The following is a 72089-nucleotide window of genomic DNA, read 5'->3' as shown; positions in this document are numbered from 1 at the left end:
AGGCTGTGGCAGACTTTGCCTGCAATACTGCACCTTAACCACTGCGCCACCAGGGCTCCTAAAACATATCAGTCTTTCCAAACATATATAAGGTAAAGGTAAAGATTCCCCTGCACATGCATGCTAGTCGTTTCCAACTCTAGGGGCCGGTGCTCATCTCCGTTTAAAAGCTGAAGAGCCAGAGTTTGTCCGAGGATGTCTCCATGGTCATGTGGCCAGCATGACTAGATGCCAGAGGCGCACAGAACACTGTTACCTTCCCACCATAGTGGTCCCTATTTTTCTACTTGCATTTTTACGTGCTTTCTGTATTATATCTGTAAACAGCTTTAATATATATATATAAGTTAACAGGTTAACCGGTTATACGATGAGGGAAACAAATCTGACAGGAGAACACGCGGGAACTTTGACAGCTGTCAAAGTTCCCCGCACGGCGCAGGCACAACCACTGACAGCTCGCGGCTGTCAAAACACCGAGCCATGCGGAAGCCTGAACTGTCAAGAACAGACGACGCGGATTGGTCCGAATAGACGCGGCGCCAAAATGAACGTTCCTGATTGGCCCTCACTGACAGCTGCCGGCTATAAAAGCCGGGCGAGTTATTCTGTTTGTGCCTTGCTCTAAATAAACCTTTAGTTAAGTAGCCTGTCCTCCCGAGTGGTCCTTCGGCTACTTCACTGGCGACGAGGATGGGATTGCTCCTGAGCTGAAGTCACGGCCGAGGAAGAGAGTTCCCGGCCAGAGCTGACACTGGAAGTTTTAACTTCCAACGGAGCGAGACCTAGGACCGGACGACATGGCAAACTTCGGGCGTGTGAGGGAATTCGATACCCGCCATCCCGAGAGATGGCAATCACACCTGGGGCAAGTCGAGGGATTTCTCCTCGTCAGCAAAATCACCGACAACAGAGCAAAGGCCGCCGCTCTCCTATACATCAGCGGACCCCCAGTATACGACGCTGCCGTCGGGCTGTTTAGCCCGGTACCCATCACCGAGGTCTCCTACGCGGACCTGGTAGACCAGCTTAGTAAGCATTATATGCCGGCCCGCTCAGAACTGTACTGGCGGGTACAATTCGCCCAGAAGAAACAGCGACCAGACGAACCGGCAAACGATTTCATCGCTGGGGTCAGACATGCTGCAAGGAACTGCTGCTTCCCTGACCTAGAAGACCGCATCAGGGACCAGGTGGTGATCGGGTTGAGGGACGAGCGTCTACAGAAGAAGCTGACATCCAAACCCGACATGAGCCTGGCAGAAGTGACCCGAGAAATCATGGCCTACGAGTATAACCACAAGAAGAAATCGACTACCACGACCCCAGAGAGCCCAGCGACCGTCTACCAAGAGAGCGCAACGCTCAGCGACAGCGACGAGTCGGTGGACTTCACGGACGGGGAAGCCCTTCAGCGCAGAATGGAACGCAGACAACAGAGTAGAAGCAACACATCGGATCGCCGAAGGACCAGGAACCCCCCTCCACCACCGCCGCGTTATGAGCAACGGGCCGCCTGCGCCAGCTGCGGGGGCAATCATGCCCGAGGAAGCTGCCGGTTCAGAAACGCTAAGTGCCACAATTGCGGGAAGACCGGCCACATCAAACCGGTGTGCCGCAGCCGGGGCCGCGACAACGTCAATGATTTGGAGGCCAATTCCCCAGGTAGGCCAGCTACCCGGGCCAACAGAGGAAAAACGCCAGGGGCCCTTGTAGAAATAATTGACAGGGTAAACAGCCTAAGCTCAAAGGTGAGGATCAGGGTAAAAATTCAGGGAGTGCCCTGCCTCATGGAGGTGGATTCCGGGTCAGCAGTCTCCTTAATTTCATTTGAAATGTATCAGGAGATCTGCCAACAAAGCAAGGGAAAAATTCCTCTGAGGCAAACCCAGGTCCACCTAGCAGATTTCCAAAAAACCCCTATTCCTCTGGAAGGGAGGGCTAGGGTTGCAGTGGAGTACAAAAAATTCAAGGGTCCTTTAGAAGTTCTAGTGACGCCAGGGAACCGCACCAACCTCATAGGGCTGAACTGGTTCGGCCCTCTAGGGATCGCCATAACGGGGGTAAATACAGTCCAATCACCCAGTCTCGAAGCCGTTTGCAATAAGTATGCAGACGTCTTCGATGGCACGCTAGGAAAATACACCGGTCCCCCCATCTCTTTACAATTAAACCCAGCAATCCAACCCATAAAGATAAGAGCTAGGAGAGTACCCTTTGCCCTTAAAGAAAAAATAGAAAACGAACTAGAACGCCTCGTAGGTCTAGGGGTGCTCGAACCTACGGAGGGGGGAAGCTGGGAGACCCCAATAGTCACCCCTGTTAAACCTAACGGGGAAATAATATTATGTGCGGACTATAAGGCGACCCTCAACCTAGCGCTCAGCCCCCATGCTTACCCAGTGCCAGCGGTAAGGGACGTATTTGCTTCCATCCGCTCCGGCGCCATTTTTGCTAAACTTGATCTCACGCAGGCGTATTTGTAACTGCCTGTCACAAATGACACCGCGGAAGCCCAGACAATTGTCACCCACCGCGGTGCCTTTAAAGTAAAAAGGCTCCAATTCGGCATATCGGCAGCCCCGGGGATCTTCCAGGGTATCATGGAGAGAACCCTGAAGGGAATACCCGGGGTCTGCCCCTATTTCGACGATGTTCTCATCGCCGGAGAAAATGAAGCAAACTTAGCTGACAGACTGTCAGCTGTGCTGAGCCGGCTCAGAGAAGCCGGTCTCAAACTTAAACGGGAAAAGTGCTCCATTGGAGTCACATCCACAGAATTCCTAGGGTACAAAATAGACGGCCAAGGCATCCACCCCACCACAGAAAAACTAAGGGCTATTCAAACAGCACCAAGCCCAAGGAATAAACAAGAACTCCAAGCCTTTTTAGGATTATTAAACTTTTATCACGCCTTCCTTCCCCACAAAGCCACTATCACAAAGCCTCTGCATAGGCTCCTGGACAAGGGAACTGCCTGGTCCTGGACCAAAATACATGAAAATAGCTTCCAATCATTAAAAAAGATTATTTGTAATAGTTCAACGATCACCCTTTTCCGAGAAGACACACCAATATGCATCGCTTGCGACGCATCCCCCTATGGAATTGGGGCAGTGTTAAGTCATTTATACAAGGACGGCACCCAAAGACCCATAGCCTTTTATTCACGCACTCTGTCAAAAGCAGAAAGGAATTACGCACAAATAGACAGAGAAGCCCTAGCAATAGTCGCAGGGGTTAAAAAATTTCATGACTACCTCTATGGGAGACCCTTTATTATATTCACAGATCACAAACCCCTACTGGGAATATTCACGTGGAATAAAACAACACCTCAGATTCTCTCACCGAGAATACTACGGTGGTCCACATTCTTATCTGCCTATTCTTATCAGTTAATCCATAAACCAGGGAAGGAATTAGGACACGCAGACTGCCTCAGCAGACTGCCAATTCAAAGCAAGGACCCAGACCCAGCCCCAGCCGGACTGATTCTAGCAATCTCTCAACTTCCAGACTGTCCCCTCTCTGCAAAGATTATAGCTAACAACTCAGCTAAGGACAAAATACTCAGCAGAATTCTCAGGTGGGCCACAACAGGGTGGCCAGCACAAAACCCACACTCCCAATTCCAGCCATACTTTAACAGGAAAAATGAAATATCTTCACATAGGGGATGCCTGCTATGGGGAAATCGAGTCATAATACCTAATAAAAACATAAATCAAACGTTAGACATCTTACACGAAGGTCACCCAGGCATTGTCAAGATGAAAGCTATGGCCAGAAGTTATGTCTGGTGACCTGGCATAGATAAAGAGATAGAAAAATATGTGGGAGGGTGCTACACCTGTCAAGCAACACGAAACGAACCACCCCAAGCACCAATTCACAAATGGGAAACTACAAAAAACCCATGGTCACGCATACATGTAGATTTCGCAGGACCTATCCAGGGACAGAGTTTCCTAATTGTAGTGGACAGCTATTCCAAATGGTTAGAAGTCACTTCCCTTAGAAAAACAATGTCAGGAGCCACTATACAAGCCTTAAGGAAAATATTCGCCACACACGGCCTCCAAGACACCATAGTTTCAGACAACGGACCTCAATTCACCTCTCGTGAATTTCAGATGTTCGCTATGAAGAATTGTATTAGGCTGGTCACGTCTGCACCATTCCACCCATCGACGAACGGGATGGCTGAAATTATGGTACGTTCCACAAAAGAAGCTTTGAAAAAATTCGTCAAGGGGAACTGGCAGCGACGACTCAGCCAGTTCCTAATGTCACAACACGCAACTCCATGCACAACAACGGGCAAATCCCCTGCAGAACTAAGATGGGGGAGGAGGCTGATAACGCGGCTCGACAGACTACATCCTGACACATACTCAGAAGAAAGCGAGCACACACCCCCAACCCGCACACTCAAACCCGGGCAAATGATATGGGCACGGTCATACACGGATAAAAACAAATAGGTCCAAGGGACAGTGCTAAAACAAACAGGACCCATTTCCTATCTAATAGCCACACAAACTCACGGCAATCTACGCCGCCATATCGACCAACTCAGACCCAGACAACCACCACACAACCCAGAACCCCAACCAGAGGAACACGACCTGCAACACCCCCCCCAGAAATACTACCGTTACCAGACCAAGAGGAAGAGGGGCAAAGAAACGTATTACCGGCAGAACCAGACATCGCCCCACTTCCACGTCGCTCCAACAGGAACCGAAGAGCCCCCGCCTACCTAAAGGACTACCAGTGGGCAGGTGCCAACGACCAAGGGGGAGGAAACGCTCCAGGGGAGGGGTAAGGGGTGGATTATATCTGTAAACAGCTTTAATATATATATATAAGTTAACAGGTTAACTGGTTATACGATGAGGGAAACAAATCTGACAGGAGAACACGTGGGAACTTTGACAGCTGTCAAAGTTCCCCGCACGGCGCAGGCGCAACCACTGACAGCTCGCGGCTGTCAAAACACCGAGCCATGCGGAAGCCTGAACTGTCAAGAACAGACAACGCGGATTGGTCCGAATAGACGCGGCGCCAAAATGAACGTTCCTGATTGGCCCTCACTGACAGCTGCCGGCTATAAAAGCCGGGCGAGTTATTCTGTTTGTGCCTTGCTCTAAATAAAAGTTTAGTTAAGTAGCCTGTCGTCCCGAGTGGTCCTTCGGCTACTTCACTTTCGAACTGCTAGGTTGGCAGAAGCTGGGATGAGTAACAGCCGCTCACTCTGCTACGCGGCACTTGGGATTCGACCCACCAAACTGCTGACCTTCTGATCGACAAGCTCAGCGTCCTAACCCGCTGAGCCACTGCGTCCCTATATATACTGTATAAGATATAATAAAATAACAGGATCTCATTAGGCCCAATTCATATATGCTTGAATCTGACAGTTGGGCCACAGAATTCTGACCTGCTGATCACAAGCTGTATAATCATTTCCAGTACATTCAAGGAAACCAACAGCACATTTCCCAAAACTGCTATTAATTTATGAAAATGATGCCGAGTTGATGCTAAGATGGCCAATTTCAAATTCTCCTTATTTCTAGTCCGGTGACTTGTAATGCGAATCTTTGAGAAATGCAAATGTTGCCACAAAAGGTACTTTAAGGCCCATAAAAAACAGCATCTATCTTCAAGGAGTGACAGGCATAGTCAACTGGATATTTCCTTCTAACTAACAAAATTTTTCGCTGTTTTTAACTTATTCTTGGGGCTGTCATATAACCACAAGTAAATAATGTTGAGTTTTTAAAAAGCAGGATATATTAACAAAATTGCTGCATGTGGCATCCTTAATTTACAACAGTTAAGTGTTAATACTGAAGTAAAACTATATGTCTTAATTTATTGCCATCTATTCTCCATACTATATTCTGTATGATTAGTATCATCACATTAAAAATTATTACAGATACATCACTATTGTTCCAAACTTTTTGAAACTTAAAAATGCGATGCGATGTGATTTAAACGAATCTGGTCAACTAGATTTGAAATGTGTAGGGATTCATGGCTGTGGGCACATGTGAATAGGTGGTGCTTTTAGTTCATAAGTGACCAAGTGGCCATTGAAAAAGTACATTTGATTTTATCTGTCCAGAGTCTCTAGTCTAGATCAATAAATGTAACAAGCAGCACTGGAGTATTATAAATGCTCTCTTTCTGATGCTCAGTGTGGCGTAGGATGCTCCAGTACGATGAAATGTGTTTTTATTCAGATTCTAATCATGATTTCTTTATTAACATCTCTATTTCTAACATAAAAATATGACAGTAGAACACTAGTCAAAATCTGCTTTTGATGACAGTTAAATGACATGGTATGAGCAGGGAAAGCCACGGTTATTTCATAAGGAACAGCTTGTTTTCCTCCTTTGGGACGTAAAGCTGCTTTTTCCTAACCATGGAGTAGCCTTTCAGTTTGTTCCTGCTTGGCTAAATTGACAGGGTTAGGGATAAGCATGATCTGCAAGGTTTTCAGAAGCATATGGCATACAATATGTTCAGAATGCTTTTGATTAAAAGAGAACAAACAAACTCCCAAAAGAGAAAAGGGGAAAAAATGTTTTCGTGATATATGATGTGTTTTCAAAACTGCTGCAAGACTAATCTTTCTCTTGCAGCAGATAATTTTCTAGGCAATGCTTACTACGAGTGCAGGCAGAAAGCTGGATAAAACCAAGAGGATGGAATAAATGTCTTAGGAAGTATACTTCTTTAAAGATAAAGCCAGATCGCCAAGAAGTAAACCTGTCTTTGTCTTAGGAAATGCTTCAGTCTGACTCTCTGAAGGCAGGTCCAACTTATCCATTGGAAAAAAAAATGAATCCATAGTTTTTCCAGGCCTAGAAAGTGAGGAATCAGCTGACAGAGGCAGTGAAGCCATACTTCAATGGCAGTTTCCAACTGGTCTCTCTTCCATTTCAGGACATAGATACATCTGCCGGCCAGCCTTCCTTAGTCTCCTCAATGAACTTGTTGCCCTAGTTGTGGGAGAGAAACCTATCCTCTCGACAACGTTACAATACAGTCTGAAATGTCTCCACAGCTGTCTTCCAAATGTTGAAGGAGAAGTGGATGCTCTCTTGCCCTTTATCTTTATCTTTATCTCAGCCAGTTCTGCAACTTTCATTTTATAGAACTGGTGAACTCATTTCTACAGAAATGTACTTCTTAGCCACATTTTGCCCGGCTTACTTATTCCTAAGGCAACTAAAGAAAATAGAAACAATTTATCCCTGAGTAAACCATCACCGCAACAATGCACCATCTTGATAAATCAAAGGCGTGGATTTTACGTAGCAGCATGCTAGCATGTAGTTGCCAAGTTTATTAAAGCATTGAAAAACAAATGAAGGCTTTTTTTTAAAGTGGCTTTGTGTGAAAGTTGTCATAGCAAAAAGTTTGGAAAAACTAATTAGTGAAAGAACGAAAAACTATTCAAATATGGTCCTGTTAATTATATTGTTCAACTGCAATTATCTTAGTCTATCTTAGCAATGTTTTTCCCCCTAATATATTCTTTCATCTGTACAAATGTCATTTTGGACAGAAATACAAATATGCATATTTAAAATCCTTGCATTTGTCTTTAGATCACATAACAATTTGTATAGATGTGTGGCTCATTCACTAAATTAAAAAAAACATGATTCCTGACGGTACCGTAGGTATAACTCTGCCATTCTTTTTCAGCGTGTTTCTCTATCCCATTACAGCACTGTTTCTAAAATACAAAAAATAAATATTCACCACTGCCACTCCCTACCTCATCCTGGCGAGCTTATCAGAAGGAAAAACAGGATGGCACTGGGTGGGCACAGAGGGAATGTTGCCCAGACATCGTCATCTATTTTCCTGTTCATATCTGTAGTTTACAGCAGGACAGAATGGCAGAAAAGTCTCTCCTCAGAGACCCCAGTTGTCATATCAAACGATAATTGTTTCACCTCACCGATAAAACAAAATTGCCTTTATTAGGAAAGTAATGCATCCTGTTGGTGCAGCAAAGAGTTCCACCAGAGATAAATATAGACGCTTTCTTCTCTCCTAAATGGAAACAGATGTAAAAGCTTAACTTTGAGATACTCTTTCAGCCTAAACCAATCCTGAGGGCTTGTTCCGAAAAAGAATATCTACACTCTCTTTCTCTCTGGAATTTCCCAATTAGGGTCTTTCATGCTGGAAGTGTTGAGGCCCTTTAGCTCTCTGTGGGGTGATCTATGACAAGGCTTTTCAACCTTTTCACCCATTGTACCACTTTTAGGATATGGCAACATCCAGGTGCCACCAGTCGCCTAGCAAGGTGTCAAAAACTTGATGACCAAAAAAAAAAAAAAGGAAAAATGTGATGAAGTACAGGTAGTCCTCGACTTACAACAGTTCACTTAGTGACTGTTCAAAGTTACAATGGCACTGAAAAAGTGCCTCCCAAGCACTTTAACTATGGTATGCTGCCTGCCTTCCTATCCGGTGTCGCTCTTCCTCCTGAGGTTTTCATTGTTGTGAGCATTTCTGTTGGGGATTGGCAGCGGGGGTGGGGTGGGATGTGCTTGGTTTTTATTCTCCCCCCCATCTGTTGGGTGGTGGCAGCAGGTTTTGGGCACTTCACGCGGATTGGCGCTTCTTCTGGGCTCAGCAGAAGTGCCAGGATCAGTGCCGAGCTCCAGCTGGAGCCTGGCACTGATCCTGGAGCTTCCACGGAGCCCTGACAATCGCAAAGAAGCGTTGTTCCTGGTGCTTCTGCTGAGCCCTGACAGCCTTGCAGCTCCAGCCATCTCTCGCTCAGGCTTGTGTGGTGCTGCCATTCCCCTCCCCCGCTAACACTTTTCTAGGAAGGTCGCGTACCACCTGCCAGGTGCCAATGTACCACAGGTGGTACCCATACCATTGGTTGAAAAGCCTTGATCTATGACATAGGTGGACTTTTCTCCCCTCCTATTCAGGGCCTCAGTGTTTTGTGAAAAGTGTCTGTGTCAATGTCAAGTGAGCTTTAAGGGAAGTCCTGGAGAATGGGCCAGAGTTAAAAGAGTGATTGGGTTCATCCCTTGTGTTTCTCAGGCTACATTTTCCCCTCTCTTTCTCCCTGCTTCCTTCTCCATGTAGTCGGTCAGCCCAGCTTGTTCTTTCCAGAGCCTAAATTGACTCCTTATTGAAGACTTGGGAAATTGGTTTCATAACCATATGAAATTAAGTCCAGGACCTAGTGGTTGTGTATCCCTAGGTGCTCCTGAATGGATTACTTGCTAAATTAAGCTCCATAGTAGCTTTCTACAGCTTCTCCCTTGTCTACACTACCTCTAGATTTGTTGAGATTGCATCTTCCAGCCTGACTGAGAATTCTGGGGTGCCAGTTGTGGAAGGAGGCTGTGCAGAGCAACAGACTGATTCCAGCTATAGCGAAGCAGGCAGTTGTGGACCAAAAAGCCCTATTCAGTTGCATCTGTCCGAATGACTTTCATATTTATAGCCTTTTGATCAAAGTAGCTGTGGGTCTAAAATGCAGCTTTGAGGAAGGTAGAAGTGTGATAAATGAAGTATCACGTTCTTTTCAGTTAGGTGTAAAGGCAACAATACATTTTCTTGAGTTGAAATATGTAGAGCTATGTTATGCAACACTATGTACTATTTGATAAAAAAACAGTCTGGTTCCTTACTGTGAAGTCTTAAATTTGTCTAGTCAAAAATATTTTTAGTATGAATTTCTTCTACCGTAGGAAAGTGGGTATCACATTGAAGGCTCAATCTCTGTTATAGTTCAGTACCTGTAAGCATTATTCTGTAAAATTGTTTTCATAAATGTGAAAAAGGACTTGCCTTCTTAGAATAGATGAAACAATGGCCACTGTGTAGTCACAGAATTCATGATTCTCTGATCAATGATCTGAGGGTTAGTCAACCGACTTCTTGCTTTGCAACCTAGTCCCTAAATTAGCTGGATCACCTAGTACAGATAGTCTTTGACCTATGACCACAATTAAGCCCAAAATTTCTGTTGCTAAGCGAGACAGCTGTTAAGTGAATTTTGCCCCATTTTATGACCTTTCTTGCTACAGTTGTTAAGTGAATCATTGCAGTTATTAAGTTAGTAACATGGTTGCTAAGTAAATTTGGCTTCCCCATTGACTTTGCTTGTCAGAAGGTCCAAAAAAATGTCACATGACTCTGAGACATTGCAACCATCATAAATATGAGCCATTTTAGAAGCGTCTGAATTTTGATCTTGTGACCATGGGGACTCTGCAATGGCCATAAGTGTGAAAAACGTTCATAAGTCATCTTTTTTAGTGCCATTGTAACTTTGAACAGTCACTAAATGAACTGTTCTAAGTTGAGGATGACCTGCAGACAAGGTCCTGACGAGTTTGTGTGACTGTGTATGTGAAGGGGACTCATTTCAGATATTTGCCCTTTTCTTATTCTGTGAATAAAATCCAAATGATATATCTCATCTTTTTTTAAATTTCTTTCATGTGTTGTTTGTTTTATGTGTCATGAGTGGAAACAAAATCATTTTGTCACTAGTGTTGGGCTTTCCTGATTCCAATGATCCCTTCAATCTCCTTTCTAGACCCTGGAAAGTCTTTCCAGAGCCTAATTTCTGAAAAATGACAGCACAACTTCAACCTAATCTGAATGGGGAAGCTGATGACATTGTCCTGAAAGGTTAGGGTTTGGCGTGTCATAAAAGAAAGAAAAAGAAAGAAAGAAAGAAAGAAAGAAAGAAAGAAAGAAAGAAAGAAAGAAAGAAAGAAAGAAAGAAAGAAAGAAAGTCCCCACCTTCCAACCAGAATATAAGATCTAGTCCCACATATACAGTATGACGAGGACTTCAGCCCCCCAAAAGCTGTTAAAAGTGACCTTGGATCAAGCAAGTATAAAGGATATAAAAGAGATTAATCTTCTTTTACACTCTCTTCCAAAGGAACTTGCAGACTTTTAAAACAAGCAATAACATCCAACATTACAGCATATCTAACAAGCCATTTAAAATGGCATCAGAAGGAAAATGCATGGAAGAATAAAGTAGTATTGTGTGCAGATTTTGAGGGTGGTTTTTTTTTTGAAGCAGGTTATGTGGATTTACACAGAATGCTAATCCAGTTGGATTGTGTCCAATGCTAAATCAAGGCAAACAAAATACATTATGGTAAGGAATTGGTGCACTACACCATGAACAACTGCAGAAAGTGTAGTGTAGACCTTGTGTAGAAAAGTCTGTGATGGAACTACTAACTTAGCTGCTTAAAATTACAAGGTACAAAAATACACCCTTTGGGAAAATGTGACTAACTCCATTTTATAGAAAAAGTCATTGCAATGTCATGGAAAATGCTTCTTCACACTAACTTCCTGATGAAAATCCTTGCTGTCTGCTATTTGTCTTCCAAAGGTGCTGCTGGCAAATGGTAGTTGTTGTGTATGTAAATAGTTATTAACAAGGCAAGTAAGAGATTGCAAACACATTGCAGCTTAGCAAGGTTCAGAGCGGGAAATTAAGGTGCATTCATTGGACGCCACAACCTAGGAGCGGGAAAAGAGACTCCATTGATTGGTTACAGTTCAAAGGCTTTCTCTATAAAAGGGTTGCAACATTTGACAGTTGACAGTTGACTTTGTGTATTCAATAAACTCGTTCATTGTTAAACCACTCTGAGTCCTCGTCAATTAGAACCAAACAGTAGTGTTGGGGGAGGTTTATGGAAAGAGGCAATTGTTGATGATTAAAAACTGACTGACATTGCTAAGGGTTCCATCCAGAAGAGTCATGATTTTAACCACCATGTGTTGGGTAATGCATGCAGATCTAAGCAGACATTCAATGGCATTAAACAGAATTCACCCACAAGTAAGTGGATGTAAAACTATAACTTTATTTCAGGAAGTGTTACCTGTATAGCCTGCTGGAACAAAAGCAGCTGTGTTTTTATTGAATAATCCACAACAATGGATTACATGTTAAATCCTGTTACTTACAGTCATATGTGCATTGTACTTCAGATGTAAACCGTTATGACACTGCATTGGGAAGAGTTATTATTTAGCTCTGCCATTAAGATCTGAGTATTTACTTGAGATGAATTGTTCTAAATCTGTTTATTGGCAGAAAGAAGGGAATGTCTTTTATCTTCTCTAATAAAACCAAAGAAGAATATGTCAAGAAAAGCTGAGGAATTTAATGGAATGCAGGCTAATGCTATCCAATATAGAGGCCAGGCTAATCATTGCTATTACAATATTTGTGAATCCAACATATTTAATGAGACAAAAGATATCTTGGATCCTAGCCTAGATAGGCCATTTTACCTTCTATATTGACACGTCCGTGGCATATATTCCATCAACTGAAAACATCTGAATTACAAACAAATTTGGGAAAAGGATAGCAAGGTACCAACAGGAAATCAGTTGATAAGCTAAAGTTCCATCTTTGGAGGAAAGTGATCATCTTTATATATTTACATTATGCAGGTATGCCTTTCTTTAAAAGATGTTCCATTAATTTATCATCAACCAGAAAATGTGTTTACCAAGGACAAGACAGTAGATGATTCAGATTGCATTCAAGATTTCCTTTTAATATGTGCAAAACTCCCTCCTTCCCTCCCTTCCTTTCCCACTCCCTTCCTCCCCATCTGTGTTAATGTTCACATAGAGAGCCAGTAGTGGTTAAGGCACTAGGCTAGAAACTGGGAGTCTGTGAGTTCTAGTCCCATCTTGGGCACAAAGCCAATGGGGTGACATTGGGCAAGTCACTTTCTCAACTTAGGGAGGAGGCAAACACAAAGCACTTTCAAAATCTTGCCAAGAAAACTGCAGGGACTAATCCATGCAATTGCCAACAGTCAACACTGAGTTGAAGGCAAAAAAATGTGTATGTGTATATGGGTGTATGCATGTGCGCACACACACACATACATGTTTGCATGTATATGTGTGTGCATAAAACACTATAATAGCACAGAGAAATGCACAGATTATTTTAGTGAGGATGTTTATGATTAGATGACTTACATTCCTGCTCATTCAGCCATATGTGTGCCAAGAATAGGTAGACTATGTCCAGGCTGCTGCTTTCTGACTAGGTATCCCTTCCACTAGAGGAATGACCCTTGTAAAATAAGATATATGGGCCTCATAATCAGGAAAGAAAGTCTGGATTTACTTCAGTGACAACCTTTCTTTCCTGGTATTTCCACTGCAACCTTTTTGGGTGACCTTCAGTGTTGACTAATGACTAATATGGAAAATGAAATGTAATTCTTGGAATTATTGGAAATCTAGACATAGATATGGCTGGTCTGATTTTATGGGGATACGGTAAACAGAAAATGGAAATGACACCTCTCACTAAAAACATTCCCCTAAGATCAAACATTTGAAGTCGGAGTGGAAAAACAATTCATAGTTTTCCCTTTTTATGACCATTGCAAATTCAAATAAACATCTAGATTCCATCCAGGACATCAATAAATGTGGCCTTTTTGTCTGCAATTTTATTATTTTGTAGCTTCTGCCACTGTGTCAAGAAATGGGTCTATTGTAACAGACTGTCAGAACCCACCCCAATCCACATCTTAGGAAAGAAGAATTCTTGGAGACAAGATTGTCCAAACAGGAACTTTTACTAAAATATGGTTGACAGTGGATAATATAGACAGGATCTGAAGCTGTTTCACAGATCGATACTTTTAAAGTGTCCCCGAGTAATAACCCCACCCCTCAATCCATTTGGTCAGTCCTGGATCAGTCGAGTGTCAGGTGTCAAACCCCTCATGGGAAAAAAGGAGAATCACCAATACATTTGCAACATTATTACTTCCTCCCTTTCACATTCCATTCAGAGATGCAGACTAGAATTCCCTCCCCACCCCCTTTCTTTGTTGTTCAGTCTTTTGTGATGGTCACCAGACAGGCTGAATAAACAAACATTACATCTAAGGGATAGAGAGGGGCACCCCTGTCTTCTCTTTCCTCCTTGGAATGGCAGAATCCAGTAAAGGGTGTGTGTGTGAGAGATTTAGGTTTGCACAGATAGGGAGTTAGAAATGAAAAATAAATGGATTCTGATACAGACTCTTCTTTTGCTCCTATATCTGAGTATACTAAGGGTAAAAATGCAAGACCTGCTAGATATGGATAGCTTTGTACACATCTGATCCTTTTTAAATGCATGGGAGCATGAATCGCATCAAGATGGCCAAAGATCAGTAGAGCAGGACATAAGTCTTTCATTTTAGGTTCTTCCTTCATACAATTTCCAGACTTTTGCACATTCTTTTTTTAAAAAAGGATAGTAGTACCACTGTTCAAAGAATGCTTGTCAACGTTGGAAGCCGTACATACAAATGTACATACACATGCATATATTCTTTTGTTTTGGTTTGCTACTTCTACAGGTAGACCTCAACTTATGACCATTTAGCCATGGTTGAAAGTTATGATAGCCTTCGAAAAAGTGGCTTATGACCCATCCTTGAAGTTATGTCCATTGCACCACCCCAATGGTCATGTGATTGCAATTTGAGTGTTTGGCAACCAGCTTACATACATGACAGTTGCATGATCTTGTGGTCCAACCTTGCCAACTTGCCATCTTCTGAGTCAACTTCCAACAAGCAAAGTCAATTGGGGAATTTTAAAAATTAACTGCAGAGAGTGTTAAATAGGTGAATGGTGTAATAAATATTCTGATCTGCACCAAGTAACATCTGGGCATTTACTCCAGCTATTTAATTTGGCTTCTCCTTTTTATTTTTAATGGGGGTATTTATTTTTGCTAAAGTAAAATATTTTTTATTATTATTTTTGCCTTTCCCAGAAGTGGTTTTTTCCTGTAAATTATATTGCTAGTACAGTCTGTATCTTCAAGGAGGAATTGTAAATATCTATTGTTTTCAAATTTGCACTAGCCATAAATCTCCTTTCTCTTGCTTCAAGTTATATAAGAATTTGCAGAGTAGCATGAGACGTTTTATTGCCCCCAATTTCCCATCTGAAGCTAGCTGTACATATTGCTGGGATCCAAGCAAGACTAGGGAACAGAGGAAGCCAGAGAGCATTCAAGCTTTACCCTACCTTCTTATCACTTCTATTTCTGTTTACCAGATGCCTGCTGCTTCTTCCTAATGGTGAGAAGAATCCTGTTTATCTCATTTGTTTTGATAGCTCAAAGATTTTTTTAAAAAAACAAACAAACATACAAGCCTAAATATTTTATACAATGATAAAAATTAGAAGTGGAAGGAAGCATGGATTGAAAAAAAATGCAGTTGCAGTAATTTGTTAATATGTAGTAGAAAGCAGATATTTATTAGGTCCAAATTTTTAATCTGATCTTATTGATATAAGTTTCTGAATCTGAATGTTTGGTAAGCCAATATGTGTTCTTTTCTGAATTTATATGCAAGTTGGTGCTGGGGAAAAAGGGACAGGACAATGTGTGTATTCCAGGAAACTGCTCAAAACTGGTCCCTGTGTTAGGGAGAAAATGTACATATTAAAGGAGAATGCATTAGGGGAAAAGTGTACATTTGGATGCTACGTCTGAGAAATAAGAGATGCACCTGAAAATGCACGAAATTATCAACTGACGTAGAAATGGATTGAAACTACCGTAATTTCATTCAGGAAAAAATGAGAAACTCTGTAAACTCTGTGGACCCATGGTGTTGTTTTGTACATTGAATCAAAATAGAACTGACAATGGTTAGACCCACGTACCACTTTGTGGTTTGGTTGTTATGTGAACTAAGCCAATGCTAAGCAAATGATGGCTTAACTCGGTGTTTGAATCTAATCAACTCCTTGAATTACTTTCACACTGGAGGAAAAATGCTGTGAAGAATAAAGGCTGGTTCTTTTAGCCAAGCATTTATTGGGATTGGAGATCCTTGCTCAGATAATGTTAACTGACAGTATCACATTTCACCCTTCTCACTCTCCAGTCATTATTTCTCCTTCTCATAAACATAGTTAATAAAAAAAAGGTTTTCCAAACATTAACCCATTTAATATGCTGACATATGATGTCAATGCAAATGTTGTCCAGTATTGAATGCATTCTTCCAGAAAGTCTAAAATATTAAACTTATTTTTAATTCCAAATTTCACTCTGGGTCACTGGTTTCAGTGAGAAGATCGAGCCGAGCGTGTTTGAAGCTAAGAGGCTTAAGTAATCAACCTTGAATGAAATTGCTTCAAGTATTTCATCTTCTGGAGTTGAAACATATTTGTTGAATTTGGCATGCCTTTGTAGAAAAAATTCAGCTAAAATCCAAAATAAAGAAAGCAATCCCATTAAGCTGAAAGATTTTTTTGTAAAGATAAAAACGAATTTACCTTAAAAATAAGGCAAGACTGGTCAGAGTCAACCACTCTCATTATAGGTCCTATTCTACAATTAATAATAATTAACTATCAATGAAATGAGAGCTGAGTGAAACAAATGAATTTTCAGACCGTTCCTACCGGAACACAGAATATAGATATTTGCATAATTTCCCCCCTCTTTTTTGTTGCAACATTGCTTATCTTTCATAAAGAGCAGGAAATAAAGACTATCTAAACTTGGTCTCAAATGAAATATACATAAATGCTACCTTCAAGTTCATATTCCTTAAAACTCTTAGAAGTGCACAATGTACCTACATATCAGGAGCTGAATCTTAGTTATTGCTAAATAACTGTATCTGCATCACTCTATTAAGGCTGAAGTCCCCTTCCAACAACTCAGGATAATTGGCTTTCAGTGTTCATTTTAAAATAGGCATGTCAAACTCGCGACGTCACGTGACATCGTATGACGTATCGTGACTTTTCCCCCATTGCTGGCAATGGGGTGGGCGTGGTTTCATCGTGATGTATCTGGCCCGTGGGCCGGCAGTTTTTAAAATTTAAAAGAACTATCTTTTAGAAGGAAAAAGAACCTAGATGTGCAATTTTTCTATCCTGGTCATTTTCTATATGTTCCTTAGCCAAGGGAATTAACTGAGAACAGGAGAGTTATTTTTCCTAGCATCTTCTACAGAAGTGCATATGGTTATGATTTTCTTTTCAAAAGAGTTTTCCTGCCATCAAAAGTTGGGAAGGGGGATAAGGATATAGGAGTGATAGTTCTGAAGCACAGCGTTTTCCTTTACCCTATTTCAGGGGTATCAAACTCAATTTCATTGAGGGCCGCATCAGCATTGCGGTTGCCCTCAGGGGGCCGGGTGGGTATGGCCAGGGTGGGTGTGGCCTACTGGGTGGGCGTGGCTAGAGTGTGTATGGCCTACTGGGTGGTCGTGGCCAGCTCTACATCGTTCGCATCAAGGGTGCCTATGGGGGTCCAGGCAGGAGTGGGACAGATCTGTGGGTCTCTGGCAGAAGGAGGGTCTCTGGGCCAGGGCCAAGGCAGTGGGGGCCATTTCCTCACTGTTTCCAGGATGGCTTCGCGGGCCACATGAAACCACTTCGCGGCCAGATCCGGCCCCCGGGCCTTGTGTTTGACATGTCTGCCCTATTTGAATCTCACCTTTGAAAAGCTTTTGGCTGTTTTGTCAAGATAAAAATAATTTTGGTATCTTTTTGGAACTGTTTCATATACTGTTATGAATTTTTAATGCAGCCCTTTGCTGAAGCAATTTGGATGCTACAGAAAATGGCAAACTGCACCCACACTTTTGCTGTGGATGAACACGTGTGTGTGTGTGTGTGTGTGTGTGTGTGTGTGAGAGAGAGAGAGAGAGAGAGAGAGAGAGAGAGAGAGAGAGAGAGAGAGAGGGAGGGAGGGAGGGAGGGGCAGAGGGAGGGAGCAAGACAGAGAGGGGATGAGAGAAGGTGAGAGAGAGGAAGGGAGGGAGACAGAGAGAAAAAGAGAGGGAGAGGGAAAAGGGAAAAAGGAAGTAAAGGGAGAGAGAGAGAAGAGAGGGAGAGAAAAGGAGGAAAAGTAGGGAAGGGGAAGGGGAAGGGGAGAAAGTAGCTGAATTGCTCAATGCCAGAATCTTTCTATGCATATCTAGGCCAATCACAACTATTATCCTGCTTCTCCTCCAGTTTTCCCTCCTCTTCCAAATGCAGGTTTTGTGCCAGTGGCATGCAATCCTTTTCAGACCGAGCTGAATGCACAGGGCAGTTTGCTGTGAGAAAAAAAAAGCAAGCTTGGAGAGAATTCCATGGCAAGTTCTTTGTAAAACAGAGCCCATTTGAGATGAAGGTGAAATATTTAGACTATGCCATTCTGCAAAGGGATTTGCAAGTAGTCATAGGCTGATTTTTCAGACTTCAGAAACTTTATGGTTTGCCTTTGAATGGAAAGCTCTGCTAGCCCACTACTTTAATTTTTTTTCAAAACCATTACTTCAGAGAAATACAAGCAGATATGAATAGATATGAATCTATCATTCTGAAGCTGAATATATCTCTGCTTTAGTGCTGGTTGCTTACCTAACTTAACTTGCCATTTATTCTGGATTCTGATATCAGCCAGATGTATACCAGAGCTATCTTATTTCAGATGTTCAGTGATTGATGATGTGCCATCAAGCCGATGTTGAGTTTTAGCAAGCATATTATTGCTGGAGGGAAAAAAAGCCCATTGCTTATATCAACTAAGCTATAAATAAAATGGACCAGGGATGTGACTCCACCAGAAAATTGTTACTGTGATTAGATTCATAAGGCATTTGGGACAGTTTTAATGGGGTAGATGTTTCTGCTGACTACAAATCACAGATATACATATACATATACATATACATATACATATACATATACATACATACATACATACAGAACACCGTTATGTGCAGGAAGGACTGCAAAGAAGGGCAACCCTAAAGAGAACTGCATTTATTATGAGTACGCAGGTCATTTTTTGCTGGGAGAAGAAAACAAAGCCCACAAAAGGGGTCATCCAGTTCTGTGAAATTAACGCACTGTATACACTGGTCCTTAAATCATTTCATGGGGAAACAGCCTAAGACATCTGGGAGTGACAACACAGTTGATATAGCCCAATATTACATTTTTACATCTAATCAATCATAATGTATATTTTTAAAAATGTATTTATATAATATGAAGAGAAAAAGAAGAAGAAAATGAGTACATGAATTACAAAGGCAAGCTTGTACTTATAAAGGGGGTTAAGATTGCTCTTAACTGAGCTAAAAAGGTAAAGGTAAAGGTTACCCCGCACATGCGTGCTAGTCGTTTCCATCTCTAGGGGCCGGTGCTCATCTCTGTTTCAAAGCCGAAGAGCCAGCGCTTGTCCGAGGACGTCTCCGTGGTCATGTGGCCAGCATGACTAGACTCCAAAGGCACACGGAACGCTGTTACCTTCCCACCATAGTGGTCCCTATTTTTCTACTTGCATTTTTTACGTGCTTTTGAACTGCTAGGTTGGCAGAAGCTGGGACGAGTAACAGGCGCTCACCCTGCTATGCGGCACTTGGGATTCAACCCGCCAAACTGCCGACCATCTGATCAACAAGCTCAGCATCTTAACCCACTGAGCCACCACGTCCCTTCTTAACTGAGCTACTATGGTGTTTTAACTAGAAGCCATTTTAGTGGCAAATACTTCTCCTGCTTGCCTCATTTTAGAGCCAAATAAAACAAAGTATGTTTCCACCAAAAAGGTTCATTAATTTGCTACAATGCTGATAGGCCTTTTGTAAAGTTGGGGTTAAAAGACCCGAATGAGCATAACATGGTTCAAAGATATCCTTCTCAAAATATGTAATATCATAGTTCTTACAAAAACAAAAATGTAATATTACTGTAAATGCAGTTTATCCAGTAGCTAAATGGAACATTATCCTTGACTTTCCATTCATTAGAAATTCTTGGTTTTTCTTGTCTTAGTAAGGCCAAAGCTTCACATTACTTCTTTCATGAATCCAACACTATATGAGACAGAATGAATCATCCAATATTGCAAGAAGTGTACCGTCTAAATGAGGAAAATTGTAGGAACCTACATTATTTTTGCAGACCTTGAATATTTTTAAACCATTCCTAGTCTTGAGGCTGGAAAGATGTGCTGCCAGATTTAACATTGGAAGGTTTTTGAAGGTTTTCCTAGTAGTTATCATAGTGCTTCAAAGGCAACATTCAACTGTATATGTTAAGCGTCCACAGTTTTCAGGAAAGATATGAATTAAGCATATTATAAAATGCAAGATGAAATATTTATAGCATAAGTTGAATCAGACAACATTAAACAGCTTCAATAATATGAATATCCATCCCGAAACATGGATTATCTCTGGCACAGACCTTACCAGATGGATACTGCCCAGTATGTAGATCCAGCCAAGGAAATGCATGAAGCTTCTTGTGAACCTTAAGCACTATATATTCTGTATTGTAAACATGTATTCAAAGATTCTGCTTGAAAATGGTTTCTACTGTATTGCTTGGGATCAACCAGCCCATTTTTACCTCTGAATCAAGTAAGGTTTGCCAAATTCTTAACTTCTTAGATTCATTTGGCTTACAGATAGTCCTCGTTTAGCAACCACAATTGGCTTGGCAACTCAAACGATTAGCAAGGTGGCTTTTAAGTGAACCCACTAGGTTTATGATTTTATTTCAGCTTTTCTTTTCCTTATGGGCCTATAAAGCTCTTAAATGTGGGGACTGGTCACAAAGTTATTCTTTTATTAGCACCGTAACTGTGAACGGTCACTAAACGAAGCAGTTGCTAAATGTGGACTCCCTGTATTTAAATGTTTTCTAACACAAAAGTCACTCATGGTATTTATTTGGATTTGCAAAATATTTTTAAGCAGGTGTGCTTGCATTGGATGCTCCCCCCCTCCTTCTCTTTACCTTTTGACGCTGTATGCATAGCTATCTTCATCTCACACTTTCTCTACCTTAAGCAAAAATGTGTCTTGCGTTTTTTCACTAGCTGCACAATCATTGAAGCCGGCTAACAGGAATCAGAAAATGGAGTAGTTTGATAAACTCTTTTATTGTTTGCCAACCTGGATGCTACCTTTGAGCCCTGGCATTTTGCCAATAACATACCTGTGGAATGAGATCAAAATGAACTGATCTCCATTTACAATCTTTTGATATATCTCGTCCTAGAGTTTTTGACAAAATTGCCTTGGCTCATTTAATCAGCGTAATACAAGCAGTTATTTTCTCTGTCACTCCAAACTTGGCTCGAATACCTTGGAAATAAATTGTGGCAAAGTACTTACTGTTCTAAGATGTTTATCAAAAGGATTTTTGTGGTTTTAAGCTAAGAAAGGACAGCAGGAAAACTAACTCACTTTAGTCTGCATTACTTGCAGCTTGTTTAGCTGAGAGGGTGCAAGTGCTTAGCATGGCTAGAATTGGCATTAAAGGACAGGTCCAGCAAATTTGTGCTGATCATTAAGTCTTTCTTGAACTGTGAGACTGTGGAGTTTGTCAGGGTGTTGCCAGGTTATGATATTGAGAACTTACTGCACACTAATAAAGTCTTGTTAACTTGATCATTTGAAAAATCAGGTTTTGCTGTGTTGTTCCAGTATTTCAGTACTGTGTTAAGATGCATTAATCACAGACAGGTTGATTTTTCTTGAACACTCAGCTGACAGTCTTCTGGGAATCTTTATTCTGGAACGCATTGGAGACTACCATCATCTCTTCATTTCTTGACTCCAAGTCAAGACATGAGCAGCGTTATGGTATTTCTCACTGAATTCACAAAAGGTGTGTGTGGGGGGGAAATGTACACATTTGTAATGGTATGACTCTTTTAACTGAGTCATAAAATATGAAATCCGAAGGGCAAGAACAAAAGTCTTTGTCCGGGTCTGGGCTTACTCATGGGACAATAGCATAATTGTTGTTGTAAACAAAATCCACTTCCAGCTTTTGGAATGGAGAGGATTGGAGTACGTCATAAAATGAAGCATTGTTTCTGGAGACCTGACACAACCCTGTCCATTTTGAAAGGCTGGTTGGCTAGCTCATCTCCAGATGTTACTTCCCTTTCGTAAATCGTCTTCCTTGGCTATTTGAAGTGTGGCAGTTTAAAGTTTTCCTCTTTCCTTTCTCTGTTCATTTTCTCTATATATGTCTTGCCTTTTTTAAAGACACCAAGCAAAGCACCCTAGACATAAGAGAGTACAAAAGACAGGAAAGAAATTGAGTGTATATAAAGTTTGGAGGGGGACATTTAAACACCCATCTGGCATGATCAAGAATATAAGTAGTTCTGAATATGCACTTTAATTAGCTTTTTGAAGCCTGGACAGAGGATGAAAAGAAAGCACACAGAGAACAAAAGACATAATGTTGAACTAATGCATTTGCATTAAAGCAGAGCAAAGAAAAGAGAAAAAAGTACATTAATAATGTATTATTTCTGATGTTGAAAATGTTGTCTTAAACAAAAGGCAGTTTTTATTTGTTTTTGTTTTTTGTGGGCTTTTTTTTTAACACAAGGGGATTATTTTCTTTCATCACAAATGTTGTCTAGCTGAATATTTCCTTATCTAGGCATTCTTTTGTAGAGATCACTGGCAAAACTTAATAGAAATAAAGCTCCAGGGATTTTGACAGCTAGAGAAGGAGATAAAATCTGATTCAGGAGGAGTCCTTAGGGTCACTTTAACATCTGAAGAAGTGTCAGTGGTCAAGCTAGTGTAAGGACATATTTGTCTGAAATGATAAATCAAGTATCTCCCTAGTGAAATGTACATTTTTAATTCAATTACAATGTTATCATTGTCACTGTGAGGAACAAAATGACTTTGTCCTTCTCCCCTTACCCAAGAAACATGATTAGCTTAAAGTTATTTGAACTTCTAGAGCCTTGGTGGAGCAGTGGGCTAATGCCTCCTTAAGTAACACCAGCTGCCTGCAATTAGTGCAGGTTCGCATCCCACCAGGCTCAAGGTTGACTCAGCCTTCCATCCTTCCGAGGTAGGTAAAATGAGGACCCAGATTGTTGGGGGCAATTAATCTGACTTTGTAATAATGCCGCTTGGGGTGTGTGTGAAAGCCCTAATAAGCAGGCAAATACATAGAATGAAGGCTACTGCTAAGCTTGTAAGCCGCCCTGAGTCTCCGGAGAAGGGCGGGATATAAATGGAATTAAAATAAATAAAAATAAAATAAAAAAATAGGTTGTCTTGAGGCAATGACCATGCCAGAGAGCAAAGAGATGCAAAAATGTTTCTGATCATCAACCAGACCTATTGTAACCTATCGATCTTTACCTTAAGAATTGCTTAGGTGCACATGGACCCTCCATAAGATTTCGTATCAATGGATAGTATGGAAGATATTGAAGAGCAGGTCAGGGAAAACATGGATCTCCCCTCCAGAAACCAATGCTAAAAAAAATCTAGAAATGTTTTTATACTTGTAACCATAGTGTAGTCAAACAAAGCTCTTGAACACAGCTTTTTCTTACCCTGATTGAGGTAACGTCTCTTTCCCACTAGTATAACACATGAGCTTTCCAATCTGGTGTGACACTATTAGCACTGGGACCTTTTGTTCCTAAAATTTTTCATCATGCAATAGGAGAGGATTCTTAGTAAAAACTGAGTAAATATTAGTGATATAACTAATATTTTGGATAACTATCTGCTGGCAAATAGTCTGTGTCTTTTTGTTTCTTCAGTTTATCCTTAATGCTGGCCCTTCTCTTAAAATTTATGATTTCTCAGTACTGAGAGAGTCAGGGTTCAACAGAAATGTGGGTAGGTTGGTTTGTGAAGCAACAATAAATAAAACTGCACAGTTTGGAACAAATACGCACTTAGCAGGTGCTGTCGGTAGCTTCTGGAACTGAATAAAGGAAAAGATGCCAATAACAGATGTGTTCCTTGGCTCTGCCTTAACATAATTACAGATGGAAATGCTCTTCCTTCTCTCTCTCTCTCTCTCTCTCTCTCTCTCTCTCTCTCTCTCTCCCTCCCTCCCTCCCTCCCTCCCTCCCTCTTATCTATCTATCTATCTATCTATCTATCTATCTATCTATCTATCTATCTATCTATCTATCTATCTGCAGTATCTATCTATCTATCTATCTATCTATCTATCTATCTATCTATCTATCTATCATCTATCTATCTGGATATAGATTTTAGATTGCAACATTATATATCCCTGTGGTCACACAAGTCCATCCTATTAAGAATTTATTCTTTTATATGTGCTAAATGCTGTCTCTGCTTCTCAAAACATAGATCAGTGGAAGACCTTTTTCAGCAAGCAAAGTAGTCCTCAACTCTTCTTTAGGGTTACATCATACAGTAGGTAGTAGCAAACGACAGTAAATCATGTTTAGTATTTAAGTGTTTATCATTTAATTACTGAAGCATTTCATGAAGTCATCTTATAATGTTTAAACAACTCTATATAGTAAGTCAGAACCATTATCTGCATATAGCTGATGCTTACAATGAATACCTTCATAGCCATGATGTGTCTCCAACAGAGAAGAATATCTGTAGTTTGAGACTGAACTGTGGAGTCCTTGGTGCTTTCTGAGCTTGTCTGCTTGCAGATGTTTCATTACCCAATTAGGCAGTCATCAGTGCAAGTGATATGGGTTCCTGCATGCAGTAGTTTGCCCTGACAGTTTTGGTGGTTCCTTGATTAAAATAGAGTAGACCAGATAATCAGGCAGAAAACAATACACTAGCATGGCTTAGCTTAGAACCCAATCACTCTATTTCAGATGCATCTGAAATATACTGTGTATACATAGTTATTTTACCTAAGATATATAGATAGTTTTCAGGTTCAAAAAAGAAATGCTCTTGTGCAGTTAATTTATGGAAGGCAGGTAGCTTTGCAGTCCGAGTCTGGAAATGCAGAGTTCATACAAGGGGCCACTGCAAGCTCATTGTTGTAATAACTGTGAATATTATTCTGTGGTGCTACTTTCATCACAGCACCTGTCTTCAAAGCCAATAGAGGCTTCATAGCACAGGACTTGCCAGTGGATTCTGTCAGAAGCCACAACTTCTAGTTCTCTTTACTGAATGGCACAGTGGCATAGGGTTTCCTTCAGAACATCTTTGTAGTATTTGTGTGGATGACTTCAGGAGTCTCTTCCCAGTCTCCAATATACCATAGAGCAACCAGACATACAGTGGTCACTATTCTGTTGAAGTGTTCCATCCACGGCCTTTGGCTATGATAATCAGAGATTCAGTGCTGGTGGACTTTGCATCATCCAAGACCTCTAGGCTGGAAACATAGTCTTGCCAACAATAGAATAGAATAGAATAGAATAGAATAGAATAGAATAGAATAGAATAGAATAGAATAGAATAGAATAGAATAGAATAGAATAGAATAGAATAGAATAGAATAGAATAGAATAGAATAGGAATAGAATAGAATAGAATTCTTTATTGCCCAAGTGTGGTTGGACACACAGGGAATTTGTCTCCGGTGCATAAGCTTTCAGTGTATATACAAGTAATAGTGATAATTCATGAAAATAAGCAACATAAAAATACATTCATCATAAATCATAAAATACAACACTTCATCATAAATCATAAGAATAATCATAGAATACTAGCTAAGCCAACAATATAAATCATACTAGAATACTAAAAACAATATAAATTATAAGATAGAAGCAACAAAGTTATAGTGATAATAAGATAGATTAGGTAATAGGATGATGAGGAGAATAATAGTAATACAGCTTTACTAAGTAGTTTGACAGTGTTGAAGGAATTAGTTGTTAAGCAGAGTGACGGCATGGAAAACTGCCCTTGTGTCTAGTTGTTTTGGTGTGCAACGCTCTATAATGTCATCTTGAGGGAAGAAGTTGAAACAGTTTATGTCCATGATGTGAGGGGTCTGTAGATATTTTCACAGCCCTCTTTCTTGCTCGTGAAGTACACAGGTCCTCAATGGAAGTCAGGCTGGTAGCAATTGTTTTTTCTGCAGTTCTAACTATTCATTGAAGTCTATGTCTGTCTAGTTTGGTTGCATTTCCAAACCAAACAGTTTGTCTTTGCAAATGACAGACTCAATAATGCCTTTATAGAACTGTATCAGCAGCTCCTTGGATAATCTTAGATTTCTGAGTTGGTGCAAGAAGAACATTCTTTGTTGTGCTTTCTTGATGATATTTTTGATGTTAGGTGTCCATTTTAAATATTGAGATTATAGAACCTAGAAAAACATGAAGGTCTCTACTGTTGATACTGTGTTACATAGTATTGTAAGAAGTTGTAGAATGGTAGAGTTTCTCCAGTATCATTTCTACAATTTTGAGTGTGTTCATTCAAGATTTTTCTGGCTGCACCACAAGGCTAGTTGTTCAACATTCTGTCTCTATGCAGGTTCATCATTGTCTTAAATGAGACCAGTCACTGTTGTATCATCTGTCAACTTCAATACTTTAACAGAAGAATCAGTCATTGGTATATAGAGAGAAGAGAAGTGGAGAAAGAGCACACAGTCTGGGGGGGGGGGCTATGTTAAATGTACAGGTATCTGATGTGATTTTGCCTAGCTTCACTTGCCGCTTCCTGTCTGTTAGAAAGCTTATGATCCACTTACAGGTGTGGTCAGGCACTGCTAGCTGATTTAGTTTAGTGAGAAGAATATCTGGAATGATGGTATTGAATGCCCAGCTGAAATCTACAAAAAGGATCCTTGCATAGGTCTTTGGAGATTCAAGATGTTGTAGGATGTAGTGCAGAGCCATATTAACAGCAATATATGCTGATCTATTTGCTCGGTACGCAAATTGCAAGGGGTCTAACCAGGGCTTTTTCCCCCATAGAATGCTCAGAAAGGCGTTCCGGCACCTTTTTTTGCACACACAGACAAAAAAAAGCTGAAGGAAACTATTCCAGAGAGCCAAATTCTCCTCAGGCAGCTAGGTTGCAGAGCAGCAGAATGCATTGCAGCGACGGGCCTTCAGATGGCTCAAATCAAAGGAAATGCGATCCGTACAGGCTAATTTAAAAGTGGGAGGGTAAGAAGGGCCGAGTGTGAACAGGTTGCCTAGCAACCTGCTTAAACAGTCTCTGTAACTTTCAGCTCCTGGTGCCTTGCCTTTTTTAAGCTGGGAAGTTGAAAAAAAGGCTAAAAAGAAGGCAATAGAGTGCTATCAAAGAAAATGTATAGATATAGCCAGCAGACATTTAGGGAACCTTTATTTTTCATACACTGTTCGAATTTTGTTTTAATGCCATGGTGATACACAATCAAATGTAGTCAGTCTTTTTTTTTTATCCCAAAGCATCTGTTCATTAAATATAGTATAATAAAGTTTTGGATGATGGAATTATTTTTTATCTAAGGATAACTAATGATAACAGCTCTTAAATCTGTTATTTTGTTTTATTTTTGCACAAAAAATTGTATAATTTACATTTGCATTCATTTACAAATAGAATATGTTGTTAAAATGTATTGGTGTTGAAATAATTAGTGCACACATATACCTAAAACCAGTTTATTGCATTTGGCAATTGTACTAAAAATAAATCTCATTGTCAACCAATATAATTCATTGAATTTGAAATCAAGTGAAAAATTAATTTAAATTATTTTATTAAAACAAATTAATGGCAATTCTTTTATAAGAAGTTGCCTCAAACAAAATGAGTTTGACATGCCTGCTCTAGATAGTTGAATGGTCCAAAATAAATTCTAGACCAGGCCTGTACATGCAGCCTACCAAGCACCCTTGGACAGGGCACAGACTTTTTTCTCTTTTTAAAAAAGTAATAAAATCACCACCACTGCCCTGAAAGTCATGTTGCCTAGTGCCTGCATGCCTTACCATGACGACAGGCTCCAACACCGTAGATTCTCCTCTAGTCACCAAATCATTGATTAGCCCACTAGCATTCCTTTGCAGACCACAAAGATTTTTAATTTATCAGTGTGGGCCTTTCCCTTCTACAAGTTGCACAGACCTTTTCTAGATTTTCCTATTGCCTTTCCGAGTTAACTCCTTGGTCTGTCATTGAGCAAGAATTGACTTTGTAGGTAAGCATTTTTTCATTTGATGTATATTTAACATATGTTCTACCTTTATTTACCGATTATATAATATTTGTATGCAATCCACATGGGGAGGTTTGGGGCAACTTACAATAGAATTTTTTTTTAATCATAAGATTAAAACATAAAAACAGGGCTTTTTTTTCTCATAGAACACTCAGAATGGCATTCCGGCACCCCTTTTTACACACACACACACACACACAAAAGCTTTTGCACAAGCTATGCTACTCCCTCTATTGGCTTTCAAAAGCCTATTGGCTTTCAAAAGCTAATAGGAATTGCTGCTGAGCGTGCCAAAAGACCTGGCCGGCAAACGTTGCACCAGCAAGTTGTCTGCAGTGAAGGCGAGTTGGCAGGAACTTTGCATCCCTCCCTGCTGCCCAACTACACCATCTCAACTAGGTAAGTAAGAGAGGACAAGGAGTGGGAGGTGGGTTCTGTGGAGTCCATGTGCACTCCTTCCTTGTGCTCACCCATGTCAGCCAGGCTGGTGGCCTACCCGGTGCTGGACCTGCACCACCATTGCCTCACCCTGTGCACCTAAGTGGCCACCCTGCATCGCCTGGCCTGCACCGCCTCCGCCCCACACAGCCCTGCCATATAGTGCGGGCCCTGCTGCTCCCACAGCACCAGCCACACCGGCTCTGGCCCCGGGGGGCAACCTGTCACCAACACCTCTCGCACCTGTGACCACAGCAGTGCCACCCCCCCCGCCCCCCGCCTCCTGTGCCCGCCAAAGTGAGAGTTCTGGCACCTTTTTTTTTTTTAAGAAAAAAAGCACTGGGTCTAACAGCAGATCTGTGATGGTTTTAAGGTGGGCCAGCACTAACCTTTCAAAGGTTTTCATGACTACAGATGTCAGAGCAACAAATGTCAAGGATGGAACAAAGTAAAATTATTCCAGTTATTTGATGCATCATCAATACAGAGTCCAGGATTCACATCCATATAGGAGAGCAGGGATAACCACAGCCCTGTAGATTTTCAGATTTGTGGAGATATGGATGTATCTCTAGTACAGCACTCTAGTAAGCAGCTGTTCTATAGCTAGTCTTGCTCCTCCTGGAGTTAATTTCTTTGTCTAAAGACCCCCTCGCTCCAAATAATGCTTCCCAATATTTGAACCTATTTACATTGTCAGTTTGGTGTTGTTAACAGTGATTTTTGCTTCTGTGGATTTTATATTTGGCACTTGCAGGTAAAGTATTTCAATCTTGTTAAGCCTGGTAGTGTAACCAAAGAGCATGGTAGCACTAAGAATTTGTTCAGCATCAACTGTACATGACTGTCTGTATGGCAGGAGTGCATAGGGCTTCATGAGCAAAGGATTTCTTGAATGATTGCATGGAGGCACTTCATCCATGCATTTAAGCAGCAAAGGTTAAGTCAGTATCTGATATATATTCCCACCCTCAGACCTTGGAAAGTATGTGGCATCATGCAAACAAAGAACACATCAAATACATCAACACATCAACCCCATTAGACATGGCAAATGCAGCTGTATCACCATTGTAAAGGACCTATCCTGCCATTATATTGTGGTGGATTTGACACAAATTTACTTGGGTATCCATAAAGTCTCCCTGTTTACAGTGTCAAATGCTTTTGTCAGGTCAATGAAGACAGGTTAAAGAGGTTTATTCTGCTCGATGCACTTTTCCTGGACTTGTTGCATAGGAAATATACCTGCTGTACCCTGTTCTCGCCAAAAGCCACATTGCACCTCTGGGAGTAGCTTTCCAAAACAGTGACAGTCTGTTCAGGAAGGTATAGACAAAAATCTTGCCGGTGATGAACAGCAGTGATATAACACTGTACTTTGCTTTTCCTTGTTTTTATAGAGAGTCACAATGGGGGCATCCCAGAAGATGTCAAGTATCTTCTCTATGTGCCAAATGTTTTCAAAATGTTTTCGAAAATGTCTTGGAACACTTGCAATGCATTTGGGTCTAGAGCTTTGTAAAGCTCAGCAGGAATGCCGTCCTGTCCGATTGCCTTATCTGAGTTCATCTGTGAGTTTGCTTTCTTGAGCTCAAGACTGGCAGCTGAGGAATCTGCTGTAAAACATCAGGATTAACTGTGGACAGTCTACTGAATAGGTTGGAAAAATGTTCAGCCAGTGGTTTTTCAGTCCTTCCTGGTCTTTGTTCAGGCTCAACTCATCAGATGACAGCAGGTTGGAAGCATAAATTGCCTTTATAGCATTGAAGAACTTTCTGATGGTATGTATATCTGTCTAAGTTATTCCATTTACAATCTATTCAGGCTGGAAAAAAAACAAAAAAAATATTTGTGAAATGAGGGAAATGTTTGGAGAAAACTCCAGAGTTTCGCATGTAATCAAATTCTAGCCAAAGGCTGATTGTTACTTACATAGGAGTTCCCACAGTTTCTGTGACAGTTGCTATCATTCATCAGCTAATCTGGAAGTTAATGGTGTTCAGAAGAATCTGTATAGTTCTACTCCACATTCAGTTAAGCGTCCACATTCAGTTCCATGTTCCTGCTTAGTGCATTCCACTTAGGGAACTCCAGTTGCATGAGAGCAACATAAGCTGCAAGTAATAAAAATAAGTAAGCAAAGCAGCACACAGAGAAACACAAAAATCCTGTTTCTATATATGGATGTTTTAAAAAATCTCTTTTTAAAGCAAATGTCTCTTGACCTTGTCTAAGCTAAAGAAAGTGCTTAAGATTTCCTAAGTATGCTGGGGATAAAGGATGGATCAAAATAGAAGTTTTCTCAAGCTCATAAAAGTGGAATAGGTATAAGTATAAAAGCGCTCAGAGACCAGAAGCGCAGTTCAAAGCAAAAGCAAAATAGTCATCTGTTTGACATGTCAAAGGACGTAAAGCCTTGTGGGATCTGAGATGTTAGTGCAAATCCTTCCACCAGGCTTTATAGTGGTTGACTGACAGCTGTTTCAATAAAACATTTATTTTTTGGTCCTCAAAATAGTATTTCTATTGATGGGAAGAAAGATGTGGCAGAATCATGCCTTTTTATGAAAGGTAATGCACAGCATTAAGTACCTCTTTGCTTTTTTTTCTATAAATCTGATTGCTAAATAACTTGGATGGCTAAAAACATAGTGATTATTTTTCACATTTGCATTATTTTGCCTGATTCAAGCTATGTCTGTTCGTTTAGCTTATGATTGATTTATTTGCAACATATTGGTATACTTAATAGGCTGTTGGCCATTGATGATCACCTAATATTCTTTGAATACTTTTTGAATACTAAGCCCCCCCAAATAATATCATTAACAGATTATATCATATTCACCAATTTCTCATCTTCCAAGAAACTGATAATTCTCTAGAACTATCCCATGATTGCATTGCTTGCTGAGACAATTTCACACGTGATCTTTATATGCATAGCTTTTCTAGCCACTGAAATCTGCTTTTAATCATATGTCCCCAGGCCTAACCTAACTGAGGTCCTTGAGAATTTTATTTCATTGAAATTCACATGACTTCCCACAGAGTTTGTTAGATGTTTTGCCTGTAAAGGGCTCCCTAATTTTGCTTCCATCTCAACTTTAGATAAAATTCAAGAAGAAAGTTTATGTTATGAAAGTTTAGGTACAGTATTTGGTTTTGTCTGAATCATTGTTCAGTCTGTTTGGAATATTACCATTCTTCTCAGTGTGGGAAGTTAGCTCCCCAGAGAAGGAAATCTTAAAAGGGCAGAATATATTTCCCTAAAGGGATTTTAAAAGCAGAAACCAAGCCTGCCCCAAGTCTCTGTCCCAAGCAGAAAACCAGTTCTACAGACATGCAAATGTAAGCCATCAAGAAGGTTGGAAGACAAAGACACCTAAAATCTACATACCCCCACCCAAACTCTAAGACAGGACATAATAGGATGGATTGACCCACAACCATTGAGAATACCAGAAAGGCACACCTAGACTCAGGACAGAATATGTGACACAGGAAATACAAAGTCTGAAACAGGAAATAACAAAACAATAGAGTCTAGGGGGTATAAAAACCCACTCCCCACATGTGCTCAGCTCTTTTCTGCTGGATCCATCTTTCTGTCTGGCTTTCCTCTGCAATAAACTGTAACCTTCTTCCTAAAGCAGTCGCCATGTTGTTTATCCCCGGCTTGGATGGAACCATGATGAAGACTTTTCTTCCAACATCAGGATTACTCAAAAATGATCAAAATCCAACAAAAGTCTAATTCTCTTGAAGAAAAGACTTTGTATTAACTTCATTATTTACTGATATCTTTTTCATGTGTAGATGGAGGTTTTAGTCTACCTTGACTAAAACAGCTAGTCCTCGACTTACAACAATTCATTTAGTGACTGTTTAAAGTGACAATAGCACTGAAAAAAGTGACTTATGACTGCTTTTCACACTTACAACCAAAGCAGTGTTCCTATATTTATGTGATCAAAATTTGGATATTTGGCAACTGATTCATATTTAAGAATCTGATCACCTTTTGCAACCTTCAGACAAGCAAAGTCAATGGGGAAGCCAGATTCACTTAACAACCATGTTACTAACTTATAATTGAAGTGATTCACTTAGTAATTGGGGAAAGAAATATGGGGTAAAACTCACTTAACAAATATTGTGGTCATTAAATCGAGGATTACCTGTAGTTCCATTCTGTCAAGGAGAAATTGAAACTTTCTTCTACAAATAACAGGTATTTTTTTGAGAATGGTGTGGAAAGCATTAAAAATGATTTATCTGAAAGAACTAACTCAGATGACACTGACCCGAACAGCAAGATCCCTGAAAAACAAGGGAAGAATATTAAAGAATAAGAAAATAAAGCAAAACTTTAGTATAGAGTCTCTCCTTCTTCTGACCTTTTACAAAAATCCAATATGATCATGCTGTGGAGTCAGCTGGAATAGAACTACAAAATATTGGATATCAAAGAAAAATCTGGAAAGCTAAAGTTTCAAACACCATTTTAAATTTCAATCTGATACAATTTTTCCTACAAAAATTTAGTTGTCACAGTTAAAAAAAAACCAACAACAAACAGAGCCTTGGTGGAGCAGTGGGCTAATGCCTCCTTAAGTAACACCAGCTGCCTGCAATTAGTGCAGGTTTGCATCCCACCAGGCTCAAGGTTGACTCAGCCTTCCATCCTTCTGAGGTAGGTAAAATGAGGACCCAGATTGTTGGGGGCAATAAGCTGACTTTGTAATAATGCCGCTTGGGGGGGGGGAAGCCCTAATAAGCAGGCATATACATAGAATGAAGGCTATTGCTAAGCACATTGATTTGTGCTTAGATTGTGAGCCGCCCTGAGTCTTCGGAGAAGGGCGGGATATAAATGGGAATAAAAAAAATTAATTTAAGCAATGTGAAGGAAGAACCTTGGTCAATAAATCATTTTTCTCCTCCTCTGATTTGTTTTCTTCTGCTAGTTTGAATCATTGTCCTTGAATTCCTGAAAATGAACGATACTCAGCATCTTGTTACACAAATACCCTTTTGAACAAAAAATGGGCTTCAACTATAGTAATGCAATTTTAAAAAATAAGCAAAGCCTAGAGTTTTTTTTCTTTCAAACATTCTGATCTGAACAGTCTGTGTTGTGTCTGTAAATAGTTGCAAACTTGTAAAATAGCAGGTTGCAAAAGTAGGTCCTTGAAGCGGGAGATTCTGGTGCAACCATTGGTTAAAGTAGCAAAGAAGCGGGAAAATAGCGATTGATGATTGGTTACAGTTTAAACAGTTCTACTATAAAAGCTTGAAACATTTGACAGTTGACAGTTGACTTATGTGTATTGAATAAACTCTTTCATTGTGAACCACTCTGAGTCATTGTCTACCTGAACCAAACAATTGGCGACGAAGGTGGGATTGATGGCAGACCAGAGAAGGTTCGGCGGAACAGCTGCGCAAAGGCGGCAAATTTGAAAAGAAGTCACAGTCAACCAAGCGGCCGCGGCGGAATCAACAATCCTCCGAATGGCGCAAATCGGGTCCTTAAAAGAATTCGACCCAAGCTCCCAGAGGACTGGGAAGAATATGTAGGACAGGTTGAAGGATTCCTGCTTGTAAACGGGATAACGGACGATCGTAAAAAGGCGGCAGCGTTACTGACAATTTGCGGCACACCAGTATATCGGATCGCTGTAGGACTTTGTCAACCACAGCCGGTCTCAAGTGTTCCGTATGCTGACCTGTTAGCTAAACTAAAAGTGCACTTCACGCCAAGGAGATCCGAACTCTTTTGGCGTCGTATCTTCGAAAAAAGAAACCAAAGGCCAGGAGAATCAATTCAAAAAATTCGTGGCTGCTGTGAGAGAAGCCGCAGTACGATGCAAGTATGACAACTTGGAAATCAGAATTCGTGACCGAGTAGTACTGGGCTTGCGGGACGAACACCTACAAAATAGAATAATTGCCAAGCCCACCGGCGATTTGCAAGAGGTACTGGACGAACTGCTGACGTATGAATCCACCGGGTATCGCGACCCCCCCCGCAGTAGCATGGCTGCGTCTGCCGAAATCAATCAAGAAGGCCTTGTGGACTGCGGGGAGGTGGACCAACAGTGGGAAGATGACATCGCCGAGGTCACCAGACGATTTGGGAAAATGGCGCCAAAACCATCCCGAAGCGACGGGCCTGAACCGAACCGCCGATTCCAAACCGCAACACCGCAACGACAAGTGACAGCGACCCAACGACCATGGAAAGACACCGCAACCAGACCGCGTGACAACGACAACCGGTGTGGCAGCTGCGGGGGCAACCATCCCCGCGCCACTTGCAGATTCCGTACCGCCAGATGCAGATCGTGTGGGAAGACCGGCCACATCCAAGCCATCTGCAGGGGTCGTGCACGCGACAATCGCCTCCATGAAGTCGACGTTTGGCCCGAAGGTAAGGTAACCCCTTACTATAGTGGCAAAGAGACCCCTAGACCATGGGCTAAATTTCTGAACCGTGGGGAGGTGGCGCGAGTCAATCTTAGTAGGAAGGGAAAAATTAATAATTTTCCGGAAGGAAAATTAAAAATCATAGTCCAATTGTAAGGGGTTCCTTGCAAAATGGAAATAGATTCAGGGGCCTCAGTGTCCATAATATCCAGTGAAACCCTGAAAATGATTGAACAAATAAGTGGCAGAAAAATTCCACTTAGTTCAACCAAAATCCAATTAACCGACTTCCAAAAAACCCCAATAAAAATTAAAGGGAAAATTACCCTTAGTGTTAAATTTAAGGGGTTTAAGGGAGTTTTAGATTTAATAGTTACTGAGGGCCAGAGGACTAGTCTAATTGGCCTTAACTGGTTTCCTGCCCTGGGCATTTGGATAGGGGGAATAAACACAGTTATTAAAAATAAGACCCTCGAATCAGTCTGCAATGAATTCGCAGACGTATTCGATGGGTCTTTAGGTAAATACAAAGGGCCCCCAATTAAATTTAATCTAGACCCGTCGGTTAAACCCATCAGGCTTAAGGCCCGAAGGGTGCCTTTCGCCCTGAAGCAAAAAATCGAGGCCGAGCTCGATAAGCTTGTAGGCCAAGGCGTCTTAGAACCAGTCAAGGGTGGTTTGTGGGAAACGCCGATCGTCACACCCCTTAAACCTAACGGGGATGTGAGGATCTGCGCTGACTACAAAGCCACCCTGAACCTGGGAATGAAAAAACACGCTTACCCGGTCCCGACGGTGAAGCAGGTCCTCGCCACGATACAGGACGGCGCCATATTTGCCAAGTTAGACTTGGCGCAGGCGTACTTGCAATTAACTGTTTCTGAAGAGGCTGCTGAAGCTCAGACGATAGTTACCCACAAGGGGGCGTTCCGAGTCCACAGACTGCAATTTGGTATTGCAGCAGCTCCAGGCATCTTTCAAGAAGTGATGGAGAGGACCTTAAAGGGCATACCTGGAGTATGCCCTTATTTTGATGATGTCCTGATAGCAGGAAGAAATGAAGAAATATTAGCAGAGCGTCTGGAACAGGTATTGGAAAGGTTTAGGAGGGCTGGATTGAAATTAAAAAAGGAGAAATGTTGCATTGGGGTTAAGTCCACTGAATTTCTAGGATTTAGGATAGACAAAAATGGAATTCATCCAACCCCTGATAAAATCAAGGCAATTAAATTGGCACCAGAACCAAAGAACAAGGCTGAATTACAAGCCTTCCTTGGCTTAGTTAATTTTTACCACACATTTGTGCCACACAAAGCTGCCATAGCAGAACCTCTTCATAGACTTTTAGATAAAAAGACCCCGTGGCAGTGGCTTAACAAACATAGAGTTAGTTTCCAAACATTAAAAGACATTCTTTCTAGCCAATCAACAGTAACCCATTTTATTGAAAATAAACCAATTTATCTAGCTTGCGATGCTTCACCTTATGGTGTGGGGGCTGTTATCAGCCACTTGGACACTCATGGTGTTCAAAAGCCAATCGCATATTATTCCAGGACGCTTACTAAAGCAGAGCGGAATTATGCACAGATTGATAGGGAAGCATTAGCAATCGTGGCAGGAGTAAAAAAGTTCCATGATTACCTTTATGGTAGGAACTTTACCATACTCACTGACCACAAACCATTATTGGGACTGTTTACCACCGATAAACAGACACCCCAAATAATGTCGCCCAGAATGCTGAGGTGGTCAATTTTTCTCTCAGCATATTCATTCTCCCTTCAACACAGACCGGGCAAGGAAATGGGACATCAGATGCTCTTAGCAGACTGCCATTAAATATCACTGAGGAAGACCCTGCCCCTGTGGGACAAATAATGTCTTTACAGGACATTCCTGAGTGGCCCTTAACCGCTAAAGATATAGCTGTGGCAACAAATAATGACCATATCCTAAAAAGAATTATGGCTTGGGTCCTTAGTGGGTGGCCAAGTACCAACCCGGATGCCAAGTACATTCCTTATTTTAGAAGAAAGGATGAACTGTCATCCCATTTGGGATGTGTTCTGTGGGGAAACCGTGTTGTCATTCCCGAAATCCACAGACCTACAATTTTATTAGAACTACACGAGGGGCACCCTGGAATAGTAGGTATGAAGGCATTGGCTAGGAGTCACTTATGGTGGCCAGGTCTTGACAAGGACATTGAAGAATGTGTTTCTAATTGCTATTTGTGTCAACGTTCTAGGCCTGAGCTGCAACACACACGTACTCATAAGTGGGAGTTAGCTAGGAATCCTTGGTCCAGGATTCATATTGATTTTGCTGGACCTTTCCAGGGGTTAACCTTTCTTGTAGTAGTGGACAGTTTCTCTAGATGGCTAGAGGTAGTACCTGTCAGTTCAATGACTTCAGGTAAAACAATACAAGTTTTAAGGGGCCTCTTTGCCACTCACGGGTTACCTGATGTAATTGTGTCAGATAATGGGCCCCAATTCACCTCTGTTGAATTCCAGGATTTCCTCAGGGCCAACTTGATTAAACACACGACATCAGCACCCTTCCACCCGTCCACCAACGGCTTGGCTGAACGAAATGTGAGGACCACTAAAGATGCATTAAAGAGAATCATCCGTGGCGATTGGCACCAAAGACTGGCAGAATTCTTGTTGACCCAACATATGACCCCGTGCACGGCTACAGGAAAAAGCCCAGCAGAGATGAGGTGGGGAAGAAGATTAACCACCAAACTGGACAGGTTACATCCTGACAGACTACCATCAAGTGCAGAACCGGACATTCCAAACAGATCATTCAAAATTGGGGACCTAGTCTGGGCCAGGAATTATACACAAGGGGACAAATGGGTCCCAGGGGTGGTCACTGAGATATTAGGACCCTTGTCTTACACTATTGAGGGGGAAGGGAACAGGGTTAGCAAAAGACATATAGATCAGCTCAGGAAGAGAACTATTGGTTGTATGCCAGTTGAGGGGAATCAAAGTATACAAGGGGGGAACATTGCATCAGGGTTTATTGATAACAACCTGCCAGTTAGTGGGGAAGCAGAAATGCAAACCAGCCCGTCCACAGCTAACCAACAACAACACAGTCAATTTGACTGGGAGCTGCCCCCTTTGAGCAGGCCAGCAATAGCTGAACATCAAACACAACAACAACCACAACTTGTTAGCAGAGAAGCATCTGAGCCAATTAGCCAAGAGTCCAGGTCCACCAGAGTAAGCCAGCCTAGCAGACAATCTGATAGAAATGACTTAGGTATCCAAAGCAACAGATATCCTTCAAGAGTCCATAGGCCACCCAAATATTTAAGAGACTATGTCCATAAATAACAACAACTGGGGGGTAAGGGGTGTTGTGTCTGTAAATAGTTGCAAACTTGTAAAATAGCAGGTTGCAAAAGTAGGTCCTTGAAGCGGGAGATTCTGGTGCAACCATTGGTTAAAGTAGCAAAGAAGCGGGAAAATAGCGATTGATGATTGGTTACAGTTTAAACAGTTCTACTATAAAAGCTTGAAACATTTGACAGTTGACAGTTGACTTATGTGTATTGAATAAACTCTTTCATTGTGAACCACTCTGAGTCATTGTCTACCTGAACCAAACAGTCTGTTCCTCATCCTTCCCATTCTCCACATCTTACAAAACTTATTAGAAAGTTCTTTTGAGACAGATGGGGTAGAAAGAATGGACTCAGGGATCCTGGGTCTTCATTACAAGACCTACAATCCATATCAGCAAATACTGTCCCATGACACCTATGTTTCTAAATGACCTCTTCTTTTAACAGAATAACAGAGTTGGAAAGTTCGTTGGAGGTCTTCTAATCCAACTCCCTGTTCAAGACTATATCATTCCATACAGTGCTTTTTTTGTAAAAGAAAAAGGTGGCGGAACTCACACATTGCATACAACCCGCCTTGCCTACCCTACAAGGTTCCATCCAAAAAAGGTGCCGGAACTCTGTTCTGAGCGTTCTATGAGGAAAAAAAGCCCTGATTCCATACAAGGGACTGTCCAGTCTTTTCTTTAAAACCTCCCATAATGGAGCACCCAGAACTTCTGAAGGCAATCCATTCCATTGGTTAATTTTTCTCACAATTAGGAAATTTCTCCTTAGTTCTAGATTGCTTCTCTCCTTGGTTAATTTCCATCCATTGTTTCTTGTCTTCCCTTCTAGTGCTTTGGTGAGTAGGCTGACCCCCTCTTCTTTGTGGCAGACTTTCAAATATTGGAACACTACTATCATGTCACCTAGTCCTTTTTTTCATTAGACTAGACGTGCCCAATTCCTGCGATCTTTCTTCATATGTTTTAGCCTCCATGCCCCTAATCATCTTTCTTGCTCTTTTCTGTACTCTTTCCAGAGTCTCAATTTCTTTCCTATAATATGGTGACAAAAAAATGGATGCAATATTCTAAGTGAGGTTTTACTAAGGCTTTATAAAATTGTACTAATATTTCACATTTTCTTTATTCTATCCCTCTGTTCATGCAACCCAGGATTGCATTGGCTCTTTGGCAGCTGCAGCACACTATTGGCTCATACTCATATGATTGTGCACTAGGACTCCAAAGGGAAGAGATCAACATTTAGTGATGGGCATGACAGAAGCTCCAGCTACATTCAAAAATCAGTTTCCAACCTAACCCTTCATCGGGTCCATCGGTTAAATTTTCCATTTCAAACTTCTGTTATCAAGCTATTATACAATTTCAAATTGAAACTGACTTATACAAAAAAAAATTTTTTAAAAAATAACAACAACATAACCTGGTCTGCCATTTCAGGTGGAAAAGCTATAAACATGCTATTACTTCAGATTTCAAAATGTCTCCCCTTTTAATTCAGTGTTGTGTCCCCCCCCCGGTTTGTATGTACCAGGTTGCCCCCTGGCTTTGACCGCCGTGAGAGGGCGGGATTCGATCTGTCCCGGGATTTCCCAGCTCTAGTGGCAGTGGAGCTGGGCTGGCTCTCTGGTCATTTGCCTTCGATTTATTTATTTTGAGATCCTCCCATGTTGATCTGGTCTGCTGTTTTTTTGTCGGACTTGTTAAGATCATGCGTCTGACTTATTCTAGCACGACCTTATACGCTCTCAGGGGGCCCCCCCATCCTGGGAGCGACCCGCCTTACTGTTTACATCTCCTCTTGATGAAGGGCCTGAGTGTTGGGACCCTGAGAGATGGCTGGGCATGGGTAGGGACCTCCGATATAAGCCAAATAGGAGGCCCCTGGTTAGTTTTTTGGTTAAATTTTTTAGGAGGTTAGGGAGGGGGGTGGGAACTTCTTTTGGTTGTTCGGATATGGGGGGCAGTCCAGCAACCACTGTTCAGGCCAGGGCCGGGATTGATCGCGGAGGGGAGGAGCGGGGGTCGGTCGCCCCCGGGGCTCCAGGGCAAGTCGTGGGAATGGCAGCAGGTGCAGGAACAGAGGGCCGTATCGATCTCAGGGAAGGCCTCTCCGCTACTTGCAAGCGGTGAGGCGTTCCGACCCTCTTGTTCTACCCCGAGGTCCCGGGAGTGAGGATGTGCAGCCTCCTGAGCTCCGGCTGGTGTACCTGAATGCCAGGTCTGTCGTTAATAAAGCTCCTCTCATCCGTGACTTGGTCGAGGGTGAGCAGGCGGACCTGGCTTGCATCACGGAGACTTGGTTGGGCCCAGAGGGCGGTATTCCTCTGGTTGATCTCTGCCCACCAGGTTTCCGGGTGCTACACCGGCCTCGGGCTCAGGGTAGGGGTGGGGGAGTGGCTGTTGTGATGAGGGAGACCTTAGCTCCGCGGGAGGCCACCGTTCCGCAGATAGTCGGGTGTGAGTCTCTCTTCTTGAGATGCGGCCCTGGTGCGCAGTTGGGCTTGCTGCTGGTGTACCTTTCGCCTAGTCACGCAGCAGCAGCCCTGCCTGAGCTTCTTGATGTCCTCTCTGGGTTGGTGGTTGAGTTCCCGAAACTTATAGTTTTGGGGGACTTCAATCTACCATCTCTGGGAGGATCATCTGAGCTGGCTCGGGAGTTCATGGCTTCCATGACGGCCATGGACCTGACGCAAGTAATTTCAGGACCGACTCATGAGGGAGGCCACACCCTTGACCTAGTTTTCTTATCTGGTCGGTGGTTAGATGATCTTGGTGGGGGCTCCCCAATTATTATGCCCCTGTCATGGACCGATCATCATCTCCTGCGGCTGGTCTTCCGTTTTGCCACCCCCCACCGTGGGTGTGTGGAACCAGTTAGATGGTACCGCCCCAGACGCTTAATGGATCCCACGAGATTCCAGGCAGCGCTGGGGTCCCCACCTGCCTCCCCCACTCACGGCTCGGCAGATGCCTTAGTGGAAGCTTGGGAAAGGGCAGCCACTGAGGCTCTTGACCGAGTTGTACCCTTGCGGCCCCTGACCCGATGCAGATCCCGTCGAGCTCCATGGTTCTCCGTGGAGCTCCGGGAGATGAAGCGTCGGAGACGGGGCCTAGAGAGCGGTTGGAGGTCCAGCCGATCCGAACCTGACCGATTGCGACTAAGAACCCATATTAGGTCTTATCTCACTGCGATAAGGGTGGCGAGGTCTAATCACTTCGCTACCCTTATCGCGTCCGCAGATAATCGCCCGGCCGCTCTGTTTAGGGTGACTCGCTCCCTCCTTAATCAGGAGGTGAGGGAGGAACCCTTGCAGGGTCGTGCCGAGGAGTTTAACAATTATCTGTCGGACAAAATCACTCGGATTCGGACCGGTCTGGACTCTGACTGGGCAGAGTCTGGCGATCAGGACGCGGGTGGTCTTGTCGATATCACTTGGGAGGAGTTTGATTCTGTGACTCCGGAGGAAGTGGACAGGATTATGGGGAGACTGAGCTCCACCACATGTTTATTGGACCCGTGCCCTTCCTGGCTGGTTTATGCAGCCCGGGAGAGGACACGCAGCTGGTTCCAGGAGTTATATCAGCTTCTTTGAGTGAGGGTAGCTTCCCTGCCGTCTTGAAAGAGGCGGTGGTGAGGCCCCTCCTCAAGAAGCCTGCCTTGGACCCAGCTGTATTGAACAACTTTCGTCCAGTCTCCAACCTTCGCTTTCTTGCGAAGGTTGTTGAGAGTGTGGTGGCGCATCAGCTCCCTTTGGTCCTGGATGAAGCGGATTATCTAGACCCGTACCAATCGGGTTTCAGGCCCAGGCACAGCACGGAGACGGCATTGGTCGCGCTGGTGAATGATCTCTGGAGGGCTCGGGACAGGGGTCATTCCTCTGTTCTAGTCCTATTAGACCTCTCAGCGGCTTTCGATACCATCGACCATGGTATCCTGCTGCGGCGTCTCAGGGGATTGGGAGTGGGAGGCACGGTCCTTCAGTGGTTCTCCTCCTATCTCCAGGGACGCTCGCAGTCGGTGTTGACAGGGGGGCAGAGGTCGACCGCGAGGTCTCTCGTTTGTGGAGTTCCTCAGGGGTCGGTCCTCTCGCCTCTCCTGTTCAACATCTATATGAAACCGCTGGGTGAGATCATTCGTGGCTTTGGAGTTGGGTATCATCAGTACGCTGATGATACCCAGCTTTTTCTTTCTACCCCAAACCACCCCAGTGATGCCCTCAACGTGATGTCCCGTTGCCTGGAGGCGGTTCGGGTCTGGATGGGGAGGAACAGACTTCGGCTCAACCCCGACAAGACCGAGTGGCTTTGCATACCTTCATCCCGGGTCTATTCGGATATTCCATCTCTTTCTATGGGGGGTGAATTATTACCCCCCCGTAGATAGGGCTCGCAACTTGGGAGTCCTCTTAGATTCGCGGCTCACCTTGGAAGATCACATGGTGGCTGTGACTAGGGGGGCTTTCACCCAGGTTCGCCTGGTGCGCCAGTTGCGGCCCTATCTAAGCCGGGATGATTTATGCACGGTCACTCACGCGCTCGTGACCTCTCGCCTAGACTACTGCAACGCTCTCTACATGGGGCTTCCCTTGAGGACCACCCGGAGGCTCCAACTGGTACAGAATGCAGCCGCGAGAGTTGTGTTGGGAGTCTCCCGATACTCCCATGTGACTCCTCTGCTCCGTGAGCTGCATTGGTTGCCGGTTGTCTTCCGGGTGAGATTCAAGGTGCTAGTAATGGTGTTCAAAGCCCTCCATGGCATGGGGCCGGAGCACCTCAGGGAACATCTGCTGCCGGCATCAAGCTCCCTGCGCCCTGTGCGTTCCCACAGAGAGGGCCTCCTCAGGGTGCCACCGGTCAGAGAATGCCGTCTGGTGGCCCCCAGGGGGAGATCCTTCTCTGTGGGTGCCCCGGAGCTTTGGAACCAGTTACCGGTTGAGCTCCGGACGGCGCCCGATCTGCGCTCCTTTCGCCGCGATCTGAAAACATACTTGTTCGAGCAAGCCGGCCTAGCCTGAGGGGGGATTGGTGGGGTTTTTTATCATTTTAATTGGGGTTTTTACTATGTATCAATTGTATTTTAATCGGGCATGTATTTAATTATCTTTTAATTTTTGTAAATTTCTGTGTTTTATTCTTGCCCTGTACACCGCCCTGAGTCCTCCGGGAGAAGGGCGGTATAGAAATATTAATAAATTAAATTAAATTAAATAAGTGTGCCCCAGCATGTGTAAATAATCAAAAGAATTTTATTTTTCTGTTTATAGCTAATCAAACTTAATTCTCCTGGGAAAATTTCTCACATAGTCCTCCACACTTTAGTAGCATTTGAGTTAAATGTTATATTACCTTTCATCATCCTTCAGAGATGTGCTTCATGAAGTGGATGCCGATGACTCATTATTGCGAAAAACGGTCTCCAGATCACTTTGGAGGAATGTTATAAAGGTCATAGACTGTTTTTTTAAAAAGAAAGATACTAAGCAGCAGTTTACTTGTTAAAATAGCCAACCACTGCCAGAACAGTCAGAGGAAAAGCACGGCCCAACATTGACATGAATCTCCCAGAGTCAATGGAATTATCCTCTAAGGTTGCTTTGTTAATCTCTTTCTTTGTCTAACAAGAATAGCATGTAGTTAAATGTGGTCAGGATGGCATTAAAATTGGGTACATTGTCTTCAAACAGTACTTACCACTTGTTCCTAATGATTGAATGGGAACCTTCAGAATCTGCTTGTTGTCTGAATACTTCTTACCATTTTTCATTAATCACTTGAACAAAGAGGTCTTGTGTTTGACCTCTCTTTGACTGATTAGGAAGATAATAGCAAAACTGAGTAGGATAGCTAATTTTCAAGGAATCAGGAATAACTTTCAAAATAATCTTGATAGAATAGTAAAGTGGGCTGAAATAACAGAATGTTTAATAGACACAAAGGCAGAGTTTTCACTTAGAAAAAAAGAAAAGAAATCAAATGCACAGATAGAGAGTGGCAACTGTGACACTTGGCAATCATAGGTGCAAAAATGTTGTGGAATTGTACTTAAGTGGAATACAAATGAGAAGGGTGACATGAGAGTTAAAAAAGGCAAGTGCAATTTTACCTTCCATGAAGTAATTACAATCTTGTTTTGGACCTTGCCAGGCACAAAAAAAAACCCCAGATACAAACATGAAAGTTCAATTTAACTGATTTATTGCTGTGACCCAATGCACAGGAATCTTCTGAACTAATAGTTAGCACCTGGTTAGAGTTAGATCAGGGTCATCAAAGGCAATCCAGGGGTGGTTGGACTTTGCTTGTGGCTATGTAATGACCATAAACTGAACCCTCTTTTTTACTCCTTCCTCTGGCTCAGCCATTCCTTCTTCTACAGATCTCTTCAGATGGCAAATGGTCTCCCCAGCAGTTTCTATAGGATAGTCTGCTGGACTATAAGCAGGTAAAAGGTGCAACCAAGTAATTGGATGAGGCAGGCAACATTCATTCAATTTTACCATCCCCTTCCACCACCATCCCCAGTCCAATGTCCACAGTGGCCTCCTTCAATCCATCTAATGGCAGAGCCAGCCCTGGCTACTTTATTTGCAAGAAAGCATGCATCATAGAACAGCCTTACTAGGGGGGGATGTTTAATTTTTACTTTGTTTTTATTTGGAATGGTGATTCATTTTAAATGGGGAGGAAGGAAGGGAGGGAGGGAGGGAGGGAGGGAGGGAGGGAGGAAGGAAGGAAGGAAGGAAGGAAGGAAGGAAGGAAGGAAGGAAGGAAGGAAGGAAGGAGAAAGAAACAAAAAAAGGAAAAGAAAAGAATGTGTGAATTGTATAAAATGACAGACATCTGGCAGAATAATGGGAGAAAGGTTATTACTCGTAGGTTTGAATGATAAAGGGGTTTTTATTACATTACACATTATTGGAGCACCCCCTGAACACAGCGCCCCCTGTTTTCTGCGCTAAAAGGCAGAGTTGGTATCCTGCAAAGCAATTTCCCCTACTTTTTTTTTCTTTCCGCTGAGAAAAGTCAACAGTCCAAATGTCAAACTGTTGGAGTGAATAAATAAACTTGCAATGAGAAACAGAGCCTTGATGCATTGAGCATACACAGATTTAAATGTCAAAGCCCTGCATTGTAAACAGAAAGAATGCTTTTGATGAAAACTTGGACAGACAAGACAGTTGAGTGAAGGATAAAATGAAAGGCTGAGGAATGACCGTGTCAGGTTCAGAAGCTCCTTTTAGCCAACATGTTTATTTTTATTTTTTTATTTTAATCCCATTTATATCCCGCCCTTCTCCAAAGACTCAGGGCGGCTTACAATCTAATCACAAATTAAATGTGCTTAGCAATAGCCTTCATTCTATGTATATGCCTGCTTATTAGGGCTTTCGCCCCCCCCCCCCAAGCAGCATTATTACAAAGTCAGCTTATTGCCCCCAACAATCTGGGTTCTCCCTCTCCTCCAAATAAAATTAAAGTGCGCTGAATTGGAATTCCATTTGCAAATGGAAATGAAAGTAAATTCTATCGTATTCAAAAGGTGTCATAACACTGATTAAATGGTTAAATGGTTAAATGGTGGTAATTATCAGCGTACCCAAAACTTTAATTTTATTTTGCTTGTTTTACGGCTGAGTCTGAGAACTCATTTATTCAAGAAGAAATGAAAAGGACCCATATTTTTTTTGATTCAATCGCTTGCTCAATGAAGCATTCCTATGTTAGATTATGCTTTATTTCTGCTGCAGATAGCAGTCACTCTTTATTCTGCATGAAAACATTGCTAATTTTTTTAAGCTTTTGTCTCCTCCTTTTTGGATTGCAGCTTCCAGTAGCCAGTAATAAAACAGCATTGGGAAGGCGAACACCTGTCTTTGACCGAATTGAGATTTTCATCCATCGCTCTGTTTTTCCATTCATCAAAAGATGAATATATAAAACAGGGGTCTTCAAACTTGGCCCTTTTATGACTTGTGGACTTCAACTCCCAGAATTCCTCAGCCATGATATAAAATAATAGGCTTTGGTCTGAATTGTATTTGATTTTAAAATCCAGTTATATCAATGATGTTCCCTTTTTCTGCCTCCAACATTTTCTGTGAGCTATGTGAGAAATGCTTTGTTCTTTGTTTTATGTTTTATGCAATTGTGATTTACTGAGTAGTTTGTTGCATTGTGTGAAAAACAAAACAATTCGTGCCAGAGTTTATTTGTATCACTTAGCCATACATTTTTTTCAATGATAAAAAATATACATCTTGGTATTTTATCTTGATGGGGAGCAACTACTGAATTCCTGAATATTTGTATTGTCGTGTAATAACCTGTTTTTTTGGATTGCCAATTGATCATATCACTCAGTTTAATCATAAGTGGAACTCTTTCTCCTCCAAGTAATGTCTCACATTTCATTAGGGTGATAGAGGCAGCGATTCAAACTTTTCGTAGATCTAGGAAGGGTTCCAATTCTTTGAGTTGGATAGAGGTGGGGCTGGGGAGAAGCTAAATCACTTACACTAGATCAGGAAACAATTAACAGGCATGGGGAAATCCATGAAAATTGATTAGGTTATGAGCATGAGCATAGATTGATTATCCCCTCCCTCCAAGGCTATTCCTTCATTTCTCATTCTCCCTTCCCAATCCTCCCTTAGAATAATTTTCATAAAACAATTGGCCAGTTGGATTCCACTAGATTTGGTTCATAATTTTTTTAAAACAGTTTTTGTTAAAACATTTTACATAGATAACAAGAAATACATTGAAAGGAAAAAAAATAAATGTGAAAAAGAAAAAAAACCCAGAAAAGGAGATAGAAAGGAACGGAAATAGGAGAACAGAAAACATTAGGTAAATTGACAGACAGATAGACAGACAGACAGGGCTTCAGAACTTCTTGACAACAATTACACATATAATTCTAACCAAACTTCAATCTCTGAGATTACATCATAATCCCATTTTTTCAATAATCTATATTATTCTTCTATTAAATTCTCTCTTAATTTAATTTTATATTTCTCAGTAGATTTTTTTACAATAATTCCTGGTACATTAACCATTTGCCTTTGCCTGTTGTTTCCCATAAAATGCTTTGTTGAGATTCATTGAGATATTTTCAGGCACAACCTGAAAATTATATCTATTTATATCTATTCCATATTCTCAACATGGCACGTCTAATAAAATGGTTTTTAAAATCCACATTAGCTTTATTGTACAGTAAATATCCATGCCATTCAAACATCAGATCATGATCTTCTAACTCTAAAAGTCTATTGTTTTTCAGCAACACCCATTCTTTCATCCAAACCAAACAAGCTGGATTTAGTTTATAAAAATTTTGAAGACTTCAGCGCAGGGAGACTTAAGAATCTATTTGTTTAGACTTTTCCCACTTTTGTTTCTTGCTACACTGGAATTTTATGAAAGAAATAGCCAAGACCACCTATTGTGGAAGTAGGAATTCAACGATTTGAAGGATACTAGGTTTTCCTATACATAAGCATAATCACTCAAAGTTAGTGGTCCTGAAACATAAAGCAAATGGCTCCTGATGCTCTCATTCTGTAATCTCGATAGGAAGCTATTTGGCTCCATTAATACAAGACCTTTCCTTTACAATGTCTGAAAACAGCAACAGCAAAATATGTAAACTTATTTTCCATTCCTTAATTCCAGCGCTCTATTTCTAAAAAAGTATTATTCAGGAATAAAATGCATAAACTTTGGTAACAGAATAACACTTTGAGACAAGTAGGGAGCAAGAGCAATTTCTCGTAAAACAATACTGTGCAGTGCACTGTGCTATGGAAATCCTTCACATCCTACCTGACACTGTACAAGGATGTGGGATAATTGGAAAGGAGCTAAAATATGTGAGGCATTCTTTTTTTTAAAAAAAACACAATTTAATCAATAATCCCTTAAATATGTTTTAGGTAAGATGAATCATAGCATAATAAAAAGTGATGAGCTTGACAACTTCAGGGGTCCTTTGCAGAGCTCTGAATAACTTCTTGGACCAAGTTGTTGTTCCACAGACCAACTGGATGGATCATCTAACCAATGTATATAATAAAACCAGTTATACACCATTAACACCATTCTCAGTCCAGATATAAAAGCAAACTATCATTTGTTTTTGAAGGGTATTCAAGACATTTCTAGGGATCCAAGACAAATATTTACACAACCACAGCAGGGGATGGATTAGAGGAGGTGCAAAATGAATCAAATGTCTTCATACTGTAGGTGCACTAAAATTGATGGATGAATTTCTAGAAATCATAAGCTACTGCAGGGTACTTCTGTGGAAGTCCCTTTTAAATAAACAGGCGTCATGCAAGTTCTCCGGAGATTTTAGCACATGATAGTTAAGTACTCTTAAAAGAAAAGCAGGTTTTTTTTAAAAAAAAGAAAAGCAGGTTTTTTAAAAAAGAGGCATAGAGTCACTCACACAATGAGTGACTCTTTTTAATAACGAGTCTCTAAGGGAGTATGTTCGCTGAATACACAGCATAATTAAATTATAAGAAAGTTAATGAAGACAAAAGATAAATAAAGCAGTGAAGTGAATACAAATACTGGAAATACTCCAGTGAGGCATAAGTAATAGATCTATATCAGTCATATTAGTCACATTCATATTCATGTATTTTAGGATTACGGGAATGTCACCTGTTTTGTTGTATTATTTCTGCTAAATGCTCTCATGATTACTTGCAAGTACTGGATTATATCATACAATATACATTTAATTATAATGGATAATATTGTATAGATTCTCAATTATCCAGGTTATGGTTGTCCCAAAGGCAACTGGACTTTCTTGGGTTTGTTTTTTTGCAATATTGAATATTCAGGCAACATGTAATTCATTTACATTCGACACAGAGGTTCATTGACATAAGCTATGCTATTTTTTCTTTTCTCGGTTATCTTTGCTGCGATTACTGTATCTGATGAAACTGACGGTGATAATGAGGTTGATGGTGATACATGTCACAGCTTCAGCCAGTTAATTTTTACCCTTTCCCCCTTAATAAGCATTAACATTTGTATCTCTTTCTGGAATATGTTAATAACACATATATTGGACTATTGGAAAGTTGTCCAATTAGTAAACAGCTTCAAGGTTAGATTATTGTATACTCAATTATTTTCTGGAGCAATGTTTTTTTCCCCATTGTAACACAAGTCTATAAAACAAGCCAGGGATTAATGGCAAGCTAATGATATCAGGCTCTTGGCTAGGATGTTAGGGTTTACTTGAACTTCAGCCACAGGTAGAAGCAGGAAGATGATGCATTTCTTCATATTACCAAGCCAGGGTTGTTTTTATTATTATTATTATTATTATTATTATTATTATTATTATTATTATTATTATTATTATTATTATTATATCATCATCATCATCATCATCATCATCATCATCACTACTGATGCTCATTTGTGCATATCTTCAAAACAGCTCTCATTGTGTGTATGTGTGTGCCTCCTGATCAATGTCCTGAGCAGGGATGTCTGAGAAGAAAGAACAAACTTTTTATTATAGCATATTTTGGCAGACATTGTTTCTCCATTCATATGTTTAATGAAAGGGAGTTCTTTGACCTCATTTATTGGCAGCACTATAATTCTTTATTTAGATTTAACGTGCTTTATCCTAAAGATTCAGGGTGGTTCATAAACATTTTAAGCATACTTTAATTGCAGGCATTTAGGGTTGCAACACTTTAAGTATCCATAATGTTGGGTGGAGTAAAACAGTTAATTCAATAAGATTCTCTTGGGCAGAACCTTTGAAGACTTTAATTGATAACTGCGCTGCAAAATAGTGTAATGCCTGTGTTCTTGTAGTTTATGATAATAACTATTTTGAGAGCTGCACAGGTAGTATTTGCCAAGAGTTGGGCCCATAGAGACATTACAAAAGCATCACAAATCCTATTTCCTGTTGGAAGCATTCAGACCACTGTAGTTCAAATCTGAAAAATTAGTTGGATTTACATGAAGTAAGACATGGCACATGTCTTTTTTTGGTTAAGTATAATTTATGGGACGTGATGGCTCAGTGGGTTAGGACATTGAGCTTGTCGATCAGAAGGTTGGCAGTTTGGCAGGTCGAATCCCGAGTGCCGCGTAGCAGAGTGAGCGCCTGTTACTTGTCCCAGCTTCTGCCAACCTAGCAGTTCGAAAGCATGTAAAAATGCAAGTAGAAAAATAGGGACCACTACGGTCGGAAGGTAACAGCGTTCTGTGCGCCTTTGGCATCTAGTCATGCCGGCCACATTACCACGGAGACGTCCTCGGACAAGCGCTGGCTCTTCGGCTTTGAAACGGAGATGAGCACCGGCCCCTAGAGTCCGAAACGACTAGCACGCATGTGCGGGGGAATGTTTACCTTCACCTTTATAATTTATGATCCCACACACTCTGCTTAACTTTATCATGAAAACGAAATCCTTATAGCATATTCAACAAATTATGTTTAAAATCTTTGCCTAGCATCATGTAGGAATGCTGTTGAAGCATTTTCAAAAAGAATGCAAAACATTAATTGATGTGATGTCCCATGATACAAAACTATTGTATTAGAAATTCTATTAGAGATTCTGAGTGAATGAAGTATGACATGCACCCTCCGGGAGAGAGTCATAAATTAATTAATAAAACTTTCATTTTCTACATTTTTTCAGAACTGATAATTTTCTATGTGGCTTCCATGATCTCTCTTTTAATGCTTACTACGTTTGAAGATTTGGCTTTGAAAGAAGACTTTATAATAAATTGAGGAATGGGGGAACAGAATCTCCTCAGCTCATGATGCACTCATACACGTATCCATATCAACAATATTTTCCAAAGACATTTCCATATATTTAATAAAGGGGGAACACAAATGAATTCAGGAAAAAGGAAACCCGGAGGAAGCTTCCAGAATAAACGTTAGAGTATTTTAATAGAGCCATTGCCAGCATAGCATGTAAACTTATAGATAAGGATGTATATTGAAGCAATCTTTCCACAATAGAAGAAAAATACATGTATCGCAGAAGGTGAGATATTTTAATTAACAAGAGATTTATTCTGTCCTCCTTAGATTTAGTGCTTTATCAAGTCTTCCAAACCATTGTTGGCCCAGATTTTTTTGCTGCCTATATGGAAGGTCAATGTTCCTTGGATATATCCATTTTTGAAAATTCCATGAAATTGCTTCCAAAAGACACGTGGCTCCAGCAGAATTACACGTCATCCATGCAATAACTTCAAAGCATCTTTATGATGTACAACCAGTGGTCCAATATTTATTTCATTTTGCATGCTTATTAGAGTGTGTGATTTTAATGGCAGAACGTTACAGGCTGGCTCATTCATATGCAATAGTAAAATCAGATTGGGAATGTAAAGGAAACTTATGGAGTTGAATAGGTCAGGTCAGCAATATCTCTTTGGGAAAATGAGTAAGCCTCTCTTGATTTTTACTGGCTACCTTCCTTATTTCTTTATCCTTATTCTTAATAGCTTTTAAAAGTTCAACCATGTATGACACATTGAGTGGAAAAATAAACAAGCCAGATCAACTGCCTTTTAAAAGGTGGGGAGTTTGATGGTATGTTTTACTGATGGAGAGGTGATCAATATGCTATTTGCCACACTCTGGACTTGTTGAATTCCAGAACAATTGGAGAAAATCCAGTGACCCAGAAAAGTAGTCACTTGGGATTTTAATCCATATGTTTCCATTTCATTACATTCAGCACAGCTTCATGGGAAATGAAACCTAATGTTGGCTGTATTCTCTCATTTGTTAAGCAAAGTAGTATTGCTTAAAAACACAGAAGACATTTTTTTATTTACTTTGCACTGTGTGGCTGTATTCAAAGACAAACTAAGGCATTTAAGTGATCTGAAGGAAGACAAAGATGATATAGAAGGGATATTTTGAACTCTTATAAGAGGCAGTCTGATTATAAGACCAGTTTTAGTGCCATTAATTATATCCCTCTTATAGCTGGGGACAACTTGAAGAAGACCCATATTGTAGCAGTCAATTACTGTCTTCTGAGGCTATTCTTGGCTGTTTTTCAGCTGTCACAGTCAGGGGACTCATCAGTGGAAATCTGCTATTTACTTTATGCCAGGGGTCCCCAACCCCCAGTCCATGGACCAACACCGGGCCTTGGCATGCCAGAAACAGGTCCATGCAAACCAGCAAAGCCCCATCCACAGGATGCAGGCAGTACATGAAACCACGCACCCTCCGGTCTGCAGAAAACACTCTCTCCACAGAACCAGTCCCTGGTGCTCAAAAGCTTGGAGACCTCTGCTTTATGCTACCTGAGTATGAATCATGATAATTGTCATGAGAGATCAATTATGGAAGATTAATTGAATTAATATGGCAAAAGGTGCAAATAGGTCAACACCCCTAGGGATTATAGCCAGTAGGGTAGCAAAACCAGTCAGAGATATAATAATTGGGAAGAGGCAGAGTTATTTGCATGGATTGTTGTTGTTGTTAGTTGCGAAGTCGTGTCCGACCCATCGCGACCCTATGGACAATGTTCCTCCAGGCCTTCCTGTCTTCTACCATCTTCTGGAGTCCATCTAAGCTCACGCCTACTGCTTCAATGACTCCATCCAGCCACCTCATTCTCTGTCGTCCCCTTCTTCTATTGCCCTCAATCTTTCCCAGCATTAGGCTCTTCTCCAGTGAGTCCTTCCTTCTCATTAGGTGGCCAAAGTATTTGAGTTTTAGCTTCAGGATCTGGCCTTCTAAAGAGCAGTCAGGATTGATCTCCTCTAGGACTGACCGGTTTGATCGTCTTGCAGTCCAAGGAACTCGCAGGAGTCTTCTCCAGCACCATAGTTCAAAGGCTTCAATTCTTTGGCGCTCAGCCTTTCTTATGGTCCAGCTTTCACTGCCATACATTGCAACTGGGAAGACCATAGCCTTGACTATACGCACTTTTGTTGACAGGGTGATGTCTCTGCTTTTTAGTGTGCTGTCTAGATTTGCCATGGCTTTCCTCCCAAGGAGCAAGCGTCTTTTAATTTCTTGGCTACAGTCCCCATCTGCAGTGATCTTGGAGCCCAGGAAAATAAAATCTGTCACTACCTCCATTTCTTCCCCATCTATTTGCCAGGAATTGAGAGGGCCAGATGCCATGATCTTGGTTTTCTTAATGTTTAGTTTCAACCCAAGTTTTGCACTCTCCTTCTTCACCCGCAACAAGAGGCTCTTTAGTTCTTCTTCACTTTCTGCCATTAGAGTGGTGTCATCTGCATATCTTAGGTTGTTGATGTTTCTTCCGGCAATCTTAATTCCAACTTTTGATTCATCTAGCCCTGCCTTTCTCATGATGTGCTCTGCATATAAGTTAAATAGGCAAGGCGACAGTATACAGCCTTGCCGGACTCCTTTCCCAATTTTGAACCAATCAGTGGTTCCGTGTCCAGTTCTCACTGTTGCTTCTTGGCCCGCATATAGATTTCTCAAGAGACAAATAAGATGGTCTGGTATGCCCATCTCTTTAAGGACTTGCCAGAGTTTGTTATGATCCACGCAATCAAAGGCTTTAGCATAGTCAATGAAGCAGAAGTAGATGTTTTTCTGGAACTCTCTAGCTTTGCATGGATAAAAAACCCTAAATAAGGCTTTAATCTGCATTCAATTTTACATTCACAATGTACAAAATTGTGTGTGTGAAAGAGAGAGAGAAAGAGGAAGAGTGAGAGACACTGCTTGTCTTCTTTTTTCTGCTCTCCCTCTGAATTGTGTCATGCACATTGAGCTCTTTTCACTCTCTATATTGTTGATCAGAATTATTTCACTGTACCCTGCTCTTTTATCTACTACGTAAGGTGAATGTTTATTGACATTTGCCATCACATAATGCCTCTGGCATAAACTGGTGCTTGCTAACATAGGTGTTAATGAAAGCACTTCCAGTCATTGATATGCCATTTATTTAATTTACATAGCTGCCCGTCTCAAATACATGATTCTGGATAGCTAACAATGATTAAAAACAAGATAAAGACATAACAAACCAATAAAAGCCATGATAAAAGACCAAACAACACAGTAACCATGATGTAGGCCCAACCATATCCCCAGGGTTCCAGGCACAGTAACAAAACCATGTTTGCAAGGTCTTAAGAAAGGCCAGCAGGGTTGAGGCAAGTTTTATCTTTAATTTTGAGCACAGCTCATCAAACTGTGCTCCACAATAATTTTCATCCAATAATTTTGGAAATGCACAAACAAGTGGGGAAAATGTTGCATTGGAGAGTAATGCAGCTCATGTTTTTGAATGATTTTCCCGCAGATTCATGTTTAGTTAAACTTTTTGCCATTATTATTACTTTTATATGTGTCAGCTTTAAAGGCATCCAAGAAAATCTAATACATAATTCCCACACTAAATAATCTGATAAAAATTATGTCTAATCATTTCAGTCCTGTACTTTGTGCTATTGACAAGTGGAAGCATTTAACACCTTTTAAAGCTATTTAGGACCTTACAGTTCTAAAAGCCAAAATTTAACTTAATATGACAATGCTTCTGGCATACTGTCAGATCAACGTATTACAAAAATATGTTTATAGATGTGGCATTATCTAACTGACTTTGCCTGTTCTACACAAGCCAAGCAGGGTCAGATGAGTATTTTGATGGAATACCACTAGGAAATACCAGAGTAAAAACTCGAGAAAATATCCAGGGGAAAAAAGGCAACAGTAAGCTATTTCCATATTGTTGCTAAGAAAGCTACATAGATAATTCCATGAAGATATTTGGGGTTCTGATTGAAGACTTTACTGATGCATTTGCAGATTGAGTATGGGATTACTACTTTAAATTATGAATATGTCTTTAATTTCTGAATTTCTCCATACCTTATTTTATAAATTCTGGATAGCACTTATTCAGTAATGTTTTTTTCATATCCATAGCCTTTTGATTGTCCTATAGTGGGGGATGCGGTGGCTCAGTGGGTTAGAATGCTGAGCTTGTCGATCAGAAGGTCAGCAGTTTGGCGGGTCGAATCCCGAGTGCCGCGTAACAGAGTGAGCGCCTGTTACTCGTCCCAGCTTCTGCCAACCTAGTAGTTCGAAAGCACATAAAAATGCAAGTAGAAAAACAGGGAACACTACAGTGGGAAGGTAACAGCATTCTGCGTGCCTTTGGCGTCTAGTCATGCTGGCCACATGACCACAGAGACATCCTTGGACAAGCGCTGGCTCTTCGGCTTTGAAACGGAGATGAGCACCGGCCCCTAGAGTTGGAAATGACTAGCATGCATGTGCGGGGGAACCTTTACCTTTACCTATAGTGGGGGGGACTTCCAACCTCTGGATTCCACACACAATACAGTTGCTTATAGTGGCAGATCTATAGAATTTTTGCTAAGGTTTTTAGGAAATGACAATATTCAGTGAGGGAGCTGAAAAATATTAAGTGAAATTTTGCTTCGTATTCAGTAAAAGGTAAAATCAATTTGTCAACTTGTTTTTATTGAATTTGAATTTAAAAATTGCTTGCAAAATTCTGCATTATTACTATCTTTTCCCCGTGCTTTATAGCCTTAAATCTGACTGAAGATTTTAAATCATTTTGAGGTTCTTACTTTCAACATTTTTAGCATTTAATGTGCTAAACCAGAACATGATTTCTTTTGAGTTTTAAAATATCTGAGAGTGCTCTTTTCTGACTATGGCTTGGACAGAATTCATACACTAAGTTGCATAAATTTGGTTATAAACAACTCAATATATTTTACACATGTTTTTAGAAAAGGTCACGACAATTGATCATCATTACTGACTACTTCATATTCTACAAAAAACATGAAGCAAATGTAGATTTATAATGTTTTGGCTTGGTTTTCTCTTGTACAGTGGAACAATAGAACATTGATAAAATGTTTTGGAAAAAGAGCTCGACCTCATCTTTTAAACAGGCCTTGGAAGTGAAATATTGTCTCTCATAAATATTATTTATATAAATTTGATAATGGGTTTCAGTCACTGCCACATGGAACTGAACTAGATGATTGCAGGACACAGTTCAAACAAGCAATGTCTGAGAGTGCAGAAGAAATAATTGGAGAGAAAAACAGAAACAACATTAGATGCAAGACATAACCTGAAAACTCATGGAGGAATGAAAACTGCAAAGCAGCACAATGATCAAACCAAGTTTTTAAGTGAGAAAGCAGAAGTTATGGGAAAATAGCAGTCATTGTAGAATGGAGTCAAAATACGTTCCTGGGCTGACAAGAAAGAATGGTTGTAACATAAAGAAACCAAAGCATCAATAATAGCAAGCAAAAATGACAACAAGATGCATGGTGGACAGAACCGCTTCAAAGAGATACTGAACCTTGACAAACTGGCAGTTCTGCCATCTTAACCAGCCATTTCTCAGTGGTGGGCCTTTCAGAGTTTCTCCATTTTTCTGCATGTAGTAGTCTTGCAGCAATAGCCATATATAAAAATGATCTTGCTCTTTTTTAATAGGCTGTCCATGAATCCCAGCAAGAAAAGTTCTGGTTTCAACTGAATGCTGATCTTTAAAATTCTTTATATCATTATATGTATTTGAATCCAAAACTTTCTGTCCAAAGTTATTAGTACATTTTATCGGTCTGATTTTCACTTGTTCCTCCATTTCAAATTTCAACAAATGCTTATTCATTTCAGTAATTGTATGTTCACCATTTATACATAGATCAAATTCTGTCTTATGCTGCTCAATTCCAAATGTCTGTTGTCTACTTTAAATCTTTCTCTTAACTATACAAATAAAAAAAACATTGAAAACAAAATCCCTTTGCAGCCCTTTGTTCTTCTGATTTCATTTTATTTTTGCCAAATTCCCATTCTAAGAATTCTTGATAAGTTAACCATTGTTCTTTACCTACTGTGCTTCTTGTGCTAAGACCCATAAAGGCATTTTTGGGGCACAGTTTGGGTTTATATTTGTTGCATATTTTTAACATGGAACTTCTAATATAATGTTTAAATGTTACACCAGTTGTCAGAATAGGTATTGTTTGAAATAAAAACATCATCCTTGGCAAAACATTTATAATTATCAAAGAAATCTCACAATAATGACAGCCTTGGTGGAGCAGTGGGCTAATGCCTCCTTAAGTAACACCAGCTGCCTACAATTAGTGCAGGTTCGCATTCCACCAGGCTCAAGGTTGACTCAGCCTTCCATCCTTCCGAGGTAGGTAAAATGAGGACCCAGATTGTTGGGGGCAATAAGCTGACTTTGTAAAAATGCCACTGGGGGGGGGGGGGTGAAAGCCCTAATAAGCAGGCATATACATAGAATGTAGGCTATTGCTAAGCATATTGGTTTGTGCTGAAATTGTAAGCCGCCCTGAGTCTTCGGAGAAGGGCGGGATATAAATGGGATTAAAAAAAAATAGTTGTAATTTCTTCCATCTTAATGTGTCCTTAATTGTATTCCATGCTTTAAAGTGATATAACACACAATTCGTATTAGTCTGCACAAAGAACAGTCAGTCCTGCTTGTTTTTCATTGTATTGTTCCATGTATCCAATATGTTTCTATTATTGTCCCACAGCTGTCTTTTAGGTAAAAACTTGCAGTGGTCATAACTAATAACGTTCTCATTCCATCAGCTGCAATAATCATAAATAATTTATAATCATTATTCATTAACAATATCGGGTTAAAAAAAATAGACTCTCCATATATAGTTTATACCGGGGTAGGGAACCTTGGCTTTTTTATGACTGTGGATTTCAATACCCAGAATTCCTGAACCGTGCTGACTTAGGAATTCTGGAAGTTGAAGTCCACAAGTCATAAAAGAACCAAGGTTCCCTACCCCTGGTCTATATAAAAGTCCTTTTGGGAAATGGTAAAAATTCATTGTGCTTTGAGGATCTGCAACAATTCACTCATCTAGAAAGCCTAATTTCTAATGATGAAGGCATTGAAGCAGACGTTATTTGCAGGATTGGGAAAGCATCAGCAATATTCCAATGTGTTCAGCTGTATCTTCATTAACTATTTGTCATGGATGGCAAAAAAATAAAAATGGAGCACAGCACTGAGGAAGAAGATCCTATACAGTACTACATTGATACTAATCCTTAATTGGTTCTGGGAGGCACAATGAGTGCTAAAAAGGATGAGTACCAAACAAAACATTTGACTTACCATGTGATCCTTTCTTTCAGCTGAGGTGGACTTCCAATCTGTCCCTTTTCCTAAGTCAGTGTCCTTCCCAGCATGGCCAACTTTCTGTCCATTCTCTGCAGCTGTCCCCCGACTTCCTATCACAGCATGTTGAGTACCAAACAAATGATGAGTACAGGGACAACATTTCCACGTCAAAATGCAAAGTACCAAATTTGGTGAGTTTTGAAGGAGTCGAGCACTGAGATACCACTGTACTTTATTTAAGCGACAATTACTGGGTTCCAATTTACAGAAGACGAATAGCACATAGTATGAAAGTAAGGTCTTTTATAAGGATTTTGAATTCTGGAAACTCTAGAGCTCTGATTTGGGACCATAGAAAGGAAAGTGAATTATTAAAGAATAATAACCTGTGTAAATCTATGCAGATGGAGCTGTTTTATTGTTGAGAAATCACACTTTTCCGTAAGAGCAGCACCACCAGAAATAACCGTCGTCTCTTTGTTAATGAGCAGTGAAATGTTGATAGGATTGAGCACATGTTGGTGATTTGTGTGGAAGGTTTTCGTTTTGCCTAATTATATTGTCGCCCTTTTCCATTATTAGGTTTGGCCTTGGGCAACTGCACAACTGAGTTTCCACTGCCTTTTGTCACTTTCATCCCACGAGTGTTCAGGCAAATAATTTCCTTTCTTTTTGGTCAGGAAGGATCCTTAGGATCAGGAGTAGTTCTTTTAAGCTTGACAAGATAATGTGGTCTGTCTGCTTGTCACATTTGCAGAATGAAGGGAAGATGTCTTAGAAATAGGCTTCCATTTTAGCTTGGGCAACAATTGAAACTGCCACAAACTTCTAACTCCACAATGCTGTTATCCTACCAACAGCAATCTATAACAGTAAATTTTGGAAAATGATTGTCTGGATAATGTAGTGACTCAATGTAGCCCACCAGCACTTCCAAATTAGCCCACCAGCTAATGCCAATCCTTGGCATTAGCTACCATAATTATATTGTCAATCTGAGATCCTATAAACAAGTGGATTGTGTAACTTACGGGATGTTGTGGTAAAGCCCAAGGTATGGTTTACAGGCCATAGTCCTCATCTGCCAAACAAGTACTTTCCCAAGAAAACGATGTCACCTAGAAGAAGAGTCAGACTATTCAAGACGGGTGCAAAATGTTTCCAAAAAACATGCACCACATAAGATATAAACAGGGAAAAATGGAAATGGCCATAGCTGATTAAAATCACTGGAGAGCAATTGTTGCCCAAGATGTGTTGAACAGCATAGAGAACATATGACTAACAAACCATGAGACCCTACTTCTGTAACTGTCCAAATCCCAGACCATCTTATATTTTTCTAACATTTTATGGCCGGCCTGTACTTCAGTAGTATTTCCTCCTGCTGATTTTTTTCCACCTTTTGTTCCCTAATGTTTCTGTACATCTTTTTCACATGTGATGTGAATTCCTGGCAGTAGATGGGAAGGTAAGCCTGTTGGCTGAGCAGTGGTGGCACAGTGGTTAGAATTCAATATTGCAGGCTGATTCTGCTCACAGCATGGAGTTCAATCCTGACCGGCTCAACCTTCCATCCTTCTGAGGTTGGTAAAATGAGAATCCAGAATGTTGGTGAAAAATATGCTGACATTTCTAAATAACCCAGAGAGGGCTACAAAGCACTGTGGAGCAATATATAAGTCTAAGTGCTATTGCTATTATTATTTCTAGGAATAGTGGGAGATATTTAAGGAGGCTGTCATGACACTGGTCCTTATGAAGAAGTTGCTGGGGCTGCCAGCCAGAAAGTTCTCTAGGGCCATTTATTACAATTTGGGATTATTCTGGATTCTATTTTTTTTGTAGGGATGAACATTCAAACCATGGTTCTCTGGGCCAAAGCAGACAGTTGGTACCAGTAGGTATGCATTCAGGCTGCCTAAAATAAATCCTTTGGAAGAGTGAAAGAATATTGAGTTCAAAGCATTAAATCTCCTTTTCAGTGCAATAACTTAAATAGCTACATGAGCATATAGTGAAAATGCAAAGTATGATGCCACTATTAGACGATACATCATTCTAAAAAGCAAAAGCAAGAGATATAAAATATTTCCTCTGTCGAAACTATGGTCTATTTTAACTACCTCATGCCATTCTGTAGTACAGACCTTAAAAATACCAACATATGGATATAAATGGCAGCACTGGGGATATTTTGGAAACGGAGATAAATAAATAAAAGCAGAGCTACCATGGGTAATGCAGTCCATTGGGATATTACAACTTAAATCCCACTGGACTAGACTGCACAATCTGAGTAAATAAAAACAGAGCCAATTATTCATTTGAATTGTTTAGATTATATTATTCCCTCTCCCCTTCTGACAGAAGCATATTAGGTTTGGCCTTTAATCTCCTTTGGCTACAACTCAACCAGATGAAAGGCTAGAACACATCCTGTTGAGAAATTCTTTTGCACAAGTCCCTGAAGATGGATAATTCCATCCATTCTTTCTTTTCTTTGCTCAGTGGTGCTCAACCTCTATGCTCTCTCTCTCTCTCTCTCTCTCTCTCTCTCTCTCTCTCTCGTAAACACTATATGACTGGATTTGAGACTTGGCTCTGATTTTTGTGCTAAGTTGTACGTAAAACAAATGAAAAAAATAGCAAGGAAATCTAGAAAACATACTGTTTGTGTGGCCATCTTTCTTTTCTGACAACTGAAAAAGCGTCAATGTGTGTGTGTGTGTGTGTGTGTGTGAATGTATACTCACACAGTATATTTATTAGGAAGAGAAGGATGAGAAGTTCACATCGCTTTGTCTTCAGCAAGGAACACGCGAGACAGCTAGCTCAACTAACAACCATTTAATGGTGGCATGGAACAGGGTGCTGACAGACTTTCTGCGCCGATATTTATACTCCAGCTGGCACGCTGGTAACCAATCAGAAACTTGCTGGTTTCCCGCGGTTGGTGAGGTCCAATCTGCGGTGGCTGGCTTTGACAGCCAGAGCTGTCACATTAGCCGTGCCTGCGCTGTCTCCGCGGTTTGACAAATTGATTGCAGATGGACTCGAGGCTTGCGGCCTGGGTCGTGTTAACTCCGGTTAAGGCTATTCCCAAGGCCTCAAACCAGTCGAGGCCTATCAGGCTAGTACGGGATCCGTGGGTTACTAGAACTGTTAAAGATCCCTTGAATTGCTTGAATTCTACCCGGATCTTGGCCCTCCCCTTAAGTGAGATGGGTGCTTTTTGGAAATTGGCTAGGTGTATTTGGGTGGGAAGTAAGGGAATTTGCTGCTTGCTATGGTGGCAAATTTCCCGGAAGGTTTTAAACGAAATGAGGGAGACCGAAGACCCTGAGTCGACCTCCATTTTGCAAGGGACCCCCTGAAGCTGTACTATGATTTTGACCTTAGATTTTAGTATTAGATGGACCGCCCATGACCACTTGTTTCTGTCTACGGTGTGCACTAGGGACCCGGGGGGGCTTTACCTAATTGGCTGTGGAGGGTCTCATACCTGCAGATGTCACTTCTAGCTCATGCAGATTCTCCCGATTCTGGCTTCTGCATACGGCTTTGAGGTGTCCGGTTTTGCCACAGCCGTGGCATTTGGCACTACGGAAATGGCAGGTGGCCCTGGGGTGGCTTCCCCCACAGCTGGCGCATCTCGGTGGGTTTCCTTGGGGATTGCCCCTTGGGTAGTTGGAGTTTCTGCTGGCAGCTTTGTTGCTTGGTAGTCCTCTGCGGCTGTTGCGGCAGGTCTGGAGCCTTTCAAACCTTCGTTGGACCGCATCCACGTCCGTCAGGATGTCTTTGTCCCCACAGTCGCTGGGGGCTAAATCTTCCTGGTGTACGGACCCGAATGGTCCGTTACTCAGTTGCCCGGTTGTTTCTCGCTGGCTTTCTTTGTAAGCCAAGATTTCCCTGGAGGCCTCAGTCAGATTCAAGGTGGGCTTCACGACTAGCTTCTTCTGCAGTCTTTCATCCTTGAGCCTGATGACCACCTGGTCACGGATGCGGTCCTCCAGGTCTGGGAACCAGCATCTCCTTGCGGCATGCCGGACCCCCGCTATGAAATCTGTGGCTGATTCGCCCGGAAGTTGGCACCGCCGTGCGAAGTTTACGCGCCAAAAGAGTTCGTACTTAGCGGGCATGAAATGCTTACTGAGTCCTTCCGTGAGTTCCACGTAGGATACTGAGGCGATGGGTTCAGGGCTGAACAGCCCAACGGCCACGTCGTATACGGCTGGTCCACTTAGGCAGAGGAGTGCCGCCGCCTTGGACCAATCGTCCATGATTTTGTTGATCAGAAGGAACCCTTCAACCTGGCCCCAATGCGACTCCCAATATTCTGGGTGCTGGATATCGAACTCGCGGATATGCCCGAGGTTAGCCATGCTGTTTCGGTGCACGGTACTGCTACGCGGCTTTTTTGTGGAAGTTGAACTTCCCGCTCAGTGTCTCCAGCTGTGACTAGCTCTGAGCCGCAGAAGAGATTCTCTTTCCGCGGCTAGTGACTTCAGCTTAGCGTAGCAGTAGATTCCATCCTCGTCACCAGTGCTTTGTCTTCAGCAAGGAACACGCGAGACAGCTGGCTCAAGTAACAACCATTTAATGGTGGCATGGAACAGGGCACTGACAGACTTTCTGCGCTGATATTTATACTCCAGCTGGCATGCTGGTAATAGCATTGGTTAATCAGAAACTTGCTGGTTTCCCGCGGTTGGTGAGGTCCAATCTGCGGCAGCTGGCTTTGACAGCTGGCACTGTCACATTAGCCATGCCTGCACTGTCTCCGTGGTTTGACAGCTGAGAGCTGTCAAACTGCTGCGGCTGCGCATAAGCTTTTGGCAGCTTTTGACAGCTGTCAAAAGCTGTCGTGTGTTCCGGCCGATTTTACCTCATAAACCTTGTTGTAAAGTACATAACCATAACACATTAATACATAGCACACATGTAGCATGATATGGCATGATATGCCATTTTATCATCTAAATATTCCTTCCATTCCAATTAACCCGCTAGAACAGGAAATATGCTTTCTTTATTCACTGCTCCTTTCTGAAGAAGAAGCAACTGGCAGGGATGACACAACCTACTCCTTTCTTTCATTTCCCTGACCAAGGAAGGGAAATATCCAGTGGTGGGATTCAGCCAATTTACACCACTTCAGCATAACCGGTAGCTACTTTTTGGTTGCCCAGGCCCAGAATGGACTTCCAGAAGGGGCATCCACACAGAGAACCAGTTGTTCACATGTTTGAATCCCACCACTGGAAATATCTGAAAACAGAAGAGCAAATGTTACTTTGGAGCAAGGTAACTCATGCTTCTGAAGTATGCTGGCCTTCTTTGCCACACAGGCACTGTTTTCTCAGCAATACTGTGACAACTTCCTCCACCATTTATTTCTTTTTACCTCAAAACTGACCATTGTCCAACCTAGTGCTTCAGATAAAGAGAGAACGTTTTTTTTTGCCATTTTGCCTGTAGACGTTCCGAAAGGGCAACCAGCACTGCTCCAAGTTTGTTGTTCACCTAATTAGCTATGGGCAGGGGTAGGCAACCTTGGCTCTTTTATGACTCATGGACTTCAACTCCCAGAGGCTGACTCAGGAATTCTGGGAGTTGAAGTCCACGAGTCATAAAAGAGCCAAGGTTGCCTACCCCTGGCTATGGGGCTTCAAGCAAGGGAAAGTTATGACCACAATTGAGCCTAAAATTTCCATTGCAAAGTGAGGCAGTTGTTAAGTAAGTTGTGCCCCATTTTATGACCTTTTTTTGTCACAGTTGGTAAGCAAATCACTGCAGTTGTTAAGTAAATCACATGGTCATTAAGCAAGTCTGGCTTCCCCCATTGACTTTGCTTATCGGAAGCTGGCTGGGAAGGTTACAAAAGGTGATCACATGACCCAGGGACAGTGCAACGCTCATAAATACATGCTATTGCCAAGTGCCTGAATTTTTGTCACGTGACTGTGGGTGGGGATGCTGCGACGGTCACAGGTGTGAAAACTGGCGTTAAGTCGTTTTGTTCAGAGCCATTATAACTTTGAACAATCACTAAATAAATGGCTGTAAGTCAAGGACTACCTGTAGAAGCAATGTAGATTTCTGCTGGTACAATTATCACTCCAATAATTTTCCTTAAGGGAAAAATTGTTAGAAGTCTGCAATACTAATATCTAAAGACATGTGTCAAGTTCAAAGCACAGGTAGAACAAGAGTCTGCTATTACTTGTTTCCACTATGCCTAGAGCTTTGGTGTTTAACAACAGAGTAACATGCAATTATCGGTGTTAACATGAAATTATTTTCATAGCTAAATGGTAGGGAATTCTTGTAAAAAAAAAATCCTTACATCTCCATTGTAAAGTGCTGCTTCTTTTTCATAAAAGCGTACACAAATATTTTGTTTGGATTTATTTTTTACCCTGCACAGTGATTTTATAAACTATTTGCCCCTGCAGAATTTTGCAAATCACCATTTCATCAAAACTGCCTCAACATTAAATCAAAATTAGATCTTTGTAGGCATCAGGAAAATAAATCATTTTAACATATCTGCTTTCTTGGTCAAGATGTAGTTCTCAGCTTTCATTTCAGTTGTACAGAGGCAGATTTTATGAAAGAAAACAGAGAGAGAGGGAGAGAAAGAGGGAGAGGGGGAGGGGGAAGAGAGAGAGAGAGAGAGACACAGAGACACAGAGAGAGAGACAAAGAGTGAGAGAGAAAGAGAGCAATTTATTTCACAGAGAAGCAAAGTCTTCCCCCCTGATAGAAATCTCTTGGTAGAAATCTCTTCTCTCTCTGTCAAAATCATTTTCTCTATTCCCTATAATTAGTTTATAACTGTGAGATTCAGGAGATAGAAAGAATGGGAGTGTGGATGCAGCAGTGTCAGCAGCAAAATGGTCTTCTCTTGTTTTCTTCTTCTTTTTCTTTTATGTAATCTTTATTTTGCTTTTAAAATGTTTTAAAATAAATCAATCAAAATGCATTGTAACACTATTTCGTCCAACTTGTATTTTTTGATCCCCTTATGCATGGATGCCACTTTGTTAAATGAATTTTGTCTTATTTTATGACCTTTCTTGCTATAGTGGCTAAATGAATCACTGTAGTTGTTAAGTCAGTAACCTGGTGTCATGGTTCCGGCAGATGAAACTCTTCAAAGAACTTCGAGGCATTGTTTACCTTCAATAATCTTTATTCAAGAGGCATAACTTCGGCACTTACATAGTCAAAGCCAAAATCTGAATTCCCCTCCCCTGAGCACATCGTATCAAACCACAATTCCCTCCTCTAATTCACAGTCATAAATCACATTCTCCAATTAGTTTGAAATGCAGGCTTTCCCTCCAGTTCTCCAACCCACCATTTCTTATCATCTCTTATTTCAAAAAACCTTGGTTCTCACACTGTTATAATATTGTTATGTCTAACTAACTCCCATCTACATTCCTCCTCCTGCCCTTCAGTATCATCTAATAAGTAAGAATGAAAATGGCTGCATCTCTATACATAGTCAAAGCAGCGTTAGCAGCGTTGACACCTGGTTGTTAGGTGAATCTGGTGATCACCTGAGCCCAGGACACTGCAACTGTCATAAATATGAGTTCAGTTGCCAAGCATTGATCACGTAACCATGGTGATGCTGCAATGGTCGTTAAATGTGAAAAACAATCATAAATCACTTTTTTCAGTGCTATTGTAACTTTGAATAGTCACCAAGTGAACTTCTGTAAGTCGAGGACTATCTGTAATGCACTTTAAATGTTATGACAACTCTAAATTCTCTGTTTGTGCATTGATATGTTCTTTCTGATCCAAAATGTCTTGTCATTTTCTTTTTTTCCCCTTTTCTGTAGCCTTTTGCTTTTAATTTTTTTTAAAGTAAATAAATAAAAGTGGGTGGGGCTTGCATTGCAACATTATTTATTCTGACTTGCATTTTTGATCCCCTCACCCATGGATACTACTATGGATTTTACTTTGTTCTTCTGATGGGTCTCATATTACCACGCAGCATGTACTTACTTGGAATCAGAGTCATATGCTTCTCATTCTTAATTGCTGAATCAGCAACATCCAACAATAGTTAATTCTACACGAGCAAACTCTTTGAAACAGGCATATAGAAAAAGTTGTGGCTTACGGGTTTTATTTTATTAGCCTGATATTCCCGTAAGGATCGTATGCAGTTCCCTGCTTCTGAGGAATATTAAACCCAAACAACGTTGTCATCTGTACTCCATCTATATTCTGCATGCTGACTTTAAGTTTCCTAATGAAATCTCATAAATTAAAATAGAAATAAGTTACACTGCAATCATATCATATGCAAAGGACATTTGCAGACCTTTGAAGTCTGCAGCCTATAAATTTAATAGAATAAAATAAATAATCCTCACCGAATAGGATTTACTGCTAAATGAATGGGTGTTGTAGGGTTAGAGTTAGATAAAACCAACCAACCAAACATAAAGCAAATAGATATTTTAAGGAATAAAAATATCATTTACAAGCAGTTCATCTGAAAGTGTCTTTCATGGCCTAAATCCACAGTAAATGACATGCATTAGTTAAACTGTGTGATTAATGATGAGTTAATCGTTTTAAGAAGTGACACAGTGTACTTTTTATGCTGTGATTCATTAACTAGAGGAAACTGTCAGTGTTGATTCTTTTTCTTGTTGTTCTATTCCTAATCCATATTAGACTTGTCATAAACAGAGTCCATAAAATGTATGAAATACAAGGAGAGTGTGTATTTGTTACACTTGGACAACAACTCTTGAAAGGATCTGGTTGAAGAATCCATTTTCAATGCCTTCTGAAACCACTGTTGTCTTTCCTTTCAACCAAACCATCTGTTTAAGTTTTTTGTATCTTTGATCTCACCCAGCATTGTCAGAAATAATCCTCAAAATGCTTTCATTCAAATTTACAAAACCAGCATCCACACTGGGAATAAGAAAAATGGAGGTAAAATGGCTGCATTCAGGAGCTGAATGGGGATGTATAAAAAGGGATACAAACAAGCAGACAAACTGAAAAGCATGTCATGCTTTTCCATGCTGCCTCTGAGTTTGGTGTTGAACAAGCAAAAGAAACTTTGCCAGATTCACAAAATTAAATCATCACTAATGCAATTAGTCTTTCTTCTTTTCCCTCAATCTGCCACACAGTCCTAAACCATAGAGCAAACTCTGAGGATGCAATAGGCCTGGATAATGAGAGAGAGGGGGGGGAGAGAGAGGAAGGGGAGAGGGAGAGAAGGAGGAAGGAAGGGAGAGAGGGACAAGGAGAGAGGGAGAGGGAGAGGGAGAGAGAGAGAGAGAGGGAGGGAGGGAGAGAGAGAGAGAGAGAGAGAGAGAGAGAGAGAGAGAGAGAGAGAGAGAGAGAGAGAGAGAATCATAGGGCTGGGAGGGACCTCAGAAGTCTTCTAGTTCAAACCCTGCTCAAGGCAGGAGACTCTATAACATCCCAGTTAAGAGAGAGAGGTTTCATTGACTGGAAGCCACCACAGGATTGAAGAATCATTCTTCAAAAGATGGAAAGGAAGAAAGGGACGGGAAGAATAAAGAAAAGTAAATCAGGAACAAAGGGAAACAAATCTTTCATTAGTTGGATAATGGTATGGAATGATGAATTTCTAGATATGCTTTTATTGGAATGATGGGAGTAGGGACCAGGTTTTTGTGGTGGGAAGAGGCTCCAAACTCTTGGCATTAGATACTCTGAAGTTAACGCCGAAAATGTCACATTTAGGCCAGCTGCCGTAAATGGAGAATATCTTCCTTGATCAGATTCTGAAAGATCAGTATCTCTCTCCAATATTTCTTTAACTGAGGGCCACGAAAGCTCATTTTGTCTCCCATATTAGTGTGTGAATATCAGCATGAAGCAAGTGTATGAGAGTGTCTTGGGATTTGGAGTGGGATCCATCAGATACTTACAATGCCAACTTTTTTTTTCTTTCTCTCTTCTGAACATTTGGGAGGCTGGCATCATTTATAACAAGTCTTTATGCTAGACTTTTGGTTTTGAAAAAAACCGGCAGTTTTCAGTCAGATACAATTTTTGTTAAGTGTTCTGGTGATATTAGAGAAAATGTATATTTGGACAGCATTTTAAGAATAACGTCCTGCTGCCATCGAAGTATATTAACTTTTCCATGTAAGCCGCATAGAAAGACCTGACAGAAGTGTGAAAAATCTATGAATCTTATCATTATTAACTTTAGATGCCCTAAGTAGTGTCTCTTTGCTAACAGAAATACAGTTTGTAAAAAAAAAAGGCTGATGTCTTCCATTTTGGGAATTATTCCATTATTGATTCATTCTGTAGAAATGATTTTATTACTATCATTCAGTTTGCAATACTAGACTATAAACAACCCTTTCCAAGGAAGCCTTTCTGATTTTCTGCTCTTCTCCTAGCAGGCAGGAAACACTATGGCAGGGGTGTCGAACTCAATTTCATTGAGGGCCGCATCAGCATTGCGGTTGCCCTCAGGGGGCCGGGTGGGTATGGCCAGGGTGGGCGTGGCCTACTGGGTGGGCGTGGTTAGAGTGTGTATGGCCTACTGGGTGGGCGTGGCCAGCTCTACATCGTTCGCATCAAGGGTGCCTATGGGGGCCTGGGCAGGAGTGGGACAGATCTGAGGGTCTCTGGCAGAAGGAGGGTCTCTGGGCCAGGGCCAAGGCAGTGGGGGCCGTTCCCTCACTGTTTCCAGGATGGCTTTGCGGGCCACATGAAACCACTTCACGGGCCGGATCCGGCCCCCAGGCCTTGTGTTTGACGTGTCTGCACTATGTCAACTTGATGGCACATTATCAATCATTCAGTGAAGAAGGAACAAGAGTACTAGAAAAAAGTTTATTCTCATACTTGTATTATCTGTAATGCATTTTTATATGTATATGCATCCACTGATGTATACAGATAGTCCTCGAGTTACAGCCATTCATTTAGTGATCATTCAAAGTTACAATGGCACTGAAAATAGTGACTTATGACTGTTTTTCACACTGATGACTGTGGTGGCAACCCCATGGTCACATGATCAAAATTCAGACGCTTGGCAACTGACTCATATTTATGACAGTGGCAGTGTCCCAGGGTCATGTGATCACCCTTTGCGACCTTCTGACAAGCAAAGTCAATGGGAAGCCAGTTTCACTTAAGAACTCTGTTACTAACTTATCAACTACAGTGATTCACTTAACAACTGTGGCCAGAAAGATCATGAAATGGGGCAAAAGTCACTTAACAACTGTCTTGCTTAGCAACAAAAATTTGGGGCTCAGTTGTGGTCATAAGTCAAGAACTACCGATACAGAATGAAATTCCTCAGTGATCAGCACGGAAGAATATTTAGCAAAGTTCTTGTACAGAATTTTTGATAGTACAGCAAATTTACAATAGATATAGGAACTGAATTTTTTTAACTAAATTGACTTCTATCCCTTTGAATTCTTTCACACACTCAAGAGGATATTTTCCCCTAAAACATTAATTATCATATGTTTGCTGCAGCAATACTTTTGGTGTTCATATGTATTTTTAGAGTTGTTTAGAAGGTTGAAAGATGTCCATTTGGAACCATGTTGACATTTTCTTAGCTGGCAGCAATGAACTTCTAGTAACAAGATTTTCCTTCACTGAGGAAGAGAAAACCTGGCAGGAGTATCTCGTCAGAAAGCCAAAAATGGTATGTAAAGCTCAATTTCCCCACAAAATTGGCATATGTGCCATCTTTCTCTTTATTTTTCAAATCTACCTAGTCTGTCTTGTGAATAGCAATGTATCAATAGTTGGTTTCAATTCTGAACATGCAAAGATTCCGATGTGATTATTAATAACTTTTGACATTTCCCGCACCCACGCACATAGTCTGCATTGTTGGTAGCTGATGATGACTAGCCAGGGAGACATTTACCCCTTCTCTGATATTCTTTATGACAACATAGAGAAAGCTATCTAAAATTGTCACTATCAAAGAGAGTATACTCAGAAGAGCTAGTGCATGTAAATACCTGCCTTAGATTTCCATATAGAGTGTAATTCAGCCAAATTAAGTGTATTCCCCTCTCTCTTTTTTTTCCAGTGGGAAGAGCTGAATTCTGCCACTGCAATAAATACACAGTGCTTAAATCTGTCTGGATTAAGACCCATATTATTTTATACATTCCTTTGCACCTCAGTGGTCAAAGGAACAGGAAGGAGTGTTATTAGGTGAAACTGTGGTTTCCATAGTAAAGATTTCAAATCTCTCTTGAATTTCTCTGCAGTTGCTTTATAGGTGGAACCTCTTCCAGTTTGAAGTCAAGAAGGAAGACACACTCCAGTTGGTCCAGTTGAGACTCAAAAAACTGCTTCACCACTTTTCCCTCTATCACAACAAAGAGAGACTTTCAAAGTCAGAATCGAGCATCTGGTATCTGTCCCATTGGGTAAGGTAAAGGTAAAGGTTCCCCCGCACATGCGTGCTAGTCGTTTCCAACTCTAGGGGCCGGTGCTCATCTCCGTTTCATAGCCGAAGAGCCAGCGTTTGTCCGAGGACGTCTCCGTGGTCATGTGGCCGGCATGACTAGATGCCAAAGGTGCACGGAATGCTGTTACCTTCCCACCGTAGTGGTCCCTATTTTTCTACTTGCATTTTTACGTGCTTTCGAACTGCTAGGTGGGCAGAAGCTGGGATGAGTAACAGGTGCTCACTCTGCTACGCGGCACTCGGGATTCGACCCGCCAAACTGCCGATCTTCTGATCGACAAGCTCAGCGTCCTAACCCACTGAGCCATCGCGTCCCTGTCCCATTGGGTACAACTACTCAAACAAAGCATGATGATAAGAGAGCTCCTTGGTGCTCTCTGAGCTTGCTTGTTTTCTTGCAGATGTTTCATTACCCAAACTAAATAACATCATCAGTGCTGCTAAGGAGTAGGGCTTGGTCTCAGTTTATTTTCTGGTGTCTTGCCCTGTCAGTGTTGGTGGGTGTTAGCATCAGACCAACAATCAACCAACAGGTCAAGCCATTAAAATATAAACTGACAGCAAACTTCCCTCCTTACTAGCACTGATGATGTTACCTAGTTTGGGTAATGAAACATCTGCAAGAAAGCAAGCAAGCTCAAGAGAGCTCCAAGGACCCCTCCTTTCAACCCTGAGCTACAAATATTCTCCTTTATTGGTACATGATAAGAGGTTGAGTGAAAGGAAACTCTTTATGCTGTTGCAGATGCTTTACTTTTTCTTTTTCAAAAAAAAAACACAAGTTAATTGTCAACTGCAGTGTGACAGATGGGTTTCATGAGTGACCGTTTCTGTTTGCAGGTGACAACTATTTTCATCTTGTGTTGAGGAATCAATTAATCAAAAACCTTTATTTTGTCAGCGTGAGATTCTGAAACAAATCACATTTTACATCTTTGCAAGGTAAAAATATTACATGCTCATTAGCCTCTTTCTTTTCAGTTATTGTCTAAAGTGTAAAAAAAGAACAAGACGTGGCAAGTAAAAAGACATTAAGAATAAGGAAAAAAGAAATCTAACAGAAATTTCACCTAGTTACCTAGTTACACCAACAT

This window comes from Vipera ursinii, assembly GCF_947247035.1.
Source record: "Vipera ursinii genome assembly, chromosome: 1".
Classification (NCBI taxonomy): Eukaryota; Metazoa; Chordata; class Lepidosauria; order Squamata; family Viperidae; genus Vipera; species Vipera ursinii.
The sequence above is the reverse complement of the archived record's forward strand: the minus strand, read 5'-3'. Positions refer to the sequence as shown.